This window comes from Myxine glutinosa, chromosome 13 (genome assembly GCF_964187855.1).
Source record: "Myxine glutinosa chromosome 13, kmMyxGlut1.1, whole genome shotgun sequence".
Taxonomy (NCBI): Eukaryota; Metazoa; Chordata; class Myxini; order Myxiniformes; family Myxinidae; genus Myxine; species Myxine glutinosa.
In genome coordinates, this window is record NC_136273.1 from 7,046,713 (window position 1) to 7,113,800 (window position 67,088).

General features: G+C 46.4%; 2 protein-coding genes across 2 annotated transcripts; one reads left to right on the forward strand and one right to left on the reverse strand.

Moving 5' to 3' along the window:
* Positions 1-19,659: 19,659 nt before the first annotated feature.
* On the forward strand, positions 19,660-38,679 carry LOC144888563 (uncharacterized). The gene is made up of 4 exons (XM_078766974.1): positions 19,660-19,813; positions 37,732-37,840; positions 37,949-38,029; positions 38,532-38,679. Exons 1-4 carry the CDS (start codon positions 19,729-19,731, stop codon positions 38,578-38,580), a joined length of 324 nt encoding a protein of 107 aa, XP_078623100.1. The 5' UTR covers positions 19,660-19,728; the 3' UTR covers positions 38,581-38,679.
* Positions 38,680-38,741: 62 nt separating this feature from the next.
* Positions 38,742-60,453, reverse strand: LOC137438535 (peptidyl-prolyl cis-trans isomerase). The gene is made up of 6 exons (XM_068133660.2): positions 60,193-60,453; positions 57,419-57,449; positions 57,201-57,289; positions 45,352-45,448; positions 40,941-41,016; positions 38,742-39,150 (listed from the first exon to the last, which is right to left on the reverse strand). Exons 1-6 carry the CDS (start codon positions 60,370-60,372, stop codon positions 39,018-39,020), a joined length of 606 nt encoding a protein of 201 aa, XP_067989761.2. The 5' UTR covers positions 60,373-60,453; the 3' UTR covers positions 38,742-39,017.
* Positions 60,454-67,088: the final 6,635 nt, after the last annotated feature.

The following is a 67,088-nucleotide window of genomic DNA, read 5'->3' on the forward strand; positions in this document are numbered from 1 at the left end:
AGTTATTATAGTAAACCTAACCGTGACAATAATCCCTTTGTAGTGACTGCAACGTTACTGGAGGTTAAATATATATCCTATATATATTACAGTAGCGGAAGTTTTGTGTCCGGCCGTCATGCTACGTCATTACGTATATTATGTCATTACGGCGTAAACACCCACTCACTTCGAGAGCGGCAGGAAAGGTCATTCCTCTTTGGGGTATATAGATTACAGTCTCTCTATGATCGGGTCTCAAGAACATTGGGTGTGTGTTCATTTACCAAGTTTCTTGTTGAGAGATGGCCAAGTGGTTAAAGCATTCGAGCAAGCACTCCATTCAAAACCATTAAGGAACGGCTGGCTTGGCAAGCGCTAGCTAGCTGCTTGGTAAATGAGCACACCTCCAACCCTTGTGGTGTATATAGATTACAGTAGATCTTTGCTCAGTTCTGCAAGTAAAACTTGCCTCATAGATGTCTGGATTCTTCCAAATTTCTTTGTTTAATGCTAGAAGCAACATTAGCGACTGTTTGAAAAGTTAATCATGTATGTTTGTGGTTTATAATATTTTACAAGCCCGGCCATGCCGCTGTTAGACTTCCGGTCTTGTTTTTAACTGAACGCCTTGGAGTAACAGCTTGTTTGGCCATTCGTTCCTTGGACAGATATTAATCGCAAGGAATGTGAATATATTGAAGGAGCTGGGGCTCCCACGTCGATCGGAAGAATGGACGCGACAAAAAGCTAGAATTCATCCGAGTTGCTTTAATGAAATCAAACACTCAGGCACTCTGAAAACCCGTTTATCGGGCAGCAATATATATCTATTATGCCGGGGGGTTTGCCCAGGCCCGGCGCCAGGGGGCGTGGCCCAGCGTCCTGGCTGCGGCCTGGCAAGTTGAGGGCGAGCCTGCCCGGGCATGCCCGGGCGTCCCGACCGAGGCCTGGCAAGTTGAGCGCGGGCCTGCCCGGGCGTCCTGGACGAGCCCGGCATGGTGATCGCTCCGCGTCCTTGATAGGTGCAAGGCGATTGTGAAAACCCGGCGGCAGCCGCAACACACGTCCCCCCAGAATCGACTTGCACCGGCAGGGTCAATTTGAGGGGGGTCCTGATGACCCGGCCGAAGCGACCCCTGGCTGGTCGTGGGAGGGGGTCCGGTGAGGTGGTGGGCGGTCGAGTGGGGGGCACCGTGGAAGGGGGGCGGCCTCGCCGCGGCGGAAGGGCCACCCGTGGTGGGTGGTCGACGTCCACGTGCACCGGCTTGAGGCGGTCCACTGCAATCCGGTCCGACCTGCCGCCGATGTCGATGACGAACGACTTGTCGTCCCGTCGCAGCACCCGGAAGGGCCCGTCGTACGGCGGCTGGAGTGGCCACCGATGTGCGTCGTGATGCACAAAAACATACTCCGCTGTGCGGAGTGCTGGGGGGACGTAGGACTGGGGGTCACCGTGGTGGGATGTTGGCACGGGGGCAAACCGTCGGGCGGCCTCCTGGAGGTCCGAGCGCTGGTGAGCTGCGGACCAGGGACTGGTAGCGTCGGGCACGAATTCGCCCGGGACGCGTAGCACCTGGCCATAGACAAGCTCGGCGGTGGACGCCTGGAGGTCCTCCTTGGGGGCCGTGCGAAGGCCCAAAAGGACCCACGGCAGCCGGTCGGCCCAACCGCCGTCTTGAAGGCCGGCCATGAGCGCGGCCTTCATGGAGCGGTGGAATCGCTCGCACAACCCGTTTGCTTGGGGGTGGTAGGCCGTAGTACGGTGGAGCTTGACCCCCAAGTTGCGGGCGACCGCGCCCCACAGCTCGGAGGTGAACTGTGGTCCGCGGTCTGACGAGATGTCCGCCGGTGCGCCGAAGCGGGCGACCCAGGTGGCGATGAAAGCCTGCGCCACGTCGGCGGTGGTGGTGGAGCCGAGGGGAACGGCCTCCGGCCACCTGGTGGTCCTGTCCACCATGGTGAGCAGGTGTGTGAACCCCCGTGACGGGGGGAGGGGGCCCACCAGATCCACGTTGACGTGGTCGAAACGTCGTTCGGGCACGGTGAAAGGTGCCAGCGGGGCCTGGGTGTGTCGGTGGACCTTGGCCCGTTGGCAGGCCGTGCAGGTGCTGGTCCAATCGCGGACGTCCCGACGAAGGCCGTGCCAGACGAAACGCGCCGACACCAGCTTCTGGGAAGCTTTCCGGCCCGGGTGGGAAAGGCCGTGGAGGGAGGCGAAGATGCGGCGTTGCCAGGTGACGGGCACGATGGGGCGAGGCTGGCCTTGGGAGACGTCGCAGAGCAGGACAGTGTCCGCGCAGGGGATGTCGGCCAGGCGGAGGCCCGTGTCCGCCGCCCGGAGGGCTTGCACCGTGGTGTCGGTGGTTTGGTCCGCCGCCATAAGCGCAAAATCCACGCCCAGGTGGACCGCGTTCGCGCTGGCCCGGGAAAGACAGTCGGCCACGGCGTTGTTTTTGCCGGCGACGTGCCGGATGTCCGTGGTAAACTCCGACACGGCGGAGAGGTGGCGCTGTTGGCGGGCCGACCATGGCTCCGTGACCTTGGCCATTGCGTAAACCAACGGCTTGTGGTCGACGAATGCCGTGAAAGGTCGGCCCTCCAGGGGGTGGCGGAAATGGCGGACGGCCAGGTGTAGACCGAGGAGCTCCCGGTCAAACGTGCTGTATTTGAGCTCGTTCGGCCGGAGCTGCCAGCTGAAAAAAGCGAGTGGCTGCCAAACCCCGTTCACCCATTGCTCATGTACGGCGCCCACCGCGTAGTCGGAGGCATCCGTGGTGAGGGCGATGGGAGCGTTGAGCACCGGGTGAGCGAGCAGTGTTGCGTCGGCGAGGGCCCGCTTTGAGCGTTGGAAGGCCGCATCCATTGCTGCGGACCAGGCGATGTCGTGCTTGGCCGGCTTGCCCCGGAGGGCTTCGTAGAGGGGCCGCATGAGGTGAGCAGCGCGGGGCACGAAGCGGTGATAAAAATTCACCATACCCAGGAATTCCTGCAGGGCCTTTATGGTGCGGGGACGCGGGAACGTGGTGATGGCCTCGACCTTGGTTGGCAGCGGCACGGCCCCGTTCTTGGTGATGTGGTGGCCCAAAAAATCAACGGCCGTCGTGCCGAAGTGGCATTTGGCCGGGTTGACGATGAGGCCGTGCTCGCTGAGGCGCCCGAACAGTGTTCGGAGGTGGAGGAGGTGCTCGGCCCGGGACGTGCTGGCGACGAGGATGTCGTCCAGGTAAACGAAAAGGAACGGCAGGTCACGCAGCACGCCGTCCATCAAGCGCTGGAACGCCTGAGCCGCGTTCTTGAGACCAAACGGCATCCGCAAGAATTCGAATAAGCCGAACGGCGTGATGACTGCCGTTTTAGGGACGTCGGCCGCCCTGACAGGTACCTGGTGATATCCCCGTATGAGATCAATTTTCGAAAAAATGACCCGTCCCGCCAGATGGGCGGAGAAGTCTTGGATATGCGGGATCGGGTACCTGTCGGGGGTGGTAGCGTCATTAAGACGGCGGTAGTCGCCACACGGGCGCCATCCACCCCCCGGCTTGGGCACGATGTGCAGTGGCGAGGCCCACGCGCTATCGGAGCGCCGCATGATGCCGAGGTGCTCCAACGCGTCGAATTCGGCCTTCGCTACGGCGAGCTTGGCTGGGTCGAGGCGGCGGGCCCTGGCGTAGACCGGCGGGCCCGTGGTTGGTATGTGGTGCTCGATCCCATGCCGTACTGCGACGGCCGAAAACGTCGGCCGCGTGAGGGCCGGGAACTCCGTGAGCAGGCGAGCAAACTCGTTCGCCGCCGGGACGGTGCATGCTAGCTCGGTCGGCGCGGAGCTGCTCAATGTGCATACCAGGGAACTGAAGGTTTCAGCGTTGATTAAACGACGCCGTTGGACGTCCACCAGCAGTCCGTGTGCGCAGAGGAAGTCGGCGCCTAGCAGAGCCACGGGCACGTTGGCGGTTACAAACGTCCAAGCAAAGCGTTGGCCGCCGAAGCAGAGGGTGACGTTGCGCGGGCCGAAGGTGCGGATAGTCGATCCGTTGGCCGCAACCAAGGAGGGGCCGCAAACCGCGGATTGCCTGTCCTGGTCAGAGGCGGGTATGACGCTCAGTTGGGCGCCGGTGTCGCACAGGAAGCGCCGTCCGGACGCTTTATCCGTGATGAACAGTAAGTTGCCCGTGTGGCCGGCGCTCATGGCTGGTAATGAACGCCGGCCCGGCCGTTTCCCGGCCTGCCGAAGGTGCACGGGGGTCGGCATGTCCGGGCCTTCTGTCCGAACCTGGCATGATAGTAACACCACGCTTGGTCAGGTGGAGGCCTCGGTCGTCGTGCTGGAGGTGGTCGGCTCGGTAGAGCGGCCGCCAATTGCGTCGGCAGTTCGGCCGTCGACCGTGCCGGGTGCTCGGGCGCCATGGGTGTTGCGTCGGACGGCGGTGGGTCCCATGTCGCCGCTGCGATGCGCTGTCCTGCGGCGGAGATCTTGTCGGCTTCTCTGGCAAGGGCCCGGGGATCTGTGATCGTCGTGCTTGCCAGGGCGAGGCGTACCGGGTTAGGCAGCTGACGGAGGAACAGCTCCCGGAACAGGAATGCCGGAGAGTGCTCGCCGAGCAGTGAAAGCATGTAGTCCATTCGCTCGGAAGGGCGCGTGTCGCCGAGCTCAGGCAGTTCGAGCAGGCGCCGTGCGCGTTCCGCCGATGGGAGGGCGAAAGCATCGAGGAGCAGCTTCTTAATCGCGCCGTATTTGTCAGCGGCTGGCGGGCTTTCGAGGAGGCTCAGGGCGCGGGCCGCTGTAGCCGACCCGAGCGCAGCTACCACATGGTGGAAGCGGGTGTCGTCGGCCGTGACGCCTCGCAGGGCGAACAGGGACTCCGCCTGCGCGAACCAAACCGCCGCGTGAGCCTCCCAGAAGGTAGGCAGTTTAAGGGCGACTGCCGTGTCCATGTCGGTAGGTCACCAATGAAGGAGCTGGGGCTCCCACGTCGATCGGAAGAATGGACGCGACAAAAAGCTAGAATTCATCCGAGTTGCTTTAATGAAATCAAACACTCAGGCACTCTGAAAACCCGTTTATCGGGCAGCAATATATATCTATTATGCCGGGGGGTTTGCCCAGGCCCGGCGCCAGGGGGCGTGGCCCAGCGTCCTGGCTGCGGCCTGGCAAGTTGAGGGCGAGCCTGCCCGGGCATGCCCGGGCATGCCCGGGCGTCCCGACCGAGGCCTGGCAAGTTGAGCGCGGGCCTGCCCGGGCGTCCTGGACGAGCCCGGCATGGTGATCGCTCCGCGTCCTTGATAGGTGCAAGGCGATTGTGAAAACCCGGCGGCAGCCGCTACAATATATATATATATATATATGGATGTGGGAACTTATTGGGTGACTTAGTACAATAACAGTGGAGTGGTTGTCACATTAACTGCATTCTGTATAAATACCACGGCGACGCCCTGCAGTATTTTACTGTCTTGTGCTGTCAAAAACAAGACAAGTGTTGTGTTTATACTGGAATCATAAAGGAGCTATTCCTCTCAATGAGGTCACACGTTGTTTTATGACCCTGTCATGGAACCTGCATTCTTTTCAACCCACAAAGGGGAACTCATTGATATTTTATTTGTTGTGGAATCTGCCTGGAGCCACAACATTATAGGAATCAAGGTGTAGTGCATTGCACAATGCTGGGAAGAGCAATCCACTGCTTCTGCTTCGCTGACTCATTCGACCTGCACTCGCCCTGCCTTTCGAGGAGCAGCTCCATTTCCAATAACTGTAATGAACAAATGCGATATGAGATTTCTTCAAATTTCTTATGAGATTTCTTTTGGGTGTTTTTGGTCTTCGGGGTATTTTGGGTCTTCAGGGTCTTTTGGGGTTATCCACCGATTGCGTTTCACGTCACAACCAGTAAGGTCGAAAGAAAAAGACGCGTATCCAAAGGTGTGGGAAAATAACGTTCGGCTGGAGACCAAACCAGAAATTTGAAGATTTGCATTGTGCCTATTTTACTGCAGGGGTTCCAGGAATACACACAAAAAATCGTTGCAATCGGTGCAGCCGTTTTTGCGGTACCCGGGACAATAACGTTAGGTGGGAGTCCAAACCTGAAAATGCTGGAGACCCAAGCTGTAATTGGAAAAATAACATAGCCTATTTCACTCCAGAGGGTCCCAGGATTACCCAACCAAAATTTCGTTGTGATCAGTTCAGCCGTTTTTGCGGTACATGGGAACGGACTGACGGGCAGTCATTTGGTGAATTGTAATACGATACACCCGGATAAAACAAATAAACACACACACACACACACACACACACACACACACACACACACACACATCCTTGAACGACATCAATGTCGTCTGTTTTGCAGCAGCACGACTTATTCAAGAAAAAGTAATGGGCAAACAACACCAGAAGAAGAAAAAAAAACCAGGCCTGAGGAATAGAGACCAAATTCCACATTGGAGACAGAGATTAGGCATACAAAGATCTCAAAATGTTTAAATCTAAAAATCAAAATCAAAAAAGAAAAATCTAAAAATATCTAAATCTGACAAGGTGGAGAAGTTTCTGTCAAACCACGACTGATTCTGCAACTCGACAAAACAGCATCAGTCCACGGGTCCTAAAACCCTGTTCTACGGCTCTTTCACACCCTCTCTGTTCTGTTCACCCTGTATTTTGCTCAAGGTGATCTGCCATCTGCTGGGAAATCAGCCAACATTACCGCTTTAAACAAAAAAGGTGCAAAAACAAATCCTTCCAACTATAGACCAATCAGCCTGCTCACAATAATCAGCAAGGTCATGGAATCCATTATCGCTTCTGACATCAAATCTTTCCTCTTCTCCAATGGCTTTATCTCGGATCATCAATTTGGATTCAGACCAGGTCACTCTACTCTGGACATGCTGCTTCTGCTGTCTCAACAATGGAAGGAGGTCCTCAATGCCAAACAGGAAATTAGAGATGTCTCCCTTGACATATCACATGCCTTCGATACGGTCTGGCACCCCGCCCTGCTCACCAAACTCTCCTCTTATGGTATCCATGTAAACCTCCACACATGGCTTGCGGACTTCCTCAATGGTCGCAGTTAACGTGTGGCCCTGAATGGAATTCTCTCATCTCCACTTCCTGTTCAGGCTGGAGTTCCCCAAGGCAGTGTTCTGGGCCCTGTGCTTTTTCTGGTCTTCATTAATGATCTCTCTGACTCTTTGAAAAATCCTCTCTATCTCTTTGCTGATGACTCCACTCTCCACCGCTCTATTCCTCATCCCTCAGATCGGCAGTCTGCAGCCTCCTCACTCTCTGCAGACCTGGACAATATCACAAACTGGTCAAACAAGTGGAACATGTCTTTCAATCCTGACAAATCTCACACTCTCACTTTGTCTCTCCGAAAAGATCGACTGGACAACCCTCCCATCTACTTTCTGAACAATCCTATTGAAGAAGTTCTGTCATTCAAGCTTTTGGGTCTCACTATCTGCCATGATCTTTCCTGGGCAAACCACATTTCCAAGCTGGCCTCCAACACCAGTCGCCGAATGGGCATCCTCCGTCGTGCAAAGTCCTTTCTGGGCACTTCTGAGCTCTTCACCACATACAAGGCTTTCATCCGCAGCTCAATGGAATACTGTTCTCCCCTATGGGCCGGTGCTTCTGCCTCACACCTAGCTCGGCTTCACCCTGTTGAAACCAAAGCTTGAAGAATCATTGGAATCTCCCACGATGAAGCTATCTCTGAGGGCCTTTCACTCACTCACCGCAGGCAGGTAGGTGGTCTTTCTGTCTTCTACCGACTCCTCTCCGGCCTTGCTTCCCCTGTTCTGATGGTGCGCTGTCCCCAAAATATTCCTGCAGGACACACAAGATCTGCCTGCAACCCTCTTCTGGTGAAACTGCCAAAATCAAGACTCTCTGCTCACCTTCATGCTTTCATTCCTCATTTCTCCCACCTCTGGAACAAACTTCCACACTCTCTTCAATCCCTCTCCTCCCTCCAGGTCTTTAAAACAGCTGTTCACCACCATCTCTCATCTTCCCCCATCCAAAACCTTGATATTTTATACCCCCGTTAAAACACCCCAAATCCGCCTCTTTCAACCCCCAAACTAATTTCCTGACATTCCTAGTAGTGAAATTCCTAGTAGTGTTCATTTGCTTTATATCATGTATGCCTTCCTCCTCCCGAGCCCTCCCCCTTCCACGGATCTACCAACGTCCTTGTTCTCTACTGTTGTTGTGCTTGTGTGCTTCCCGCTACTACCTCCCTCTCTTGTCTCCCTTCATTGTACGTTTTATGTGTCTCTGCATGTTTTCATGTTCAATGTGTTAGCTCTTACACGAGCCTCAATTCTGTATATAAAAATAAGAAAAAAGAGAGCAACTGTGGAATGAAGTAGGACAAATACAACAGTCCAGGAAAGGAAACAGACACCCAAAACTAAAAAAGAGAATCCAAAGAATAAAAAACAAAAACAAAATCTAAGATAAAGACCTCGAGTGCTTGGGTGCTGAAAACAACTCAAAATAGAAATGATAGCAAGGAAGATAAAAAAAACTATGAAGAAGGAAACAACAGGAGAAAATAAAACCACATGTTTGAAAGTAACCCAAAGATATTTTAATGTGAATTGGGGAAACAAAAGCAGAATTTGTCAACTTCCCCTTAAAAAGAAAAACTGGAATAATGCTGGAAAGGAATTTTTGAAGATGGAAAAGAACATAACAAGGAAGCTGAATGGATCCCAAACTTGGAAAAGAAGAAGCAACATCTCAAGGAAATGCCCCCATTGATAATTATGGATGAAGAGAAAATTAGAAAACAACTTTGAAAAATGCCAAACTTCAAAAGCCCAGGCCCAGATGGAATTCCAAATTTCTGGTTAAGACAACTTGATGCTCTCCACAATCACTACGCCAGGACATTTATCAAACTTATCCAAGAGTGGAAAGAGTGGCTCGTAGAAGAGAACACCTTTCTCATCCCAAAATTGGAAGAAACCCAACTCCCCCACAAATACCGGCCGATAACATGCGTACCAACCACGTACAAACTGCTGACAGGAATCATCATAGAAATGATGTCCCATCATCTAACACAACAAGGAGGTTTAGTGGCAGAACAAAAGGAATGTAAGAGAGGGTGTTATGGAACAATTGACCACCTACACCTGAACAAGGCCAAACTTGAAAATTGCAAAATGCGAAGAACTAAATTGTCCACCACCTAGATAGACTACAAGAAAGCTTTTGACAGTGTCCCACATACGTGGATGATAAAATGCATGCAAACATACAAAATCTATCCCAAATAATCAAACTGATTTAGAAAGCAATGGAGCTCTGGAATGCCACATTAAAATGCGCCAAACACATCCACCAAACCAACACATCCTCCAAACCAACACATCCCCCAAACAAACACATCCCCCAAACCAACACCTGCGCCAACCAACACCTGCGCCAAACCAACACATCCACAAAACCAACACATGCCCCAAACCAACACATGCGCCAAACCAACACATGCGCCAAACCAACACATGTGCCAAACCAACACATGCGCCAAATCAACACGTGCACCAAACCAACACATCTGTCAAACCAATACATTCTCCAAAACAGCACGTGCACCAAACCAATACATTCGCCAAAACAGCACGTGCACCAAACCAATACATTCGCCAAAACAGCACATGCCCCAAACCAACACATGCGCCAAACCAACACATGCGCCAAACCAACACATGCGCCAAACCAACACATGCACCAAACCAACACATGCGCCAAATCAACACGTGCACCAAACCAACACATCTGTCAAACCAATACATTCTCCAAAACAGCACGTGCACCAAACCAATACATTCGCCAAAACAGCACGTGCACCAAACCAATACATTCGCCAAAACAGCACATGCCCCAAACCAACACATGCGCCAAACCAACACATGCGCCAAACCAACACATGCGCCAAACCAACACATGCACCAAACCAACACGTCCGCCAAACCAACACGTCCGCCAAACCAACACGTCCGCCAAACCAACACGTCCGCCAAACCAACACGTCCGCCAAACCAACACGTCCGCCAAACCAACACGTCCGCCAAACTAACACGTCCGCCAAACCAACACGTCCGCCAAACCAATACATGCCCCAAACCAACGCATACGTCAAACCAACACATTCATCAAACCAACATGTCCGCCAAACCAACATGTGCCCCAAACCAACACATCCGCCAAACCAACACATGTGCCAAACCAATACATTCTCCAAAACAGCACGTGCACCAAACCAATACATTCGCCAAAACAGCACGTGCACCAAACCAATACATTCGCCAAAACAGCACATGCCCCAAACCAACACATGCGCCAAACCAACACATGCGCCAAACCAACACATGCGCCAAACCGACACATGCACCAAACCAACACATGCGCCAAATCAACACGTGCACCAAACCAACACATCTGTCAAACCAATACATTCTCCAAAACAGCACGTGCACCAAACCAATACATTCGCCAAAACAGCACGTGCACCAAACCAATACATTCGCCAAAACAGCACATGCCCCAAACCAACACATGCGCCAAACCAACACATGCGCCAAACCAACACATGCGCCAAACCAACACGTCCGCCAAACCAACACGTCCGCCAAACCAACACGTCCGCCAAACCAACACGTCCGCCAAACCAACACGTCCGCCAAACCAACACGTCCGCCAAACCAACACGTCCGCCAAACCAACACGTCCGCCAAACCAACACGTCCGCCAAACGAACACGTCCGCCAAACCAACACGTCCGTCAAACCAATACATGCCCCAAACCAACGCATACGTCAAACCAACACATTCATCAAACCAACATGTCCGCCAAACCAACATGTGCCCCAAACCAACACATCCGCCAAACCAACACATGTGCCAAACCAACAGATCTGTCAAACCAATACATTCACCAAATCAGCACATGCACCAAACCAACACGTGCGCCAAATCAACACGTGCGCCAAATCAACACATGCGCTAAACCAACAAATCCGTCAAACCAACACATCCGTCAAACCAATACATTTGCCAAAACAGCACATGCGCCAAACAAACACATCCGCCAAACAAACACATCCGCCAAACCAACACATGTGCCAAACCAACACATCCTCCAAACCAACACATCCGCCATGCCAACACATCCGCCAATCCAACACATCCGTCAAACCAACACATGCGCCAATCCAACACATGCCCCAAACCAACACATGCCCCAAACCAACACATCCGCCAATCCAACACATCCGCCAAACCAACACATGCGCCAATCCAACACATGCGCCAAACCAACACGTGCCCCAAACCAACACATGCGCCAAACCAACACATGCGCCATACCAACACATCCGTCGAACCAACACATGCGCCGAACCAAAATATCCGCCAAACCAACACATCCTCCAAACCCACACATCTGCCAAACCAACACCTGCGCCAAACCAACACCTGCGCCATACCAACACATCCGCAAAACCAACACATGCGCCAATCCAACACATGCGCTAATCCAACACATGCGCCAATCCAACACATGCGCCAATCCAACACATGCGCCAAACCAACACATGCGCCAAACCAACACATGCGCCAAACCAACACATGCGCCAAACCAACACATGCGCCAAACCAACACATGCGCCAAACCAACACATTCGCCAAAACAACACATGCGCCAAACCAACACATGCGCCAAACCAACACATGCGCCAAACCAACACATGCACCGAACCAACACATCCGCCAAACCAACACATCCATCATGTGACAACAATATCCCAAGCACTCCACTGTACGGTAGGGAAGAAGGAAGCCATTACTGAAAAAGCCCACGTCGCGGTTTGCAACAAAACACTCCGGAGATTCTGAAGCCATGTGGCCAAAAGTTTTCTCGTCTAACAAAACCAAGATGGAACTTTTTGGCCTAAAGGCAAAACGTTACGTTTGGCAGAAACCCACCACAGCACATCACCCAATGAACACCATCGCTACTGTAAAGCATGGTGGTGGCAGCATCATGTTATGGGGATGTTTCTCATCAGCAGGGACTGGGGCACTTGTCAGGATAGAAGGGAAAATGTATGGAGCAAAATACAAAAAATTCCGAAAGGAAAACCTGCTGCCCTCTGCAAGAAAGCTGAAATTGGGATGGAAGTTCACCTTTCAGCATGCCAACAACCCGCACACAGCCAAAGGTACACTCGAGGGGCTCAGGAACAAAAAGATAAATGTTCTTTAGTGGCCCAGTCAGAACCCTGACCGAAATCCAATCGTAAATCTGTGGCTTGATTTGAAGATTCTGTCCAGTTACCCACACAACTTGACCGAGCTTGAACAGTTTTGTACAGAAGAATGGGCAAATATTGCCCAATCGAGCTGTGCAAAGTTGGTATTGGGCCTTTCCCAACAGACTCACAGCTGTAATTTCTGTCAAAGGTGCTTACACCAGGTATTAACTCAGGGGAGGGGGGAGAGAGGGGGGGGGGGGGGTGGACACTTATCAACCGATATATTCTAGTTTTGTGTTATCAATGAATTTTCTGAAATTTGTAGAATTTGTTTTTCACTTGGAAGTTGTGGGTTACGATGTGTAAATAAATGTGGAAAAAAGTCTGATTTAATACAATTTAATTCCAGGCTATAAGGTAACAAAAGGTGAAAATTTTGAAAGCGGGTGTAACCTTTCTAAAGGCCCTGTATATACCATATCTATATATAGAGATATATATATTGTTGTGGATATGAGAATTGTGTTTCTTTTATTGTGTAGTAAATGGTAAAATATCACCCTCCTTCCTCCAGTTGTGTATAAAGGTCAAAAGGGCGTCCCTTAGTTAGGTCATATACAATCACGTTAGCCAATCATAGATTTCCTCCTTGTTGGTAGTTTATTTCCTTATTCTATGTAGGTTAAGGCTTTGTCTTCCATTAATTAATACTCCATTGCACCGAATTCAAATAGATAGATCCCCTTTCATTCCCATTCCCAAAGCCTCTATTGCCAACTGCATTTTCCGCCATTACGGCGTGGTCAGCTCGGGGAAGAAGGGCGTGCCCGCCCATCGTCATCAAGGGTGGAGCCAGAGAGCCCGTGCCCACCAATCGGCACTGCGGAGAGCGACCCGATGGGCGCTTCCAAAAGGCCGGCGGCTTGACCGCCACGCGCCTCATAAAAGGGGGTTGGGAGGGACTGCTTAAGCAGATGAGTGAGGAGTCCACCGCAGTTGAGTCCACCGCAGTTGAGTCCACCGCAGTTGAGTCCACCGCAGTTGAGTTGAGCTTTGACGGCAGTTTCGACCCGCTGCTACGAAGCAACGCCGCCGTGCGAACCAGATTGAGGAGGGTCGGTGGCCGCTCACCTCGAGCCTTGCCGTTTACACGAACAGGACCCGCATCCTTCCAGCTCTGTGGACCACCTGGACCATCCTTTCCTTCCAGCCAATCGTTCCTGCCTTCATTCCCCATTTGTGTGAGTCTGTCTTTGTTTGTTCTGTCCTGGGTTAAGTAAGACTGTTTATAGGTAAGCTAATTTGCACTGTGTTTCTTCTTCTTCTGTATTTTATTTTATTATTCTTCCTCCTCCTTGGTTGCTTTCAATTGTGTAAATAGTAAATAAATCATATTTGTATTTCTTACCCTTTGCCTTTCTTTCCTCTACATCCGTCGTTGTTGTCTTTTCCCCATTGAATACCTGTGGCACGATTTGGCCAACGTTTGAGAATCGGGTCGAGTCATTGTTAACAGTTCGTGCCGCGGCTGCCATCCGCTCGGCAAAGTAACATCTTATCCGCGGTCGCGAAGAAATGCACCGGCCTTTCCGGAGGTCGCGGTGCAGCTTCAGGGACCACGTCGGTCAGTAACAAACGAGGGGACTAATCCCCTCTCAAAGGGGAACCATAGGCCGACGTTGGGTTCCGCAACAATATATATAGATATATAGATATATATACTAGCTTGGTGAGGCGAGCTGCGTCGTTACTGAGGGACGGGCTTATTTTAGCTGAGGATAATGACTGTACCTGAGTTGCTGTGTTGTCATGATTTATACCAATCATAATACAAACAATATTATTCTGCACAAATGTATTTGTTGTGTTTGTGATTTTTTTTTTTTTTTTTTGTATACTGAATCGAGGCTCGTGAAAGAGCTAACATTTATTTCACAAACAAATCCACCAGACAAACAAAATATACACATTTTTATAGGCAATTTAGGTTGCAGATTCAGGTTGAATGTTTTTTTTTTTCAAGAAGGAACCCCTCAGCACATACATAGGGGAGGGGTGGGTGCAGACTGGAAGTTTGGGACGATTACACCTCACCACCACGTAATTTAAAACACCTCACCACCACGTAATTTAAAAAACCTCACCACCATGTAATTTAAAACACCTCAGCCATAAAACACGTAATAAAAACACCTCACAGCCATAAAACACGTAATAAAAACACCTCACAGCCATAAAACACGTAATAAAAACACCTCACAGCCATAAAACATGTAATAAAAACACCTCACAGCCATAAAACACGTAATAAAAACACCTCACAGCCATAAAACACAATAAAAACACCTCACAGCCATAAAACACGTAATAAAAACACCTCACAGCCATAAAACACAATAAAAACACCTCACAGCCATAAAACACGTAATAAAAACACCTCACAGACATAAAACATAATAAAAACACCTCACAGACATAAAACACGTAATAAAAACACCTCACAGCCATAAAACACATAATAAAAACACCTCACAGACATAAAACATAATAAAAACACCTCACAGCCATAAAACACGAAATAAAAACACCTCACAGCCATAAAACACGTAATAAAAACACCTCACAGCCATAAAACATGTAATAAAAACACCTCACAGCCATAAAACACGTAATAAAAACACCTCACAGCCATAAAACACGTAGTAAAAACACCTCACAGCCATAAAACATGTAATAAAAACACCTCACCACCTATTCAACCTCAATCCTATTCAATAAATGTTTATATTGTAGTTTTTTTAGGAATCCTGTTCAATAAATGTTTATATTGTAGTTTTTTTAGGAATCCTGTTCAATAAATGTTTATATTGTAGTTTTTTTAGGAATCCTGTTCAATAAATGTTTATATTGTAGTTTTTTTAGGAATCCTGTTCAATAAATGTTTATATTGTAATTTTTTTAGGAATCCTATTCAATAAATGTTTATATCGTAGTTTTTTTTAGGAATCCTGTTCAATAAATGTTCCTATTGTTTTTTTTAGGAATCCTGTTCAATAAATGTTTATATTGTAGTTTTTTTTAGGAATCCTGTTCAATAAATGTTCGTATTGTTTTTTTTAGGAATCCTGTTCAATAAATGTTTATATTGTAGTTTTTTTTAGGAATCCTGTTCAATAAATGTTCCTATTGTTTTTTTTAGGAATCCTGTTCAATAAATGTTCCGATTGTAGTTTTTTTTAGGAATCCTATTCAATAAATGTTTATATCGTAGTTTTTTTTAGGAATCCTGTTCAATAAATGTTCCTATTGTTTTTTTTAGGAATCCTGTTCAATAAATGTTCCTATTGTAGTTTTTTTTAGGAATCCTGTTCAATAAATGTTTATATTGTAGTTGTTTTTTTTTAGGAATCCCGTTCAATAAATGTTTATATTGTAGTTTTTTTTTAGGAATCCCATTCAATAAATGTTCCTATTGTAGTTTTTTTTAGGAAAGCTGTTCAATAAATGTTCATATTGCAGTTTTTTTTAGGAATCCTGTTTAATAAATGTTCATATTGCAGTTTTTTTAGGAATCCCATTCAATAAATGTTCATATTGCAGTTTTTTTTAGGAATCCTGTTTAATAAATGTTCATATTGTAGTTTTTTTTTGGAATCCCATTCAATAAATGTTTATATTGTAGTTTTTTTAAGGAATCCTGTTCAATAAATGTTCCTATTGTAGTTTTTTTTAGGAATCCCGTTCAATAAATGTTTATATTGTAGTTTTTTTTAAAGGAATCCTATTCAATAAATGTTCCGATTGTAGTTTTTTTTAGGAATCCCGTTCAATAAATGTTTATATTGTAGTTTTTTTTTAGGAATCTTGTTCAATAAATGTTCCAATTGTAGTTTTTTTAAAGGAATCCCGTTCAATAAATGTTTATATTGTAGTTTTTTTTTTTTTTGGAATCCCGTTCAATAAATGTTTATGTTGTAGTTTTTTTTTGGGAATCCCATTCCATAAATGTTCCTATTGTAGTTTTTTTTAGGAAAGCTGTTCAATAAATGTTCATATTGCAGTTTTTTTTAGGAATCCTGTTTAATAAATGTTCATATTGTAGTTTTTTTCCGGAATCCCGTTCAATAAATGTTTATATTGTAGTTTTTTTAAAGGAATCCTGTTCAATAAGTGTTCCTATTGTAGTTTTTTTTAGGAATCCCGTTCAATAAATGTTTATATTGTAGTTTTTTAAAAAGGAATCCTATTCAATAAATGTTCCGATTGTAGTTTTTTAAAGGAATCCCGTTCAATAAATGTTCCGATTGTAGTTTTTTAAAGGAATCCCGTTCAATAAATGTTCCGATTGTAGTTTTTTAAAGGAATCCCGTTCAATAAATGTTCCGATTGTAGTTTTTTAAAGGAATCCTTTTCAATAAATGTTCTGATTGTAGTTTTTTTAAAGGAATCCTGTTCAATAAATGTTCATATTGCAGTTTTTTGGGGGAAACCTGTTCCATAAATGTTTGGAAAACGTGTAAAACACCATTGTGAGGTGAATTTATTGCTATATCCACCACCAAAGGTGGATGAGGTGATGTTTTCTCCCCTGTCTGTTTGTGAACAGGATATCTCAAAAGTTGTGAATGGATTCGGACGTAAATTGATGCAGGTTGGATGTGCGACAAGGAAGAATCGATTAAATTTTGGTGAACATCTGGATCCGGATCTGGATCAGAGAATTTTGTTGGTTATTCTTCACCATTGAATGATCGGGATAAAAACGTTACACAGCACGATATTTCAAAAGGTTATGGACGAGTTATGACAAAACGAGGTGGATGAATTGGTTAGGTGACAATAATTAACAAGCATTCTGAGTATTGCGCTGCAATACATGTCCCCTCCCGGCAGTCTGTCGTCCAGAAAACTTTTGGGGAAATTACCAAGGTGTAGCGGTTACCTTCTCCTACAAAGGGTTATTTACCCACAGGTTCTGAATAGTTCCCAATCGCTAATTACCTCAGGACGGGCTCACCTGTGATTCGCACTCGGGACTTCGATTTATACACCTTGCAGACAGGTCAGCAGAAGCACCATAAATAAGTTGTTGATAAAGAACCTTTCGAGTCGCTAAATATCAGTAGTTTATTATATTTCCCGGTTCACGATCAATGATCGATGTGTATATATATATGTTGCTCGGCTTGGCTCCGCCCCCTCCCGAAAGCACGCGCTGTGTCACGCTTTTGACGTTCGCGAGACGAGGCTGAGGGCGCCCGGTGCGGCTTGAAGAGAACTCTGGAATAAACAAGATATCCATTTATTTAATATTTTCGTTTAATTAACGATATCTGCCAAACCACGTGCCCTATCGCAAATTCCAAAAGGACATTTTGGTAGACTGACATGCTGAACAGATCTGTGAAGTTTCCCCTCGATTGGATCAAAAATGAGGGAGGAGCTCGGTTTTAAAGGTTCATGCTTAAAAACGTCATAACTTCGAAACCATGTGACGCATGACGTCATGCTCGCTAACTTTTTTGTTCGTCATTGGTATGCGATTCTGCCTGCAAAGTTTGGCCTCGATCTGTTCAGCCGTTGCAGAGAAAAAGGGGTTTTCGTGTTTTCACGAAAAACAATATGGCGGCCGAACCGAACCGAGACCTGTGACGTCATAATTACCATTAAAATATTCTACAGACCGAGTCCCTCCTCCGGTGAAAATTTGATCTCAATCGGTCCTATTATTGCAGAGAACTCTTTTTTAAAGGAAATTAAAACTTAAAATGGCACTGAGTTAAGGATCATCAGAATTACCAAAGTTCAAAGTGCCATAACTTTGTCAAAAATGATCGAAACGTCGTGAGGTTCGAACTTGATCTGTAACTTATCATGAGGAAACCATGTGCCAAGTGTGAAATCATTAGCGTTAAGAGTTTAGAAAAAAAGTCCGGAAAACTGTTCTTTGCGTGACGGACTGACGGACTGACAGACGGAGGGACGGCGTGCAAACCTATAGTCCCGTCCGGTGTACACCGGTAGGGGACTAACAAGCCGATTCGATCTTGTTTCAGGTCCGAATCCAGATCTGTCCTGTCAGTGGAATGCAAGATATAAACTGTTCATCCTGGTGGAGGTGTGCGCTCTGCACCGACTTCCGTTCTTTTTTGCCTCCATGTTCACTCTGACCACAAATGGTATCAACCTCCATGGTATATTTACAAAGGTGTGTTGGTAAATCAGGGGTGGGAGGTAATTGACATCTATTATATTTATTTCGAGGAAATGAATTTTTTCAAATAGGGCCGATTGCTTGACACCTGTTCCTCCAATCACAAACCCTTATTACAGGTGTTCTTGCTCTTCCATGAACCTCATTCCATCATTCATGGAAAGAAGAAAAAAAAGGAGGGTTGGAGCTGTCAAATTAACTTCATGGCAAGGATTACACCTGCCTGGTTTACCTTTGGATTACACCTGCCTGGTTGACCTTTGGATTATACCTGACTGCTTTACCAATGGATTACACCCGCCTCGTTTACCTTTGGATTACAACTGCCTGGTTTACCTTTGAATTACACCTGGCTGGTTTACCAATGGATTACACCTGCCTGGTTTACCTTTGGATGACAACTGCCTGGTTTACCTTTGAATTACACCTGGCTGGTTTACCAATGGATTACACCTGCCTGGTTTACCTTTGGATTACACCTGCCTGGTTTACCTTTGAATTACACCTGGCTGGTTTACCAATGGATTACACCTGCCTGGTTTACCTTTGGATGACAACTGCCTGGTTTACCTTTGAATTACACCTGGCTGGTTTACCAATGGATTACACCTGCCTGGTTTACCTTTGGATTACACCTGCCTGGTTTACCTTTGAATTACACCTGGCTGGTTTACCAATGGATTACACCTGCCTGGTTTACCTTTGGATTACACCTGCCTGGTTTACCTTTGAATTACACCTGGCTGGTTTACCAATGGATTACACCTGCCTGGTTTACCATAGTCTTTAGATACTAAAGGTAGGTATTTGTTACTTGCATGCTCTCCCTGAAACACACCACGTGATCTTTAGCGTTCACCAACTGGTAATGTAATGAATGACGACGTCACGTTCTGGCCACATGACGTGGGTCAATGCAAATATTTGTGGGTTTTTTGGGGGAACTCCTCGAGTGTGACGACACTCGTGAAGATGGAAAGGGAAGAGAGAGACAAACATGGCTCGAGTTTCACTTTCAATCACCTGCGCCCAAAGACGGGAAATGAAGGGTTGTCGGTGATTTCTGAATTTTGTTTTATGAGAAAGAGAACGCTGGGTGCTCGGGGGGGTACAGCTTACGTGTTCAATACAAAAATTACAAAGCGTGAAATTGCTTAAAGTTGACTCAGTCATTTGCATATGGCGGAAGTTGGAGGCGGGAACACGATATTTAAAAGATCCGGAGGGGCCAGAAGAGCGACACAATGAATGAGTGGAGGAGAGAAGAGAGAATGAAATCGTTTTACCTGCTCGCGGTGATGCTCACTCTGCTTCTCGTCTTCTGTGAAGGTGAGTTTGTGTCGAGGGATATTATACATTCATTGCGATAACCTTAATATTGGTATACGTGCTATGTCCATAATTATATATATATATATACACACATATATACGCACACACAAACTTGGATTTTGACGTGTCGACCTAATTTTCAATAGCGTTCTCCCTTATGCGTAGATACACCCACACACCAGATTAGAAGTTGGTACTTTGCTTATTTTTCAAGATATTCCGCTCACAAGGTTCAGACATACATGACGGCGGCCATCTTGGATTTTGACGTGGGTTGCACCCACACACAAAATTAGAATTCGGTCCTTCGCTTACGCATGCACGCACCGTAGTCCCCTTCTCGTTCCGCGGTGCGACGGGGGATAACTAAATGTCTGAGGTCTAAATAAGACAGGTGCCTCCAAGATCCTCTCTTACGATGTTCTAATCATTTGCACCTGCGCTGGTGCACCTGATTCTAATTTTAGGTATTTGAAGTAGTGATAAATGTCGGGGAGTACTTACTTTTTCCACATGCAAAATTTGCATTTATGTGTATTTAAATTATACAATGGACTACAAAATGTAAATGTTTCATGATATTTGTTATATTATATCACCTTTATCTATCAATATTGTTGAAATGAAGATCAAATAGCTGTATGTGGAAATATGTTGAAAAAGTCAAAACTTTACATGGGGTGTACTTACTTTTTCACGTGATTGTGTATACGTATATATATATATATATATATATATATATATATATATATATATATATATATACACAAACAAACATATTATAAATATATTTACACACACACACACATATATTATTATAATAATAGAGCAAACGTATATGGTGATGTATGTTTATTTGTGATCAAAACGTCTTCTTCTTCAAATATTAACATCCATAAACAGTCCGTGAACTCTTAATTACATACTGTTGGAATATACCTTTTGATCCTTCAGACTACTGCGTCCCCTCAGACCTTTGACGACCCTTTAAGTCCCCCAAGACCCGACCACCAATTCCCCTGAAGACCCAAAATATCTGTAAAAACTGCAAAAGACCCTGAATACCCAAAATACCCTTAAAGACCCAAAGGACCCTGAATATCCTCAGACTCGGAGGAACCAAAAGCCCCTGAAGACCCAAAACACCCCAAAGACCAAGAGGATCCAAAAGACCCTGAAGACCTAAAGACCCCAAAATACCGAAAAGCCCCTGAAGACCCAAAAATACCACAAATACCGAAAATACCTCGAAGACCCTCAAAAGACTCCAAATAACCAAAGCACCCCAAAGACCCTGAGGAACCAAAATACCCCAAAAATCCCGAAGACGATGAAGACCATTAAAGACCACGAAGACCCGTAAGACGCATTAGTCCCATTAGACCAGCTTGGACCCTTCACCATTGAGAGCTTGAGACCACTTTGACCTTTTCAGTTGATAAATAAATAATAATCAACAGTATTACAAATGAAATGTTTATTACGATTGGTGTAAATCATGACAACACAGCAACTCACGGTCATTATTTTCGTCATTTAAAACAAGCATTTATAAAGTTTATTATAGCACTCTCCAGATCATATAAACAAAGCAAAACACGAGACGAGTCCCCAATCGTCCTCTTCTTCCTCGGCCCACTTCCGACCAAAACGGCTTCTTCCTCTTCACAAATCGCAATGCACCGATTCCATTACAGGACTTCACACAACCATGACATATCTATATATATATATCTATATATCTATATATATGTATATATATATGTATATATATATGTATATATATATGTATATATTGTTGCGAATATGGAATTTGGCCTCCATATCCGCTTGTAAATATTCCCCTATTTTCTCCAATACTCCCCAACTTTCCCCAATCCCCCATTCCCTAGTCCCATTGCATGTAAATAACAATCAGTAGAGCCGACCTTCCCCTTATTCCCCCATTAAATGTCGTGCCCAGGTCCACCGCACCACACATAGACAACTTTCGGACATCTTCCTAGTTATTCTTATTCTATGTCAGTTAAGGCCTCGTCTCCATTAATTATGACTCTTCGTTGCACCAGAATGTGATTATATGGCATCAGTAGTGAGTTTAGGACCTTTCCCATACCTCCTTCCATCTTCTTCCCCAACAATTACAACAACAACAGGGGAGATGGCGGCGGAGCGGGGGAGGATGCGTCCTCACACCGGCTCGATTAGCTCCAGACCATGCGCTCCACGGGGTTACCACGAAGGGGCTCCTTGTCAGCTCCTCGTCAAGGGCGGAGCCTGGTAAACCCCCCGCACGCACCCAATGAGAAGCAACGTGCCGATTCCACGAGGCGGAGCTAACGAGCCGAGGGCGTGTCACTCCCCGCCGGATATACGCGGCCCCGCGCCGGATGTGACGTCAGATGCGCACCCAGCTTGGAGAAGGAAAGCCACCTGCGAGCGCTGAGTCAGATGCGCCTGAACTACGGAGAGCAGAGGAAGCCACCGCCACCCCCAGCGCGACGATACCTCCCCGCATCTTTGGACCGGACCGTACTGGACCCTGCTTTGAGCCAAGAGTGCACCTTGAGCCATCGATACCCGCTGTCCTTTTCATCAACCCCCGTGTGAGTCAGCCTTGTCCCGTTTGTCCGTCGTCTGTCCGGGGTTAATATAAGAGTGTGTCTAAGTGCCTGTCTTTCTGTGATTATAACTCTAGCCCCTGTAATCTGACCTTTCCGTACGAATATAATCTCCTCCGGAGGTCTTGAGAACTGAAACATTGGTGTCGTATTGTGTTATTGTAATCCAGCCGGGTGTCTTCTTTTCCTTATTGAGCCAGCATCGCGCGACTCGTCAACGTTCGGGCACAATCGGGTAACTTGTGCAGACGTGGTCATACCATAAAACCGCTCGGTAAATAACATCCAAGCCACGTCTGTAACAATTGGTGTCGAGGAGTTGAATTCGGACCCGGGACTAAATTAGTTAGGCCCAAATTTTGGGAGGGAAAATCGATTCGGAGCGCGTACTGCGCTCGACGAAATTATAACGAAAAAAAAAATTGGATTTGTTTTACGAAACTCGAATTTTGCAAGTCGCGCTATGGCGGATCAAGACGGCTGGGGTCCGGTAGGGGAGAGTGAAGCAGGGTCGGTCCAGGACCAAATTGAGGGACGCGAGGAGAGCGAAGCAGTGAGGGCGGCAGGGTCGCAAAATAGCGTGGTCGCGCACGTGGGTGTAGCGGCACCAAATTTAGCCGCGGCCGTGGTCGCGGTAGCCGAACCCGAGATGCCAATGAATTGGAACCTGTTTATGAAACAGATGATGGCCTTTATGGTAAAAACAGACGATAATTTCAAAGGGATGGGAAACCAAATGGGGGTAATGAGGGACGAAGCGAGGGCTCGGAGTGAGCGATTGGGGGTAATGGGAAGCCAGATGGGGGTAATGAGGGACGAAGCGAGGGGTACTGGTGAGAAGATAGACAAAAATTTTGAGGGGTTAGACAACGGGATAAAGGAGGTGAAAAATGGGTTAATGGGGGTAGAAAATAGAATGGCTGCCCAGGAGAATCAGATAGAGGGAGTGAAAAATGGGGTAGAGGGAGAGGAGATTAGAAGAGGTGTGAGTGAGGAGGTCGGAGGAGTGCGCGAGGAGGTGAGGCACTGTAAGGAGCACATGGAGAAGGAGGTGAGAAAGGGGACTGTGAAGTTACAAGGGGGCATAGAGGACCTGACGCAGGAGGTGGAGCAGCTGACGGTGGGACAGACGGAGTTAGTGGAGCAGGTTCAAAGGAACACTGCGGTATTAGGAGGGTTGAAAGCGACACAAAACGACATAAAAAACGACTTGATAGCGACAAAGAGGGAATGTCAGATGGTACGTGAGGGACTGACAACGAGGTTGGACGAGGTGATAGAGGTAATGGAGACGAAGGACCGGCAGGTGAGGACGCACATGGAAACGGTCAAGGTAGCCTTGGAGGACGAGCTTGAGGAGACGTACCGGGGAATAAAAGAGGTGAGGCACAAATTAGAAGAAGTGGAAGAAGGGGTGAGCGAAATTAAGAAGCGACGGAGAGGAGATAACAAGGAGATAAAAGAGGAGATAAAAGAATTGGTCCAAAGTCTGTGTTTGGATCGTGATGTGCTCATTAACCGGATGAGGGATTCGCAGGTGATGGAGGAGAAGCGAAGAGGAAGAGGACCCGGTGTAAGTGGTGACCAATATGGTCGTGCGTATGATGCGCCAGGGGATTTAAGAAGCTTGGGGGTCGAGATGGACCCGGGTGTTCGTGAAAGGCCGTTGGTGAGGTGTGCGACAGGTCTGGTGTGCGAAAGAGGAGGTGTGCAAGAAAGTCCGACTCTGGGGTGTGTGAGGAAAAAGTGTGTACCAAGGAGTGAGTGTGCTGGCGAGAGTGAGTCGGTCGTAGCGTGTGTGCGAGGGAGCACATGGGAGCGCGGTGTGGTGAGTGTTACAGAGGGTGTGACGGGAGAGTGTGCGCAGGAGTGTGCGCGAGAAAGGTGTGTGACCGACAGGTGCATGAGGAAAGAGTGCGCTGTCAGAAGTAAGGAAGAGTGTCCACCTGTGGTGAGTGTTACAGAGGGTGTAACGGGAGAGTGTGCGCGAGAAAGGTGTGTGACGGACAGGTGCATGGGGAAAGAGTGTGCTGTCAAGAGTAAGGGTGAGTGCGTTGTCACGAGTGGAGGTGAAAGTAGTGAGAGTGACATGGAGCGTGAGTTAGTTGTGACAGGTGAGCGAGGATGTACACCTGGGATGGAAGGATGCACACCTGGAATGGTAGAGCGTGAGTGGGAATGCACGCTGGAGTTGGTGGTGAGGCACGTGGTTGGGTGTGCGAATGAGAGCACACCTGTGATTGTCACAGAGGAGGTGACCGAGGAGGGGGCGCGAAGAGGTGTATTGGTGAGGTGTGCGAGCGACGAATGTGTGCCAAAGTGTTCGGTGGTCAGGTGTGTGACCAAGGCTGTGAGTGGAATGAGTGTACCTGGGTGTGTAAGGAAAGGTACGAGGAGCATGGGCACGGCTGGATGTGTGAGCAAGGAACGGGCTGCGGGGTGTAAGCGTCCAGGTGAAGCATCGACGTTACACGGGTTAGAGGTTAGAGCGACTTTTAGCCGAAGCAGGCCCTCGGTGCGTGCCGGGCCTCGCTTTGAACGGCCGCGTCCAGGCTCCACTAGGCGGAGCTGGCAGCCCGATAGAAAGGGTCGTCATGGCGACCACTTTTTGGTGAGACGTGCCGGCAGGTCGAGATCGGGACATTGGATGGCTCCACGCCGAGGTGATGCGTGGGATCTCGGCCCGGGTAAGCCCCCGTCCCTGCACCGAGTGCCGGACGCATTCAGCCGCTGGCACAAAACAACCAGCATCCATTGCTTGGCTTTACGAAGCCGGGCTTTGGACAGGAATTGGCGCACCGAGAGGTATTAGTGAGTCGACTGGGTGATGAGGTTAGTGTTTTGGACCCAAAATTAGAGAAAAACAAAATTTGATGATTGGCAAGGGATTGGCAGTAGTGATTGGCAGATGATGGGCAGTGATTGGCAAATTTTTAATTTGTTGCAATTTGATGTGCGAAATTGGTAGTGAGAGACCCCCGATGTGGTGGGATGGCAAATCCACCATCCTTCCCATGGGGGGGCAAAGGAGCAATAGTTTATGGGGTGTATGGCAGTGAAAACTAGCCCGGGTGGGTTAGGTTATATTGATAGGGCCCTAGAAGATGACAGTAGGTAACGTTAAGTTTAGTTAGTGACTGATACCTGTAGTGGGGACGCAGGTAGATTAGAGTGGATGATAATGACGAGGGAGCGCAATAGTTTAAAGGGACGACTGGGAAGCGCAAGTTTCAGAAGGGAGTAGTTAGCTGAGATGATGCCGTGTGTGTGAGGATGGAACAGGTGTGATTGCACAGGTGTGCAATTGGACAGGTGTGTGGAGCAGTGTATGAGTAGTGAGTGTGTGGATCAGCGCGAATGCGCTTGGGGAGAGAAGGGTGCAGGTGGCACCAAGTGTGAGAGCACAGGTGTGCAAGTACAGGTGTGTGGAGAGAGTTGGAGTGAGTGGTACGGAGTGGTGTGCATGGTGCGAAGGTGTGGATGGGGGAAGAGTGGACCCCTTTCACGAGCACCCGGGGCGGGTAGTGTAAGTGTTAGGTAGAGGGTGCAGGTAAATTGTGGTTGGATATTGGCATTTGTGGTGCGGTTGTAGAATGGTGTTGTGAATGGGTGCATTAGTGTTGTGGAAATGGCTGGGCGTGTAGCCTGTTAGTGTGTGTAGTTGGTTGGGCACTCCACCACTGTGAGGATGTCGGCCAGGTGAGGCCGCAGGTGGGCTCTGGGAGCCGGTAGAGTTGTGGATGGGGCCCGAGGATCCGGAGGATGGACCCGGGTAGCCCAGTGCCAGAGAGGGCACCGAGTGGGGAGAGTGCCAGAGGGCCTTCCCCAGGTAGTTAGGTTAGGGCAAGGAGCAGGTAAGCTCGGAGGCAACTGCAGTGGTGGAGGTGTGCAGGTGGGTAGACCCACTGGGAGAGGTACACGCCGCAGCCCAGAAATTGTGCGAGGGCACCGGGAGATGAATCGGGGGAGTGAGACCCCAAATTGAAGAGCACCACAGTTTGGCCAATGGGAATTGGTTTTTAGAACCCATAGTGTAAGAGGGCCAATGGTTTGGCCGGAGAAAGGCCCCGGGTAGTGTAAAGTTGTTAAAGTCATTTAGGAGATAGTTAGGATTGATGAACCTGTCGCACCATACGCAGCCACTTACCTGTGGTGATGATGATGACTCCACACCTGTGTTTTCTTTGTTCTGTGTGCAGGAAATGAGATTGCTGTGGATTTGTGAGACGCATCACGACGTGGATGAGACATTGGGGTGATTCCATCTCTCCCTCCTTAGGAGGGACTGATGATGAGTTGGAGATGGCAAATTTTGATGAGAGTTGAAAATGGCAAATTTGATTGGTTAGGAGGGAGAGAAGACGAATTTGGTATATGGGAGGAACGGGGAAGACAGTAGGGATGTTTGTCGATTTGTAAAGTAGATGTTTATGGGTAGTGTTGTGTTTTGTGGATGCAGTAAGGGGTAAGGGAGGGGCCATGTAGGTTACCTGGTGGGGGGGGGCGTACGATAGGAACGTACCTGTCTCACCTGGTTCCCATGTGCCCCCAGTGTGCATCACCTTACATTGCGTGCACTTTTGCGCCCTTACCACCTTACTCACTTGTTTCTTCTTTTGTCTCCCACCTCCGAGGATCTGGCTTTGGGGTAGAGAGAGAGGAGAGAGAGGTGCTGGCTGCGCAGTTGTGGGCCTGCACTTTCGCTGTTTGCTGCCGGGATCGATACACCATATGGACCGCAATGTTTGTGGCCACCCACAATGGACCGCAGTTCGTTTGCGGCCAAGCACCACCCGGGGATGGACCTATGGGTCAACGTGGCACCTATGCCATACAGGTGAACCACTTTTAGTTGACACCAAGTGCACCACAAGAAGAGCAAGAGACACCTGCAGGGTTAGGGGTTGTCGCATTTATTTTTAATCATTGAACAATGGTGACTGCACCGATTGGTGGTGGGGTGGTGCTGTTGATGCTCGGAAAGGGTGCTCTGCACGTTATTAAAGGCCGTCGGCCACAGAGCACTCGTGGGTTGGTGTATCGATGTTGGCAAGCGCGCTCTCTCTCTATGCATAACATCTGCATGTGTCCCTCCAAAAACAGGTCCTGGATCGTAGTGTAAATAGCAGCGTAGTCTTGTAAATAATGCTCCCTACCGGCTGTATGTTTAGTTTGAGAATTCTTTCCGGATTCGGTTATCCTGTGGGTGTGTTTCTGAGAGGAGAAGGGTGCAACGTCGCAGGGGGACATATTTACTCATTTGTGAATATCTGTAAAACTGTCGCACTCAGGGTAGAGTTAATAGTAGAGGGAACTACATTGCGTGCCACACTAAAGTAGGTAAAAATTTATCGGGTCGGGACGCCCCGAGGGTAGAGAAGGGTGCAATGTTGCGAATATGGAATTTGGCCTCCATATCCGCTTGTAAATATTCCCCTATTTTCTCCAATACTCCCCAACTTTCCCCAATCCCCCATTCCCTAGTCCCATTGCATGTAAATAACAATCAGTAGAGCCGACCTTCCCCTTATTCCCCCATTAAATGTCGTGCCCAGGTCCACCGCACCACACGTAGACAACTTTCGGACATCTTCCTAGTTATTCTTATTCTATGTCAGTTAAGGCCTCGTCTCCATTAATTATGACTCTTCGTTGCACCAGAATGTGATTATATGGCATCAGTAGTGAGTTTAGGACCTTTCCCATACCTCCTTCCATCTTCTTCCCCAACAATTACAACAACAACAGGGGAGATGGCGGCGGAGCGGGGGAGGATGCGTCCTCACACCGGCTCGATTAGCTCCAGACCATGCGCTCCACGGGGTTACCACGAAGGGGCTCCTTGTCAGCTCCTCGTCAAGGGCGGAGCCTGGTAAACCCCCCGCACGCACCCAATGAGAAGCAACGTGCCGATTCCACGAGGCGGAGCTAACGAGCCGAGGGCGTGTCACTCCCCGCCGGATATACGCGGCCCCGCGCCGGATGTGACGTCAGATGCGCACCCAGCTTGGAGAAGGAAAGCCACCTGCGAGCGCTGAGTCAGATGCGCCTGAACTACGGAGAGCAGAGGAAGCCACCGCCACCCCCAGCGCGACGATACCTCCCCGCATCTTTGGACCGGACCGTACTGGACCCTGCTTTGAGCCAAGAGTGCACCTTGAGCCATCGATACCCGCTGTCCTTTTCATCAACCCCCGTGTGAGTCAGCCTTGTCCCGTTTGTCCGTCGTCTGTCCGGGGTTAATATAAGAGTGTGTCTAAGTGCCTGTCTTTCTGTGATTATAACTCTAGCCCCTGTAATCTGACCTTTCCGTACGAATATAATCTCCTCCGGAGGTCTTGAGAACTGAAACATTGGTGTCGTATTGTGTTATTGTAATCCAGCCGGGTGTCTTCTTTTCCTTATTGAGCCAGCATCGCGCGACTCGTCAACGTTCGGGCACAATCGGGTAACTTGTGCAGACGTGGTCATACCATAAAACCGCTCGGTAAATAACATCCAAGCCACGTCTGTAACAATATATATATATATATCTATATATATATATATATATATATATATATATATATATATATACACACACAGACTTGGCATTTAATATGGAATATTTTTTTTCCTTGACTTGGGTTTACTTTCTGAACTCAGTATATCAATCTGGTGAGTTTCTTTTACCCTTCGGTGATGTCTTTGTTGAAAGAACTATGTCACTGATTGTCTTTCACAGCAAGAAGTTAATAACAGGATTATATCACAGGTGGCGTGACAAAATGTAAGGACAGGTACATTTGACAATTGGCTTCACAATCGGGTATATAAGGGTTGTTGCGTTCTGCATTAGTGGAAAACAACTGCTGCACGTCTACAAAAGTTATTGCCGCTTCCTCTGGAGATGGTCCGTCAACTTGACAATGCTGTTTGTCATGGAGTGGTGGCTTTACGAAATTCTGGCATGAAACAGCGGGCTATTGCTCAGCAGTATGGCATCACTCAAGGTCAGGTGTCAAAGATCCTGAAACGAAATGCTCAGAGGGGTGTCCCTACTCCAATACCGAGGCCAGGACGTCCACGCAGAACCACAAGGAGGGATGATCGCCAGCTGCACCGGTTAGTCTGCAATGGCCGTACCAAGTCAGCTAATCGGCTTAGGGCTGAGTGGCAGCAACTGACAAATGTGCCTGTATCCAGAAAGCTAGTCAACCAACGACTGGTTCAAGCAGGCTATCGTGCCAGGCGTCCCCTGAGAAAGCCACGCCTGACCAGACAACACAGCCAGCGCCGATTGCAGTGGGCCAGAGAGCACCGTCAATGGCAGCCAGGACACTGGAATCACGTGACCTTCAGTGATGAGTCTAGATTTCTGGTCTATCGTCAAGATGGCCACGTCCGAGTGTGCAGACAAGTGCATGAAGCCTACAACAAAGATTGTGTAGTGCCAAGAGTCCAAGCTGGAGGTGGTGGGGGTGAACGTTTGGGCTGCTTTTCATGCAGGGGGCAAAACTGACCTGGTTGTTCTGAATGGAAACCTGAACCAGTTCAAGTACAGGGTCATTCTGGAAGAAACATTGCTTCCATTTGCTCGTGCAGCCTTTCGAGGAAACTTTGTCTTCCAAGATGACAATGCACGGCCTCATCGTGCTCGCATGATCCAACACTTTCTTGCTGACCGTGGTGTAGAGCATATGGAGTGGCCTGCCATGTCCCCGGATATGAATCCGATAGAGAACTTGTGGGCAGAATCAACGCGTCAAATCGACAATTTGGAGCAGCAGCCGACCTCTGTGCATGAATTGCAGCAGGCTATTGTCACTGCATGGCAAGCGATTCCTGTCCAAACCTTGGCAAATCTCGTGAACAGCATGCCTCAAAGTGTACGTGCTCTCCTGAATGCTCGTGGGGGTTACACGAAGTACTGAACTGTCATTTTACTGTCCATAATCCCAGTCATAATTTAACTTTTGTTTTTGTTGAAATTTTTTTTGGCTAATGTGCAAAATAACGAGATACTTCTGGAAAACGTACAGAAGTTTAACACAGTACTGTCTGTGAATTGAGTTCGATATCAGTTTACATCACTTTCAAGGATCAATTTATTTGCTTTGAAATGTCAAATGTGGTTTTTGTTTCTTTTAAAGGTCACATTAACAAAATCTAGAATAATTTCAATATAATTCCAATGAACTTTTGGTTCTAAGTCATCTTGAAAAGTAAGTTCACACCCACAAAAAAAATATTCCATATTAAATGCCAAGTCCGTGTATATATATACAGTCATCCCTCGCTATATCGCGGTTCACTTTTCGCGGCTTCGGTACATCGCGGGTTTTTCTCGCTAGTATATGTAAAATTATATCGCCGATTTTTCGCTATATCGTGGGATTTTGCGGTATAAATGTATTTTTATATACTATTATTTTAAATATTTTTGTGGTAAAATAAGCATTTTCTAGCCTAAAAAATTAAAAAACGTAAAGAAATAAGAAAAATACAGTATTTAAAACATATTACAAGAAATAAAATACTGTACATAGTGTACAGTAGAAGGGTAGACAAAGAGTCGTGCGTATGGAAAACGCCAGTACATTCATCATCGTCATCACCTTCATCGTCATCAGTACTGCACAGCTAATTCATCATCATCTTCATCACGCAAGTTGTAGTATTGAAGAGCCGGGGCTCTTGCTTGATACGGACGAAATGACGGGCAAGACACAAACTCGTTCGAGAAGATATTTATTCTCAAAACCAACTCGGGAACACTGAAAAGCCCATTTATCGGGCTGCATTATAAAGCACAACCAGAAACCGAAAGCCACGCCTCTCAAGCGTGGCGTGCTTCGGTGGTCACGTGATCAACAGGTGTAGCTGATTATACCCGCAAAGCGCGGCACGCTTTAGCGGTCACGTGACCAGCCACTTTCGCGCCGGGAATCCCCGCCGGTGACGTCACCGGCTGGAGCAAGGAGATTCTGATGCTGGTCTTGCTTGGGGAACCCATGGGTAGCTACAGTATCTTCAATGGTGAGTACCCATTAGAATTTTATATGTTGTTAAAATTACGTATGTTTAAGAGTGTAAAAAGTGTTTAAGAGTATAGGAAGTGTTTATAAGAGTATGGGAAAGGTTAATAAGAGTGTGGGGAGTTCATAATGCTTTAAAATATATATTAAAAAAATATATATATATGGTCGCTACTTCGCGGATTTTCGTCTATCGCGGGGGGTTCTGGAACGTAACCCCCGCGATAAACGAGGGATCACTGTATATATACATATATCTATGTATGTATGTTAAGGTAACCGAAGAAACTCATTCATGATTTCCCTGTATTCATCAGCGCCGTTTTTTTTTTTTTGTGTGTACAAGATCGAGGCTCGTGAAAGAGCTAACATTAATCACACAGAAAGACAAACCGACACATAAAACATGGGGAGCGGTAGACAAAATGGGTAGAGAAGGGGAAGGACACAAACACAACATTTGTGAGCAGGGACATCGAGAGAGCTGTGGGAGGGAGAGGGCTTTGGGGGGGAGGTGGGAGAGGTATAAAACATATGGACACTGCCAAGACTTCCAGGAAAGAAGTTGGAATTTCAAACAAAGTGGATCTGGGGTGAATTAGCAGGGGTAGAAAATATCAAGGTGTTGGATGGGGGAAAGATAAGAGATGGTGGTGAACAGCTGTTTTAAAGACCTGGAGGGAGAAGTGGGATTGAAGGGAGTGTGGGAGTTTGTTCCAGAGGCGGGAGAAAAGAAAAATGAAAGTGAAGGTGAGCAGAGAGCCGAGATTTCGGCAGTTTAACCATCAGAGGGTTGCTGGCAGATCTTGTGCGACCTGTCGGAATATTTGGGGGACAAAGCACAGAGAGCTGGGGGAGCAAGGCTGGAGAGGAGTCGGGAGAAGACAAAGACCACCAACTAGGCTAAGAGCCAAGGGGGTTGGTCGGTACCATACAGATGGAGTAAGGCTCATTGTGATTTTTAGCAAGATATATGTCCCTAGATATGAAAAAAAAGTGATAGTGTATAACTCTCGGCCATCTGTGTTATCACCCGAAATATTATTATTCGCTTCGCCAAACAATGTGATATTTGCTAAAATTGGAATAAATGTTTTTAAGGACCACAGAGTGCCAATAATTTGCATACTGGATGCCAACTAATATAGTAATAGAAATATAGAACATTTGTGGGGGTTATTTATCAAATTTTTGATATGACAAAAAATATGTTAAATTTAGTGAAAAAGTGGTCGAAATCGCTTCGAGTTCAGAATTCACATTGCACATTTTTGTCAATATTTCAAAAATGAAAACTCCCAGAGTAACATTTGACCCCTCAAAATCTTCACAAGGAACCACTGCATTGGAATATATCATTACTTTGTAATATGGTGGTTGTTTGGGGCACATATTTTGGCAACGTTCAAAATATGTTCAACCATACCCCCTAACCGTTCAACCATCTTCAGTAAAGGTTCCTTGCGAAGATTTTGAGGGGTCAAATGTTACTCTGGGAGTTTTCATTTTTGAAATATTGACAAAAATGTACAATTTGAATTCTGAACTCGAAGCGATTTCGACCACTTTTTCACTAAATTTAACACATTTTTTTGTCATATCAAAAATTTGATAAATAACCCCCACAACTGTTCTATATTTCTATTACTATATTAGTTGGCATCCAGTATGAAAATTATTGGCACTCTGTGGTCCTTAAAAACATTTATTCCAATTTTAGCAAATATCACATTTTTTGGCGAAGCGAAGCGGGCGTATAATAATATTTCGGGTGATAACACAGAAATGGCCGAGAGTTATACACTGCTATCACTTTTTTTTCATATCTAGGGACATATATCTTGCTAAAAATCACAATGAGCCTTACTCCATCTGTATGGTACCGACCGGTCAATTTGGGGGGTCTGGCTCATAGCCTAAACCTGCCTGCAGTGAGTGAGTGAAAGGCCCTCGGAGTTGGCTTCATCGCAGGAGATTCCAATGATTCTGAAAGCGTTGGTTTCAACAGCGTGAAGCCATGCTAGGTGTGAGGCAGGAGCACCGGCCCATAGGGGAGAACAGTATTCCATTGAGCTGCGGATGAAAGCCTTGTATGTGGTGAGGAGCTCAGGTGTGCCAAGGAAGGACTTCGCACGACGGAGGATGCCCAGTCGGCAACTGCCTTTGGAGGCCAGCTTGGAAATGTGGTTTTCCCAAGAAAGATCATGGCAGATAGCGAGACCCAAAAGCTTGAGCGATAGAACTTCTTGGAGAGGATTGTTGAGAAAGTAGATGGGAGGGTTGTCCAGTCGGTCTTTTCGGAGAGACATAGTAAGAGTGTGAGATTTGTCAGGATTGAAAGACATGTTCCACTTGTTTGACCAGTCTGATTTTGTCCAGGTCATCAGAGTGAGGAGGCTGCAGACTGCCAATCTGAGGGAAGAGGAATGGAGCAGCAGAGAGTGGTCATCAGGAAAGAGATAGAGGATTTTCCAGAGTCGGAGAGATCATTGATGAAGACCAGAAAAAGCACAGGGCCCAAAACTGCCTTGGGGAACTCCAGCTTGAACAGGAAGGGAGATGAGAGAGCCATTCAGGGCCACACGTTGACTACGACCAGAGAGGAAGTCCGCAAGCCATGCATGGAGATTTCCATGTATACCATAGGAGGAGAGTTTGGTGAGCAGAGCTGGGTGCCAGACCGTATCGAAGGCACGTGATATGTCAAGGGAGACAGCTCTGATTTCCTGTTTGGCATCGAGGACCTCCATCCATTGTTGACAGCAGAAGCAGCATGTCCAGAGTAGAATTACCTGGTCTGAATCAAAATTGATGATCGGAGATCAAGCCATTGGAGAAGAGGAAGGATTTGATATCCGAAGCAATGATGGATTCCATGACTGCTGATAATTGGGAGCAGGCTGATTGGTCTGTAGTTGCTAGGATCTGTTTTTGCACCTTTTTGCGTAAAGCGGTTACGTTTGCTGATTTCCAGGATGCTGGCAGATGACCTTGAGCAAAAGAGGGTGAAAAGAACAGAGGGTGAGACAGAGCGGCAGAGCAGGATTTTAGGACCCGTGGGCTGATGCCATCTGGTCCAGCTGCAGAATCAGAGTCGAGGTTCGACAAAAACTCCTCCACCTTGTCAGGAGAGAAGGACACAGAGTCCAGGAGCAGTTGGGTTCGACTGGGTAAGGTGGGAACAGAGAGAGATGGGTTTGGGACTAAAGATTTAGAGGCAAACAGAGTTGAGGCATTCGGCTTTGTCACGTGCAGTGTCAACTGTGTAGCCATTTGAGGTAAGGGAGGGGATGGAGGGGGAAAAAAACACCAGAAATGGATTTGACCAGATGCCACCAGGATTTGGAAGGAGACAGGTTTGAGAGTTCATTCCTGAGTGTGGAGAGATAGTGTTTCCTGGCAATCCTGAGGGGAGACACTTGTTCCGAGCTTGGTGGAAGGAACGCTCCTGGATCAGTCTCGTTACAGGGGGTTATTCTGCGCAGTACCATAGAAAGCAGTCCTTCAACAAGGCGACTTTCCCAATAGTCTCTTTTCATGAGCGCCGCTGAATAAGTCCTTTACGATCAGTCGTCTCCGCGCAGTCCTGTGAAGTCCGTAAAAGGGCTTTGCGCTCACGCTTTTACAACATGTGCCAAGATTACTCCGCGCTCCACAAAGGCCACGCCCATCGGTGATCTTCCCTCAGCCCTGGTTGGCTGGTGGGGGCTTACCGGCCATGCCATGATGGTGAGGACGTGGCCACACCTTGTTCTTGGCGTCCCGCCCCCTTCTCCCTTGAGCCGACCGCATGGTCAATGGCAGCACCTGAGCGAACGCTAACCAAAATGCTTAACAGAATTGGGAGAGAGGTTGGCAAAATGGACGAAAAGGCCTACTCCTTATTTGATTGATGCAACGCAGATTCAACTATTGGAAACACGGCCTTAACTAAAACACATAATAATGAAATAACTGAGTTCCTATGGTGGCCTACGTGTTGCTTGTGGACTAACTAGGGGTACAACCTTTACTGTCATATTTACAAGTGATTATTATTTACAAAAGTGTGGGTTCTAAAACCGCAACAATATATATATATATGAGGATCGACAACAGCTCAATTTTTTAATGTGGCGGTTTAGCAGGTCAGGGAATGCAGGCTGATGTAACCCTCCCCCTTCCTCCCCATCAAGAAGCCTCCACAATTTTGAAATCGAAAAGTCAAAGGCAGAGTGATTGTGCGGGATACTTAGTCTTATATTTTTTATATACAAAGTCGAGGCTCATGCAAGAGCGAATGAATGTGTCAAATTTCAGAGCCATCAGCTGGATTATGAGCAAGTCGAAAATAAATATAAACAAGAAAGAGCATTCAGAGATTGCAGACCCTCGCCAGGATGTTTTGTTGTTTTTAAGGCTAGTGTTAACAAATATGGCGGCCGAACCACATGCCCAATGGTCTTTTTTTTTTCTCCACAAATTTATCCCTCGATGATGCTCAAGAAATTATCTTGATCGGATGAAGTTTTGTACTTGTCGAATTATGACGTCATAATGGAGGCACCGATGACATCAACATGTTATATTCCCCATGGAGAGTTCTTTACAATGAGCTGTGTCTCGATTTTTTTCTATGCAGTGCTTTCGGGGATAGAGGTGCAAAGTTTTTCGGTTTTTACAAGATGGCACCCGTACCATCTAACATGGTCACAATTATAATTTAAAAACTCTGCAGGTGGAGGTGCACCTATGATAATTTCAGGTCAATCAGACCAACGGTTGCAGAGAAAATCGTATTTATTCTGTGTGGACAAACAAAAACTCAAATGCAATACTAGTCAGGTTCACTGTTTTTTCATTCAAAATCATGGTAGATTAGCAAACCTATACATTTTTGGAAACATTACATGGAAAATCTGAAAATCAATGTTTACATTTGCCATTTTCCGACCAATTCGACCAATCGCTTCGATCGACCATTCGACCAATTCGATTTGCCAATCAATTTGACCGACCTTTGCTTGTGTGGAACGGACTGTGAAAACGATGCGGACTATATTGTCGGATACGACACAGGACAGTGATGACGAACTCTAAATGGCATATTCTGTAATCGTGTATGTTTGATGCCATTGACTGCCTGTGTAGATGTGAAGTTATACTGACTGCATGTGTATATATGATTTTGCTGACTGCCTGTGTATGTTTGGTGATATGAATTATTGTGACACATTTTGATGTTATTAACTGCCTGTACAAAATGATAACATGTATTTGATTATGCAACTTATCGTGAATATAAAGACAGTATTTTGCAATTCAAAACCTGATTCGTGTCTTACCATTCCCCATAGCACTAATTTGATACTTTCATTGGACTCCTTGTCCCTGAAAATATAGGTTTAGTATATTTTAAAAAGTTTTTAGGGTAATTAGAGGCAGAAATAGAACAAAATATGTATTTTACAGTGGCCATTTTGAAAATCCAAAATGGCCGCCATACAGGTATCTCTCCAAATGTAAACATTGATTTTTAGTTTCCTTATGCTATAACCTTTCCAAAAATGTATAGGTTTGCTAATCTACCATGATTTTGAACGAAATATAATTTATTGACAGTGAACCTGACTATACCCTCAGGCGACAGTTAAAAAAACCCAATAAACAAAGCAAAAAGATCCATTTGTTGTCTGAGAATCGAGATGACCTAATAATCCATCCAGAAACACCTCAAAAACACTAACTGCTATTATTATTGGCTGACATTTACATTTACCATTTTTTTTTTGCTTTTTGTCAAACTCCGATATAATATATAATAACTCAATCAGACCTCTCACCTCTCACCTAATTACAGAAAATAACCAGTCAATTACCCCAGGTACTTAAGATTTATATATATTCTGGTCTTAGCCACATAAACTACCTGGTTGGAATATCTTGATTTTCATAAGCAGTTCTTCCAATGAAAGTTGTGGCTCAATTCCACTCATTTCAGACGAGGATCAGGTAGCACTCACATGTGCTTGTACCCGTTTTAAATAGGCGTGTTGGCTTTGGGGGGGGGGGGGGGGGGCGTATGCACATATCGTTTTGTATATATATATATATATATAAAAAGATAAAATGTTTTTTTGAGGATCAGGTGTTTCGTTGGTTATCTGCATATGCAGGTTTCAGAAGGTCTAAATATCCATGTGCGCGTGCATGCTGACTTTCGTGAATCTTGAATTGTATATTCTCAAGCCCCTGCTCCCGATCACCGGAACACATACGCCTGAAAATCCGTTTACAGGTAGAAGCACCTGCCGATGCAAAGCTCTCATTCACACTCGATTCAACAGACACAAGATCTCTCAGTTGAAAGTTTCATCTCGATTTGCTGGATGTCCACCCCATGTCTTGTGAGTTATCAAAACTAATCAACGGACATCCGACTTCGGAGTGAATGTTTTTATTTATTTGTCGTTAAAACAGGATTCCATTTGATACAAGAATGTCTCCATCCCCAGGGCCGTCTTGCAGACAGGACAAGAAGTCTGCCTCGCTCTGAAAGCACGCTGGGTCCAACGTTTGATCAGAAAGTATGCTCGGTAGGTAAACTAGTGCAGTGCACCTTGATGCCGAATCCCCACCACTTGGAGTATCAACTTGCATTCGTTGTTTTGTTCACATCACTACCACAGGTGGCTTCCTACAAATAAGGCATTTCTCAGACCAACGATGGCCAAGAAGCCAGAAAAACTGGCTGATCCTGCTAAAAATAGTCATGTCAGCCGATTGATGCTGCGTTCAGTGGGTCCGACTTAATTGTTCCATACCCCAAAACACTTGGGGTATGGAACCCCAAGTGGGGTTACTTGGGGTAAAAAACCCAAACATTGTATGGAACAATTAAGTCGTTTGCCCATTTAATATTCAGTGCTGTATTTTCTGGAAGCACCTAGATGTTGAAATCGGATTCTTCTGCAATGTAAAATGTTTGAGGGATAAACGTTTAGCAACTTTACACTGATAATTGTCAAAGTGTATGCAGTGACAGCACGTATGAAGTTTTAAACCAAGCTAACCTAACATGCTCACCTGTCATTTCAGACAAGGGTCAAACTCCAAACTGCATCATCTCAAGCAGCTTCTTCTTTAAATCACCTGGTCCATTACAGCTTTGGAAGGATCAGCATTGATGCTCAATTCACAAATGTCCTCCATTGAACTTGTGGAAAAATAAACTTTTGTGAAACTGTCTGCTTCCATCTGTCATCAAGTACAAGCATAGTTTAGGCAAGAATGTGAAACAACGCAAAGTGAAGTGAAATGTTTATTCAGTGACAAATGGCACCACCTAAGGAAAAAAAGCCCCACAAACATTCCAAGGCAGTTGGGAAAAAAATTTGCATGCCGAGAAATAAGATTTTACAAAACTCATACCCCCTCCCCCTCCAAAAAGGGGGTTGTGACGTCACATGACCGAGCCAACATTCCACAGATGGTGGGGCAAAAGAAAAACAAAAGGGAAAACTGAAATGCACAAGGGTCGTGTCAACATAAAGGGGGAAAAAGGAAGCAACTGCTGCCGAGACTTCACAACTTGCCACAATCTGCGATCACGACCTTCTTTTTGGTATTGCCTCCTTTGCTCCCCAAAGATTCCATTTTCTGGACGATTTCAAACCCTTCAACAACCTTTCCAAACACGACGTGTTTACCATTCAACCTGAAAAAACGAGACAGCACACCGACCCATGGTAAAACAAACTCGTGACGTTATCACATTCTGAGCACATGACATTTCTGCAAATTACAAACTTTACTTTTACACTTTATACAAAGATTGAACACCAGCTGTACTTCAACAATGCACAGAGTGCTGAATTAGAGGCGGAACAAGGCAAACAAGGGATCACACCAAAATACGCTATTTGGTTTGACCGACCGAGGTACATTAGGTTATTCTTCCATTCTCAAACAAACTTGAGGACCAGGGGGTCACACGATGGAGGTTGAAGAAACTCCATTTGCCACCCTCAAAGGGTTTACCACCATAAGCAAAATCCATGTCATGGCATATAAATAGCCAATCTTGGCATTTTCCAAGAATACCTCTCATAAAAGCAACACCACAATATTACAAAACAATAGTGACACTAATAATAAATAATGCCTCTCCAAGGAGTTTTTTTTTTTTCCTCCTCGGGCAAACAGCGTTAACATCAAGTCTATTGTGAAGCAAGCCTACCAAAAGTGAACGACACCAGCACTCTTCGACCGATATGCCTCCACTCACACGACATCAATATACATGAGGAATTTTTATTTTTTTAAATATGTATATATAAATAAATGGGTGGTTTGTGTATGGGAACACGGGCACACGCGGCGAAACTCCAAACGCCAATGCGTGACACTGGTTGTTATCCCCACAGAGGGGCAGGATGTCACAGGAATCCGATTTTGTTCTTGCCCCAAACAAAAAGCCCAAATTGGAAGGAGTGATCGAGATACGACGAATCAGCACCCGGACAAGATCTCATTTTGTTTCCTGGCATGGCTCGTGCACAACACCAAACCCACAGTTTGATCGAAAGAAACGAGGTGGAGGGGGAGGGAGAGACTTATTTTTTGATCCTCAAAATGGTGCGCATGCACGTTTGTGCGTCAAAATGAGCATGTTGTACATTTATAATTAAGCATCTGAAAAGGCTGTGATGAATATTACATGAATACTCTGCCCCTCTGAGTGCATAGCTAAATCGATCTTCATAGGCCAAACTTCTTTTTTTTTCCCCCATTTAAAAACAACCTTTTTCTTTTTTACAATTACACAACCACTGGTATTCCTGCCAAAGCAACAGGTGTTGTGCACTAGGCGAAACTACAACAAGTGTGCTCGTCCATGAAAGGCAATACAGAGATAATGTTATATGCTAAACTTGCCCAGCATCCAAAAAAATTTTTTTTAACCCTGGATGAATTAATTATTTCCCAATTTGGTGCCACGTTAGATTTGCAAGAACTCAAAGGAAAGAACCAAACAGAAATTACAATATTATTTTGCTTCGCAACAACAAATGTTTGCAAGACCTCAACAGTCAATATCCACGGCCTGTTCTGCTGAAGCAGCACGATGAGAAAAGCTATCAAATAACATTAAACGTGCAAAAAATAAAAGCTTTGGGAAGAAGGGAATCGGGCTCGGCTGAGGTTGCAAACGAAGGTTTTTTGTTTAAATCCAGGTAATCAGCAAACTTGCCTTAAATGTGGTCACCTGAACTAGCTGATAAACACGAGTTCAAGACCAGGTTTAGACTTCAGTCACTGCCATTGGGATAAAAGCATTCCATGGGCAGACTTACCATTAATGGATCATGATGTAAAATGTGACTTTTCACACAATGCAGTAACTACTATTACCACTACGTGTGAAGAACAACCTGTAGAGCGTAAAATGCAATTAAACACTTTTCACTTGATAAATGATGGCACAGGTCAGCAATTCATACATACCAACTCGTTTTTGCAGTACAGATGAAGAACTGAGAACCATTCGTGTTTTTCCCAGCATTAGCCATCGAAAGGGTTCCTAACAACAAATTACAGGTCAGTACAAATTACCATTTGAAATATGTCAAGTTCTCTGAAAAACCTAAACAATGGTCAATAGAATCGAATGAGTGCCAGGACCTAGTTTGTTACATTTTTCTCAAAGGATGAAAGGAACACCAACATGGACAAATATGGGATGAAGCTACATCAAGTAATCAGCTACATCAAGCTACATCAAGTAGCTCTAAAACCAAGAACATCGTTAAATTTTGCGATTCAGTATACCACCATTATGATTTACAATGAAAGTGAAATCATGAGATCACCGACCATTTGGCCTATTTTTCTAAAATGACAGCTTACGCAAGCAAGCCAACACACAATCGAGAATTTGTTCAAGCCAGCTCTGCAGTCCTCAGAATCAAAGCCAATCAACTCTGTGTTTGCCTCAAAATCTTGTCCCAAACCCATTGCTCTCTGTACACACCTAACCCAACTGCTCCTGGAATCTGTCCTCCCAACAAGGTGGAGAGGTTTCGATCAAGCCTCGACTGATTCTGCAACTGTACCAGACATCACAGGCCCTAAAATCCTGCTCTGCCACTCCATCTCACCCTCTGTTCTCTTCACCCTCTTTTGCTCAAGGTCATCTGCCATCTGCTTGTAAATCAGCCAACATTCCCACTTTACACAAAAAAGGTGCAAAAACAGATCCTTGCAACTACAGACCAATCAGCCTTCACCCAATAATCAGCAAAGTCAAGGAATCCATCATTGCTTCAGATATGAAATCTTTCCTCTTCTCCAACGGCTTGATCACTGATCATCAATTTGGTTTCAGACCAGGTCACTCTACTCTGGACATGCTGCTTCTGCTGTCTCAACAATGGATGGAGGTCCTCCATGCCAAACAGGAAATCAGAGCCGTCTCCCTCGACATATCACGTGCCTTCGATACGGTCTGGCACCCAGCTCTGCTCACCAAACTCTTCCTGTGGTATCCATGGAAACCTCCACGCATGGCTTGCCAACTTCCTCTCCCGTCACAATCAACATGTGGCCCTGAATGGAATTCTCTCATCTCTCCTTCCTGTTCAGGCTGGAGTTCCCCAAGGCAGTGTTCTGGGCCCTGTGCTTTTTCTGGTCTTTAATGATCTCTGACTCTGGAAAATCCACTCCATCTTTGCCGCTCCATATCTCAACCCTCAGATTGGCAGGCAGGAGCCTCTTCACTCTGCAGACTGGTCAAACAAGTGGAACGTGTTTCAATTCTGACAAATCTCACTCTCGCTATGGCTCTGGGGAGAGAAGAGAGAGAGGAGAGAGAGAGGAGAGAGAGAGGAGAAAAAGAAAAAGAAAAAAAAAAACCATCTGGACAACCATCCCATCTACTTTCTCAACAATTCTTTCGAAAAAGTTCGGTCGCTCAAGCTTTTGGGTCTCACCATCTGCCATGATCTTTCCTGGGAAAAAAACAACAACAAAAAAACCACATTTCCAAGCTGGCCTCCAAAGGCAGTAGCCGAATGGGCATCCTCTGTCATACGAGGTCCTTCTTTGGCACAACAGCTTCTCACCACATACAAAGCTTTGATCCACAGCTTGATGGAATACTGCTCTCCCCTCTGGGCTGGTGCTCTGCCCCCCAAATATTCCTGCCGGACGCACAAGATCTGCCAGCAACCCTCTTCTGGTGAAACTGCCAAAACCAAGACTCTGCTCACCTTCACTCTTTCATTCCTCTTTTGTCCCATCTCTGGAACAAACTTCCTCACTCTTCAATCCCACTCCTCCCTCCAGGTCTTTAAAACAGCTGTTCACCACCATGTCTTATCTTTCCCCATCCAAAACCTTTTCTATCGTTAACCCACCAGCTTCAAACTCCGTTTTCTTTCCTTAAAGTCCTTGACTCGTCCATGTTTATCCTGAGTACTCGGCCCAGCACTCTTCCCTTCTACAGATCTCCCAATGCCCCTGTTGTTGTGCTTCCCTCCCTCTCGTCACTCGTCCCCTTTATATGTTCTTTGTGTCAGCTCTTAAGAGCTTTGACTTGGTATACCAAAAAATAATAAATAAAAAACTCAAAACACAAGGACGATGTTGGTTCAGGCTTCTACCAGTGGAAAAGCTCAGTTCTCTTACTAGGGGGGTTTGTGTATGTGGAGAGCTGGTGATGAATGCACTATAAACACCAACGGGTTAGTGCTGTTTTCACATTGGTGAGAGATAGCTTTGTAACTATATGCACAAGATCACTCGTCAAGTCAAATAGTACAGCTGCATGTGGTCTTACAAGTCTGTGCTCACAAATTTCATTTTGTGATGCCAATACATACCTACCTCCACTACCAATTAAAAATATACCATACCCTACCATTCTGACGAACATGTTTCTACTGCCAAGTAATTTTGCAAGGACCACTCACAAATGGTATTCAAATACGCCAGAAGACTAAAATAAGAGCCCCAAAAAAATTAAAAAATAATAATAATAATTTTAAAAAGGCTCGGACAAACGCCGCAGGTGTGCAGACTCAAAATTAGAAAAAAAGATTGCAAGAGCAGCAAGACTGGTGGGAGTTGAAATGAACAAGCTCACACATTACAGGGAGATGAGGTTGGTATTTTGGCTGGCAGTTTAAATGAAGTTTTTGTGTGGGGGAGAAAGGGTAAGGGTAGGATAGCAAAAACAGTGCAGACAAATTTATTGATAGATTTGATTTTAAAGTTAAAATTACTTGTATATATTGTTGCGAATATGGCATTTGGCCTCCATATCCGCTTGTAAATATTCCCCTATTTCCCCAATACTCCCCAACTATCCCCAATCCCCCATTCCCTAGTCCCATTGCCTGTAAATAACACTCTGTAGAACCGACCTTCCCCTTTTTCCCCCATTAAATGTCGTGCCCAGGTCCACCGCATCTCACGTAGACAACTTTCGGACATCTTGCTAGTTATTCTTAGTCTATGTCAGTTAAGGACTCGTTTCCATTAATTCTGACTCTTCGTTGCACCAGAATGTGATTATATGGCACCAGTAGTGAGTTTAGGACCTTCCCATACCTCCTCCCATCTTCTTCCCCAAACAACAACACCAACAACAACTACAGCTACAACAACAACTACAACAACGGCGCGCGGGGGGAGTGTGCGTCCTCACACCGGCTCGGTTAGCCGCCATGACCATGCGCTCCACGGGGTTACCACGAAGGGGCTCCCTGTCAGCCCCTCGTCAAGGGCGGAGCCGGTAACCCCCCCGCACGCACCCAATGAGAAGCAACGAGCCGATTCCATCTGGGGCGGAGCTAACGAGCCGAGGGCGTGTCACTCCCCGCCGGATATACGCGGCGACTTACCGGATGTGAGGTGAGATGCGCCTGAACTACGGAGAGCAGAGGAAGCCACCGCCACCCCCAGCGCGACGATACCTCCCCGCATCTTTGGACCGGACCGAACCGGGTCGATTCTGCCCTGAGCCCAGGTGCACCTGGAGCCATCGATCCTGCCTTTCCTTGCCATCAATCCCCGTGTGAGTCAGTTTTTGTCCCGTTTATCTGTCGTCTGTTGGGGTTAATATAAGAGTGTGTCTAAGTGCCTATCTTACTATGCTGTACCTCTCGTCTCTGTAGTCTAACCTTCCGCCATAATATAACCTCCTCCGGGGGTCTTGAGAACCGTATCCCTGGTGTCGTGTCCTTTGAATCCCAGCCGTTGTGTCCTTTTCCTTCATTGATCTAGCGTAGCGCGACTAGTCAACGTTCGAGCATAATCGGGTAAACTGTGCAGACGTGGTCATACCAAACCGCTCGGTAAACTAACATCCACAACCGCGTCTAACAATATGTAGTATATCCCCACCCTCCCACCCTCCCAAAAAAAGCCCAAACACCATCCATTGTTATGCATCTGGTCTTGGGAGGGAGGAGGGGGTAAAATGGGGAATACATGAGAAGTTCTTCCATGGCACATGTTACAATTCGTGTGATTAAAGAGATAGTGTCGAGCACATGTTCAGAAGCTCTTGTCCTGCCCTGCCCGATTGTTTGTCGAAGCCCCACCTCCCTCTCCTTCCATTCTGAAACGTTCCCCAATGTCGGTGGGTGTAAATGTACATCCAAATTAAGGCGTACATGGACAGACACCTCTTTGTCCCATCCCCATGGATGCAGTGGCCGTCATGGAAGACAGTAACACGTTTGCCTGGGAAAGCAACTCAATATATATCAATTTATTTTTCCCCAATTTTACAATTATTGACCTGAGCATTTTGTGAACGAGACTCCTGTACCTGCAATGAACTTCATTTATCAGTTTTCTAAATACTCAGGTTTGAACACAAGAGACAAGACTAAGCTGCTTCGAGCCTTGCCTTCATTTTCATGCCGCAGCTCAAAATTCTCATCCGCAAACTTTTCTCCATAGATGGACTTCCCTCCAGTCCCATCACCCCGAGTGAAGTCACCACCCTGATAGAATGTTGGGAGGGGGGGAAAGAGGGGGGAGGAATGGTACAAAACAACATGAAACCACCACTCCATTTACACTTTGGACGCATATGCACATGGTACAGGTCGTCTCACTCGGTCAGTCATTCCATAGATTAGGCATTCAAAAACATACATGTAAACAAAAGAAATGCAGAGTTCCAGGTAACCCGCCCTACCCCAAAATTTCTTGCCAAACCTAAACCCAATTATATTTTATGTACCACAGCGATTCCAGTAGTTTCCGGAAACTGTGCCAAAATGGGGAGGGGAGGCAATGATGAATCCAAAAACGGTCTGGCAGATCACTACCAAATATTGCATTCGCGCTGAAGGTATCCAGGGGTCAGGTCATGGGCACAAAATGATTCCCCTTTCACACTCACCCTGCGTGGATGGGGAAACACTATTTTTGTCCATGCACCTGCCACAGTGAACATTGCTTACTGACCCCTGCCGAAGGGAGAGGGTATTGTAACAGCCATGAACACAAAATTTGACACGACCACTTCAGCTCCCAGAAGGAAGCAGATGTTTCTAATAATCAATTTCATTTCAACTGGTTGGGTGTCTGACAAGGATGAATCGATTCGATTTTGGTGAAGATCTGGATACGGATACGAGAATTTTTTTCCCCAGCGATTGTTCACCATTGAGGGCCAAAAATATAAACCATATGGACCAAACTGAATGCAATCATAACATTTGATTTAATTGGTGAAACTGAAGCAAGAATCAGCCAAAGGAAGCTTTAGAGACACCCACATCATGTCACTTCCTTCCCAACAAGTTTGACTGGGACTGGGGAAGGTGGATTGCCATCGTCGCACTCCTTGGCAGTAAAGATCGACATCCCTCGGACACGTTTGACGGTTTCAATTACCCGGGGCAATTGGATAACACTGCGTGTTCATGTTGAGCAGTACGGTTTATTAAATTTTGGAAATCAAATTTTGTCATTTCTTTGGTACATTACATATCAGGGAATTTTTTGGTTTGGAAATGTTCAACAACTTGTTCAAACAGCACAATGACATTTGCCAAGTAATGTTATCTTCCAATCATTTGTCCCCCAGATGTGATCCTCCTTCAATATGTTTGAAGGTCTTTGGAAATATACTTAACAGGTTTCACACTGATTTATCATCACTTAAAAATAGGCATAGCAATGTAGACAGATATGCCCGTATCCACATCATTACACATACTTGCACAAAGTTTGATTTAAACCCCTTCAGCTGTTCTCAAGTATCACATTTTTACCTGACATGACCACAGAACCTTTGATGTGCCAAAATATTTGCATCATAATATCTTTGCATCACAAATAGATACTCATACCAAGTATGGTCAAAATCCCATTACTGGTTCACAAGTTAGCACAGTAACAGAATTTTTACTGAACAGGACCGACCTTTGACCTCTTCACCCCATAGTCTAATCTGTTTATCTTGAAATAATTTATATATGTACCAAGTTTGACTTTGATCCCTTCAAGTTAATGTGGTAACGAAAACCTATAATGGACGGACAACCCAAAAACAATGCCTCAAGCTGTCAGCGGAATCCCCAAAAAAAAAAAAGTCAGCGGAGGCATAAAAAAAATTTACACTTTTTATGCCTCTGCCGACAAAGTCGCTAGAAGCGGCATTATGTTTTCGGGTTGTCTGTCCTTCCGGGCTAAACCTCGTTTTTCTCAGCAACCATATGTCCGATTGCGACGAAACTTTCAGGGTAGGAGTGACACCCATGCAGAATGTTTTTATGACAACTGACGTCAGAGGTCACGTGGTATGGCAGCCATCTTGGATTAAAAGCAAATAATTAAAAAATTCTCAGAAACCGCTGGATGGAAAAAAAATTTAAACGTGCCACATTGTCAAATATTCTCAATGGGGAACAAAAGCATGATAATGACATCATAGGTGAAGTGGTATACCAGCGAAAAACGTTTTAATCAAATTCCATATCCTAAAAATCCGAAATTACATGCACATGATCTATGACCCATTTGTCTTGAAATATTAAATTTATGACATCATAGGTCACATGGTTTGGTAGCCATATTGGATTGAAGGGAAATATTAAATAATTATATCTCAAACAGCCCTGGTGTTGGGCTAGCGGCTAGGGTGCCAGCTTAGGATCCTAGGATCCTGGGTTCGAATCCCGGTCGATCGCTGAATTAACGCCAGGGGGGTTGACTCAGCCCGTCATCCTTCTGAAGTCGGCTAATTGAGTACCAGTTCACTGGTAATTCCCTGCTCGTCGGAAAAGGCGACAAAAAGGGTTGGCGGCAGGAAGGGCATCCGGCCATAAAACATTGCTTCAAAAAGGGGACCAACAAAAACAACAACCACGGTGCCCGAAAAAGGCCAACCCCCGCTTTGTGGGGAAAAATGGCCTCTAAAAGACGTTTTTTTTTTGTTTTTTTTTTAATATCTCAAACAGCTTTCCCTATTGATGCAAAATTTTACAAATACAGTGGAACCTTGACTTACGAGTGCACCAACTTACGAGTTTTCCGAGATACGAGCTGTCGCTCGGGCGGTTTATTGCTTTGAGATGCGAGCCGAGATCTGAGTTACGAGCTTACGCTACCCGCCACCAGGTGGGTTCCGGTCACGTGGTTATCTTGCCGTGCAAGTATCTCTGCCGTATATCGCTGCTGCTTCGTTTTCGCATTTTGGTTATTTTGGAAAATTTTAGTTTTAACCATGGGTCCTAAGAAATTGAGTGCCAAGGGAAGAGAGGATGATGTGCTTGGATATAAAACACGCAATCGTCGAAAAACATGAGCGAGGTGTGCGTGTTGTCGACTTGGTGAGGCGGATGTGAAGGCAGCTGAAGATTTTATTATAACTTTTGCCGAACTGATAGAAGCCGAACGATACATCCCCCAGCAAATCTTCAACTGTGACGAGACAGGGCTCTTCTGGAAAAAGATGCCGAGGAGGACGTATATAACGGCAGAGGAGAAGAGCATGCCAGGCGACAACTTGTTCAGAGTGCCGGCGATAGCTCGCCTTTTGTGGAAAACACGGTGAGATCCTTAACATCCAACAACTAATGGGACGCAAACGGGGCGCCCAGTTTAGCGGTACACACATTGATGAATCACCCTGCCTGTGATTCACCCATGACAGGTTATAGCTGGGTCGGGATTCAAACCCAGGCTGGACAGTTTAGAGTCAAGTGTGCGTACCTCCAGTCCAGGCCATCCTGCCAACTTGTATGCTGCATACAGGTGAAATATAAAGCACGAGATATTTTTATATATACTGTATATTTAAAAAAAAATTGGTGTGGTTTTTGGCGGGCTGGAACGGATTAATAGCATTTCAATGCATTTTAATGGGGAAATTTAATTTGAGAAACGAGCAAATTGAGTTACGAGCTCGGTCACAGAACGAATTAAACTCGTAAGTCAAGGTTCCACTGTATCTAATAGCACTGTTGCATATAGTTTGAAAATGATGACGTTATATGTCACATGGTTTGGCAGCCATCTTGGATAGAAAAAACTAACCTTATCCGATCAACACGAAACTTCACAAACGTGATCCCCTACCCATACATAGACAGAGTGATGGCATATACCCATTGTGGGACAATGCGGAGGCAATGCGGAGGCAATGCAGAGGCAATGCGGAGGCAATGCAGAGGCAATGCGGAGGCAATGCGGAGGCAGATAAAAATTGAGACAAAATGTTTGACGACTTTTGGATACAACTCCTTGTTCATTCACCAGTGGTTGGGGACTTCAGTCACAGGGCTCAAAAGAGAGGGAGGGAGGGGCAGGGGGAGGGATTTTAACTAAAAATCTTTCAACTTCGCTTCAGGTGGGAAGCATGGGGATATGTGACGGCACACCATTGTCTTTGCTCGAGTTTCAAGTTGTTTTGTAGCTAATGATTATGTTAAAGTTTTATGATTTATATAGTCTTGGGTGGGGAGGTCAAAAAGGCACGATTAGAATCAGTGACCAAAAGGTCAAGCAGTCTATATCTCATTTCTATACTAAATATTCTGCAAAGAAAAGTAAAATAAGTGGAAGTCCTGAGTTTAACCCTTTATGGACTAGACATGTCCCCAAAACTTAGGCATGGTGCATCTCCATTATTTTCCTATAATTTTAGATTACTTTGTACCTTGGCACATATTGGAGCCAACATTAAGAAAATGCGTTTGTCATGTGTATTTTGTGGGGTGTTTATTACCCGACGTGCTTGTGGTTTATTGCCAGATTTATGTTCAATCCAATATGGCTGCTAAAACAGGTGACCAATGTCATCAATTTAATTATCCCATATCATTTTAGTGGAGACCATGCCCAAGAAATTTCAAACCGATTGGATCAAGTGTTCTACTCGTCCAATTGAAGGAACTAGTGAGATACCCGTGCTACGCATGCGTGGGAGGCCGGAAGCAAACAGGCAATGCAGATACGGCGAATGCTAATGCTAAAGCATGAAACCAATAAATTCCACAATTCCTGTAGCACCCTCAGTCGCACGTCAGACATGGACAGCAAGTTGACGAAGGACTTCCATTAAAAACGTACCCGTTCGCAAACAAACGGGTTCGCGTATAGAAACATCGATCATGGGTCTGTGGCGAATCTGCATATGGCGATCCGTGAAGTTCACGATTAGAAAGTAGAAACCATCACGGCATGTCGTCATTTACTTGAACTCGATATCTTTTTCATTCCAAACAACATAACTCCAATCACAAAATAAACTTTTAACAACACGGTTAACGTTTCCTTCATTGTAAAAACTACCAAGTCAGCAGTTAAAAGGATTTTGAGCCGATAGGTGTTAAGGCTTCAGCAAGATCGATGGAGACAGCGATCTGTTGGCGTATACACCACCCAAATAGCTATGTGGAATTCTCTCATGTAGAGATTAAACACCAGTCGTTTGAACTTTGACCGAGGTCATTATTTACTTTTAATGACATTTATGTACAAATCAAAGACGATTGGTTTTGGGTCGTCCTTTCCGCATATCTCATGGGATTGTGAGTTGGAGAGACGACCGTGATGGCGGGGAGGGGGTTGGCATTCTCTCAAGCAGGGATTCAACCCATGTCCTTATAAAAGGTATTTGTCCGAGGTCACAGAGTCCAATCGGTGCACTGTGTATCGCAGCTGTGCAGCGATCGGTGCGGCACCCGGGAAAATAACGTTATGCAGGAGTCCAAACCTGAAAATGCTGGATGCCAAAGCTGAAATTGGAAAAACAATACAGCCTATTTTACTCAAGGCGATCCCAGGATTACCCACCCAAAATATTGTTGCGATTGATTCAGCCGTTTTTGCGGTACCTTCGAACAGACGGACAGACACATTTGGTGAATTATAGAAAGATGAACGAATGATCGTTTTAAGGCCATTTTCCCCCTGCTAGAGCGGGGGGTTAGTCTTGCGGGCCTCATGACAATCATGGTTCCCTGTTTGAGGCAATATTTTATGGCCGGATGCTCTTCGACACCAACCCTTTGTCGCCTGCAGGGATACAGTGTAGCTATTCTAAATCGGGGTACACACCGGGATCATTCATCCCAGCAAGCTGGTAATCAATTTGCCGACCTCGGAAGGATGACAGCTGAGTCAACCGCCCCCACCCCCCCGCCGACATTAATTCAGCGAACGACCGGGATTCGAACTCAGGATCCGAAGCCTGCACACGAACCACTAAGCCACCACCAGGCTAAACGTCCAATTATGATGTCATAATGAAGGCACCGATGACATGAATATATGTTGTTCCCCATGGGGAGCACTTAAAAAAAAAAAAAAGTCTTTTTTTTCCATTGAGCGTTTGAGATATTGAGGAAAGTTGTTCGGTTTTTTTTTCCCCCAAGATGGCGCCAGTACCACGCGACATATAACGTCACAATTATCATTAAACAAATTCTATAGGAGAGGTGCTCCTATGGTGAAATTTTCTTGGTAATCGGACCAACGGTTGCAGAGAAAACCACTTGTTTTAACTTGTCAACAAGTTATTTGCCGATTTGTTGTCGGTGCGGACAAACAGACAGAACAATATGCAATACCCTCTCCTCTGGCAAGTGTAACTAGAGCAACCAAACTAGTTACACTCGGCAAGTCAAAGTAAATAAAGCTTCAAAACAGTATATAGTTTAATATGGTTATGAACTTGGGTAGAGTGATAGTCAGATAGATCTGCATAGGTAGGTACTCAACCGTCGTGATGGGGAATCTACCTGTAATAAGTTATATGTTTAGCCCGGTTTGTCGGTATAAGCTGTATTGGTGTCTCCGCCGTGAGGGGGGCGGGGCATGCTAATTAGTAGAGATTATGGGTAATATTCCTTTGTTTGTCGTTTCCTCCGTCGCCAAACCTGTGTCCCTTAGGGCAACGCACTCATTTAACCCTATCGGACCCGTTCATTTCGATCCTGTAGCCACACAATGGAAAAAGGTATCGATCTCAATAGAAGGCCTTTGGTTTGGGCGACTTTCGTCGACAATGGGCCAGAAGGTTGAGTATGGCCGTGGCAACTAAAGTCGACAGCGGGTCCGATAGGGTTAAACACTTAGATAGGTCCTTAGTGCACACATTAAATAATTCCCTCCCCTTACAATGACTGACCGGAAAGACAAGCAGGAAGCGGCTGCATACAACGCCACCATGGCACCAAGCATCGGAGCAAGGCTGGAGCCACGCCCAGGGAACGTGTGATTGGTTGGCGCAGAAGGCGCGAACCTTGAGCCAATCAGCGCGGAGGGCACCAATCCGGTCCTTAGGAGGTTGGTCATTGGAGGGAGAAGGGCAGGTGGCGGCAGAAGGTTCGAGAGACCACAAAGAATCGAGGCTCCGATTGGTAACGCGCCAGAACGTCTCGTTCGCGGGCACTCTTCCTCTTCGCTCGAGGTATTCAGTCTTCGTTCTGGTCAGTCGTGCTGGTCCGTTCGTTCATTGTTCTTGGCGCTTCGTATTGAGAGGTCCTGGTGGTTGTTGGCGTCATCCCTGAATCTTTAGGTGCTCGCAGCTTGGAGCGGTGCTCGATCCTTCGCGGTGCTTGTGGTGCGGGAGCGAGGATCGGTGCTGTGAGCGGGCAGGACCTCGTATGCGGTCGACGAAGAGCCTGGAGTGGGACATGCCGCTCGGGGCCTGGCGGGGTGCATGAGCGAAGCGGAAGGAGGGTTTCTCCGAGTCGGAGCTCGGAGCCACGCAGACGGCGGACACGACTACTGACAGATAAGGCCGCACCCCACAGAACGGGAGTTATTTTATGTAATTCATTTTCCTTTGTCTCATATTCTGAAGTGAGTTGTGGGGACGTCCCAACCTATGATTCATCATCGCGTTCCCTGTCCTGATCTTCATTTTGAATAAACCCTTGTATTATTTTCCATTTCCTTTTAAACCCGTATTCCCGTTTGAGTTCATTTCCTCCAGGTACGCGCTTCCGCTTCTTCCCCTTCATTCTTCCTCCCCGTGCTCGGAGTCAAATCCGTAATTGGTCGTCGCCTCAAGTAAGCCCGTTTGGTCAATGGTCATCCGCGAACCCTGGTGTTAACAGAAGGGATCGCGCGACAATATAATGGCCACATGAAGTTGGCAATTAATAGGGTTTGTTAGCAGTTGACAGGCTCCTAGCATTGAAATACCATTACACCTCAAAGCACTACAACAACATGCATTTTAAGGCCATTTTCCCTGCTAGAGCGGGGGTTAGCCTTGCGGTCCCCATGACAATCTTCTCCATTTTGCCCTATTTTCTGCATCTCGCCTTGTTAACCCCATTGCCCACATTTCTTCTTCCACCATCTTTAGCCAAGTATTTCTCTGTCTTCCCCGTCCTCTACTTCCTTCTACATTAACTTCCATCACTCTTCTCAACCAGTCACTTTCATCCCTCAACACATGACCAAACCATCTCAACCTGTTCCTCTTCACAGCATCAATCACAGGCAATATTCCAATCATCTTTCACAATTCATCATTTGTCTTCCTCTCTCAACGATACTCCGCACATCCATTGAACCATTCGCATTTCCACCCTTTCCAGCCTTCGTTGCTGCTCTATGTTCATTACCCATGTCTCGCTCCCATAAATCATAACACTTCTCACACATGCAGCATACACCTTTCCCTTCAGCGACACTCTCCTTCTCATCAGCACGCCACTCAGTTCCCGAAACTTCTTCCATGCACATCTCACTCGAGCAACCGTTGCCGAGTCTGATCCACCTTCTCCATTCAGCATGTCTCCGAGGTAGCAAAATGTTTTCACACCTTCCAGCTTCACGCCGTCTCCAAGACCCAACTCAACATTTCCTCCATCTGCAGCTCCCTCTGTGCACACCTTGCATTTGAATGTAGCTGCCACACTGGTAAATGACCCTCTCAGACCACTACATTTTTGATGAACCCACTCAGCGCACATTGTACATTGAATTGAGTTCACTCTGACACCCTTCCTGCACACAGCACACGGCCACTTCCCAGTTCTTTCCACCTCACCACATGCTTTACCACTTGCCATCACCTTCGTCTTTCCGATATTCACCTTCAGACCTTTTGTCTCCATACATTCCTTCCACTTGTTCATCTTTTCCTTCAGTCCATCCATACTTTCCGCAATCAACACCAGATCATCTGCATACAACAACTCCCACGGTAAACCCTCCTTTACGTTCTGAGCCAGCACCTCCATCACAGCTACAAATAGTAGTGGACTTAGTACCGACCCCTGATGCACTCCCACCTTCACCTCAAACTCCCCACTGTTCCCGTCCTTCGTCCTTACAGCTGTGCGTGCTCTTTTGTACATTGCCATCACTACTCTGATCAACCATTCCTCCACTCCTAACTTCCTCAATGCCCATGTCAATACTTTGCGTGGAACCCTATCGAATGTTTTCTCCAGATCAACAAACCCAAAAAACAACTTCTTCCTCTTATCCATGTACTTCTCCTGCAACTGCCTCACAATGAAAAGCGCATCTGTCGTTCCTCTTCCTGGCATAAATCCAAACTGCATTTTGTCGATCTTCACTTTCTTCCTTATCCTCCTCTCCAACACCCTTTCCAATACCTTCATTCCATGCTCCAATAACTTTATCGCTCGGTACGAGCCACACTCCAGAGGGTCATCTTTCCCCTTGTATAGAGGGACGAGGGTACTCAGTTCCCAAATCCACTGGAATGCAGCCTTCTTTCACCACCAGATTACAGATCTCTGTCATTCTCTTCACACCCCAACTTCCTGCTGCCTTCAACATATCTCCCACAACTCCCGTCGGCCCTCCCGCGTTTCCACTCTTCATTGCTTTTATCGCTTCCTCAACTTCCTTCTCAATTATCTTCTCTGCCGGTCCTAAAACTGGGTTACTCTCTATGTTGCCATCCCATTCATTCTCTGTATTCAACAGCATTTCCATATATCTTTTCCATCTTCCTTTAATTCCATCTGGGTCGACAACGATTTGTCCCACTTCATCCTTCAAGCAACTCACCCCCATCACATCACACCTCTTTCGCTATGTGCTTTGCAATCCTGAATACTGCTTTCTGACCCTCTTCCGAATCCAAGCGTTTTCCGAACATTTTCCTACATGTCTCCTGCGCCTTTGCTACCTCTTTCTTTGCAGCCTTCTTGGCTGCCTTATAACTTTCATGCTCTGCTGTTTCTGCTCCCGTACCCTTCGCCTTCTGCCACTCCTTGAACTTCTTCCTCTTCTCGTCAATCCTCTTTCCAACTTCATCATCCCACCACCATGTCTCCGAGTGCCTCGGTGGTCCTTTTGTCCATCCACATACCTCACCAACAGCTCCCAACAGACTAGCTTTCATTGACATCCAACCACTTTCAAGCTCAACCACATCATCCTCTACCCTACTCAGCCTCTCTTTTAATGCCTCCCTTACTGTCACCTTTCAACCTCCACACCTTCATTCCCGGTTGGTACTTCACCGCCGAGCTCTACTCGCACCTTTCACCCTTATGTCGCAGACAACCAAGTGGTGCTGTGAAACAGCCTCCTCCCCCGGGATCACCTTTGTGTACCAGAGGTGCCCCCTATCTCGCCTACGTACCATCAGGTAGTCAACGGTTGTCGTCGACCCACCTGACGTGTATGTAACAAGCTTATTATCCTCTTTCTGGAACTGAGTATTACAAATCAACAAATCAGCTCCATCAGCAAACTCCAAAATCCTTTCACCTTCTCCATTTCTCACCATATCCGTAACACCCATTAACTCCCTCAAAACCATCCATACTCCTTCCCACATGTCCATTCAGGTCTCCTCCCACCACAACAACTTCCTCATCTTTCACGTTTTCCATCAGCTTCTCTATCGCACACCAGAACTTGTCCTCTTTATCGCTTCGACCAACCTGCGGAGCATATCCCGAGATGACGTTCACCAAGAGCTTTCCAATCATTTTCACCATCATCAACCTATCACTCACTCTAGTCACACTCACCACACTGTCTACAAACTCCTCAGAAAACAGGACACCAACACCATTCACACCCTCCGGGCACCCCTGCCACACAAACTTGTATTTCTGTCCCTGCCTACCCTTCACCATTCTCACACCACTTCCCTTCCATCTCGTCTCTTGCACACAACATATGTCCACTCTTCTTCTGACCAATACTTCCACCACTTCTCCTGATCTCCCTGTCATTGTCCCTACATTCCATGTCCCAAACCTCAGAAACCAATCTCCACTTCGGGCTGCACCCTGCCCATATGTACTTGTAATTGTCATGGTTCTCTTTTTGAGGCAATGTTTTTATGGCCGGATGCCCTTCCCGACGCCAACCCTCTTAGTCGTCTTACGACACGCAGGGATACGGTGTACCTATTCTGACCAGGGTACACACTGGGAAACGTTTAAAACATGGAAATTCTGGGGGGGGGGGGGGGGGGGGGGGGGAGGCGTCAGCATCACGGCTGCGGTTTAAACATACTCCAACAATATCAAAACAGAACCATGAAAACCATGAAAAACAATCTGGGAAAAGTCTCCAAGCGAGAACGTGGATTTGAGAAAGAAGGGTCAGAGGCGGAAGAAAAACGAGATACAGGGGGCGGGGCACAAGCCGAGACGAGGAGGAGAGCGAACAAGCACGTGTCCGGGAGGAGAGAAAGAATCAATATAGAATTCTTTGTCTAGGGAGGTGAGGTGAGGGGGAGAAAACAAAATAAAAGAAAAGCAATATAGCGAAGGAAATAATCCAAACCGAAAAAAAACACCGACGGTTTGGGGGGAACCCCTAAGTCACCAGGCCGCGCACGAGGTACGACCCAGAAAACGATTAATTACATACAAGTTTGCACGAACCACAAACCAACACCAACTAGAAACACACAATAACATGTCCACAGCAAAATAACCAGTGGAAATTTGACAAAGACAACAATGGGAAAACACTCAAACTTCGATGCCGTGGCGAGCTCGAAGCACGCCTCACTCGCCCGAGGAACCGGAAGTATTGTCAAAGCGCTAAAGGTATAAAAGTGTAACTTTGCACATGGCTGTAGATAAAAATCCTGATCTGGTAGTGTGGCAAGATTTCCCCATCCCCCTTAATTCCCCCTTCCCCTCCCCCCAAAACAAACAAAACCCAAAATGGAATGAACCCTAACATTAAAAAAACATTTTACAAGACAAAATGTGAACACAAAATTACATGTTCACATTTGAAATACCCATTCAATCTCCCAACCCAACAAACCTGACACATAAACCCAGGGATGATGCGATGGAAAGGAGAACCCTTGTATCCTTGTCCCTTTTCTCTGGTACAGAGCTGAAGGAAGTTTTCTGGATTGCAGGAAAGGGTAGAAATAATACTTCAATTACAAAAAAGCCAAACAGAAAAACCATTAATTTATTATTACAGAATTAAGAAACCTCAATAATACAACCAAATATTGTCAAATCAATACTAACCCGCAGTCTTTGGGACAACATCACTCCGCAACTGCAAAACAAATCAAGAACGATTCAGCACATGATCATTAAACCAACAAAGAGGACAGAAATACTTGGAATAATAAGGGGCATCAATCAGCTCACCCAGAACAAGACAAAAACAAACGTCATAGCCCCCGTGGATTTAGCAATTTTGCTGTACCGAGTTAAAGGCCATCAGTTGGCCATCTTAGTTCGGATTACAAAACAAAATCTTCTGCATGTGCACGCATTTATTACCTTCGCAAAAGCGGAAGGTTATGTTTTGATCGCTGTGTATTTATTTGTATGTCTGTGTGTGTGTGTGTGTATGTTATTCGCATAACTCAAAAAGTATTCAACCGAATTGCATGAAATTTGGTGGGATGATTGGTTATTATACGGGACACATTTGATTAGATTTTGGGAGCAATCGGGTCAAAGGTCAAGGTCAAGGTCACGAAAAGGTCAAAATCGTATTTTTACCATAGCTGCGGCGAAGGTATGCGCTCTACCGAGTGCCCGTTCTAGTTGCCTTTGTACCAACTTTGAACAAGATCAGTAATAAACGCACGGCTGGGAAATGGTTGGGGACACACGCATGGACAAACGGAAGGAGAGAAACAAGACCCAATCCATAAGCCCCCATTTCGGACCAAGGGTGAGGGGTCAAGAAAATTAATCATTTCATCTTTACATCATTATACCTGTACAAAGTTTGAATTTGATCACATGAGCCGTTCAAGTTATAGAGCTATTACAGACTGACCTTTGACCTCTTGACGCCAAAATCAAAGTTCATCTTTGCATCATAATGCATACTTGTACCAACTTTGGGCAATGGATTACATCAAAGACCTGGGATGAGGTTCTCGTTACACTAGATACCAAGTCAAAGTCTGATGCCTTATATAAATCACTGCAAGAGGTTGTTAAATATTTTGGTGTACAAAGGTGATGTTCCTTCTTCTGGACATCAATAGCAATAAACTTCGGCTTTTTTTTTTTTTAAACGATCTTTAAAATCATTATTTTATTAAAAACGAGCAGGAGTACCCAGTGTGGCTCTGGCAAAAATCACAATTGAGATTTTGATATCTGATTCCCCATGCTTTTCTCTTTCATTTGATATATGCATTTTGTTAATTGGATGAAAATTAACGAAGTTATCGTATTTTAATGGCAATTATATTTTCGTTTAAACAATGGAGATAATTAGGTTCAAAGTTCACACGCACAATGTGCACACGAAGAGCTTTTCATTCACACCAAACATGTATGTCAGGGATCTCCTTCGAATTACGATGTACGGCTCGCAGTAAAACATCGAAATTTTCCGATCTTCATGTCTTTGAGAACATTTTAGATTCTTCGTCGAATTTCACAACTTGTTTCTTGCAAAAAATGTTTTGGTGCATAATAATCTAGAGAAGTTACTCATAATAATAATAAATATTATTATTGTTATTTGCACCAAGCTCCACAAATGAAGAGCCAACCGACGAGTCACGTTTTGTTAAATAACCACAATTAAACTTTCCATTGCGTCGCCATTCCGACACGTCTCCTGGGCCGCAGCGAGGTCTGTGTTGGGATGTTCGTGATATCCTGACTAATCATTGTCTGTCTAATCGCCTCAACATCCATTCGTGACCTCTGGGGGGGCCATGGTACCTTTACAAGAGGAATGATATTCAGAAATCCTGTCACGTTTAAAAATCGAGCACCTGGATCACATGACCGCATGGTACCTTTACTAAACGAACACCTGGATCACATGACATGGTATATTTGCCTTTACTAAACGAACACCTGGATCACGTGACCGCATGGTACCTTTACTAAACGAACACCTGGATCACATGACTCATGGTATATTTGCCTTTACTAAACGAACACCTGGATCACGTGACCGCATGGTACCTTTGCCTTTATTAAACGAACACCTGGATCACATGACCGCATGGTACCTTTACTAAACGAACACCTGGATCACGTGACCGCATGGTACCTTTACTAAACGAACACCTGGATCACGTGACCGTATGGTACCTTTACTAAACGAACACCTGGATCACATGACCGCATGGTACCTTTACTTAACGAACACCTGGATCACGTGACCCATGGTATATTTGCCTTTACTAAACGAACACCTGGATCACGTGACGTCTCGTATTGAAAGTTCAGCGAGGTCTCAAACTCATCTTAGTAAAGCTTATCGATGGCAATATATATATATACACAGTATATATATATATATGAACACACACACACACACACACACACACACACACACACACACACACACACACACACACACACACACACACACACACACACACACACACACACACACACACACACACACACACACACACACACACACACACACACACACACACACGTTCTCTCTTGCAATGGTCGTTCATGCGGCAAAAATGGCGCGGAAAAACAAAAAAACGAGCATTTTCTTCGTTTAACTAAACGTTAACAAGGCGTACTGGTCATGCATGTTACAGACAAACTCATGTGCGGGAAGCTCCACCAAAAACTATAACAATATTCAGCTTCTTTATTATGTAGGCCCACATTTTTCCCTCGGAGCAAAGGAAGACAGAGCTCAGTATTAACATTTTATTTAGAATTATTTACAATCGAATCATTTTATTTTCTCTTCCCCTCCCAGAACTCGACACACCGACTCCTTTAAAATACCAAACAAAATCAAACCCGCACAGTTAACCCGAACGATCGCATCCCCTCCCTCTCACCTCCATCACGATGCGGCCCATGGATTCACCACCTGCACTGATGTCGAAGAAACACCTTGGAAGAGCCATATTTGCAAAACGAGCAACAGAGCACAAGAAGACCACGTTAAATAAACGAGAATCGCTGTGGAGAAACCCTGACCGTTTGACCACAGAGCCCGCGGAAGCCAAAAACCTCATGGATTAAACAAGCAGGAGCGACTAACGGACCCAGACGCACACGCGCTTCTATAACCCTATGGAGTGATGCGGCATCGCGCCGCTGTATCCCTCCGCGTCGAACAAAAAAAATAATCCCTCATAGTGTCCGACGTTTTAAACTATTTTCAGCATCAATTGGATCATTATTAATACGTATTGAATTATAAGATGCAGAAAGTGTTTAAAATGCGTTTTAGTGGAGGAAAAGAAAACCGTTTAGAAAGCATCGAATGTGGAAGCGGAGGAACTATTTTTCTATTACAAAGCCGCCACACTCGCTGAGCAAACGATGTGAGGAGTGCAAAGAATTCCGTCTGGAACCTTCGACGCTCTGACCAGGCGCTGACCGTGGGCGACCGGTGTCCGGTGGTCCCTCGAGCGGTGCTCATCGTGGAAGCGACTTGAAATGACGTTTTACATCGTGAACAAAAACGAGCTACGTCATCGCTAAATAAATCGCGTCATCGTCATTATTTAACCGTAGAGTAATTGAATTTAACGAACGACAGAATCGGATGCGATGACAATTAGAAAATGGTGGATCATTAATTTGGTTGTTTGGTAGAACAAACCACGTTTTTTATGTTGACGAACGAGTAATGACGTCATTGTGCCTCGTACCTGGAATGTGTAGATTAACGTTTAATATTGATGTTTACCAGTAAACAGAGGCAGGTTAAGGAAATAAATCGGTAAAGACAAATAAAATATGAAAAGGATATAAAAATGGCCAAAATATGAACCATGACAGCAATTAGACATTGGTCATTAATAATACTGTATCCGGTCATTAATAAAACTGTATCCGGTCATTAATAATACTGTATCCGGTTTTATATGAGGTTGACACTGAATTGAAAATATATATATTTATATTTATATATAATATCTTTTCAGTTCAGTGGGTTAAGATCAACATTACCCCCTTGAGGACATTGGTGGATGATGAGGGTCACGTGGCAGGGGCAGATCCAGGAATAGACATGGGGGGGGGGGGTGCATGAAACGATCGCGCTGGGGAGGGGGGGCGATAAATGGGGGGGGGGGTCTGGGGGTCCTCCCCCAGGGAATTAAAAAAAATTGATCGTCAGAAACGGCATTTCGTGCGTTCTTGGAAGTTTCTGCAGTTCCTTGTGTTCTTCACTGGTCCAACAGTTCAGCAGATTCGCACCGCCTGCATCCTCATCCTGGATCGAAGGGGGGGGTGCTCACCCCCTGCACCCCCCCCCCTGGATCCGCCCCTGCGTGGGGTGGAAGGTTAACATTCATATTAAATATCGCTTTTAATTTTACATTTACACAAAACAGGGAGAGATTTAAGACTCCTTTATTATTATTATATTATTATCTCTTATCTTCCCCCATCCAAAACCTTGATCTTTTCTACCCCCGCTAATTTCACCCCAAATCCACTTTTTTGAAATACCAACTTCTTTCCTGGAAGTCCTTGGTGTCCTTGTGTTTATGTGTCCTACCCCCCCCCCCCCCCCATCCCGCCTCCCACGCCGCCTCCCCCCCAAGCCCTCTCCCTCCCCCTACATTCCCGATGTCCTGCTCTCAAATGTTGTGTTTATGTGCTTCCCCTTCTCTCCCCATCTTGTCTACCGCTCCCCTTTTCATATACTTTGTTTGTTTGTCTGTTTGATTTGTTTGTGTGATAAATGTTAGCTCTTTCACGAGCCTCGATTATGTATACAAAAAAAAATAAAAAAATACACATGCCAGCCGAGCATGGCCCATGTGCTTGGCACGTTACAAATTACCAATTCAATCAAATCCCATGGCTCTCTTCCCAAGCCGAGAGTCCACAAATCATAACAGAGCATCTGTGGAAGGTCATTCTCACACCATCACGTTCCACAGATGCCCCAATGGTTGTCCGGTGGACTATAATCCATCCCCGTCCATGCGGATCAACCCGAGTCCATAGACCAGCACAGCATGGCAGGTCACCACATGCTGGCTGTCCCAGAGTCTCAGGGAGAGGCTGCCAAGCCGCAATCCCGGGCGGTCATCACATCAGGCCCTTATTGGCTGTCCGAGGTGCCGCCACCAAAGTGAGGCCAAGAACACCTCTCCATAGTGGTCGTCATAATGCACCATACCAGGTGCCCGTGAGAAACCACCCCGGACCCCCGGAGGTCTTAACCCCCACCAGAGTCTGGTGACCCTGCCGGCCCGAGGCACTCGCTCGGACGGCACCCCGATTGGACAAGGGACGCCACACTCCACCAGACCCCCCGTGGAGCCCAGGTCATACCACGACACCCATGGCTGGACCCAACGTCCAAATCCCGCCAGCACGGCACGGTAATACCTCACCTTGGTCCGTGTGTTTGATTCGCTTAGATTTCCTCTTGGATCAGGTGTTACAGACCAGTGCAGCCGATTTATTTAATTGTGCTTTTGTGAAGGATGTCTTGTAGTCCAGCGGATAGGTGCTAAAAAAATGAACACATTGTGCACTTTATGATAAAAGCATGAAACTTGGCAGACTCATACTAGACATCATGGGGATCATTTTAAAGATTGGAGGCATTCTGTATCTGTCCTGTGTCCACCGTAGCGGCCATTTTCCAAAATGGCTGCCATCGAGGAGATTTTGCCGATAAGTGAATGACAAAAATACCTCTATTAACATAAAATATATATTGTTGCGGAGATGAGGACTGTATTTTTTTTATTGTGTGCTGTATTATTATTATTATTGTTTATTCTGCGCCCCCCTACCTCCGGAGCTGTGTAAAGGTGAAAGGGCATCCCATAATTAGTCCACAAGCATACACGTCAGCCAAGTAATAGAATACCCCTGTTGATAGTTATCTCTTATTCTGTGTTCTAGGGTAAGGCTGTGTCTCCCATTAATTGAAGTACTCCATTGCACCAGTGAAAGAGAATAGATCCCCTTTCATTCCCATCCCCAAAAACCTCCATTTCCTATCACATCCCCTTTCGTCATTGCTGAGCCTCGATTGCCCATATTACATCCCCTCTCGTCATTGCTGAGCCCTCGATTCTCAATCACCTCCCCTCCAATAACCGCCATTGACCACGAGGCAGGGTCGGAGAAGAAGGGCGTGACTCCACCTCGTCATAGAGGGGAGGAGGGGCGTACCCGCCCGTCGTCATCGAGGGCGGAGCCCGAGGGTCGCGCGACCAACCAGGGCCGAGGTGAGCACCCCGATGGGTGTGTCCAAAAACGCCGGCGGCTGAATCGCTGGAGGCGCTATAAAAGGCGCAAACGGAAGTGAGTCGTGAGTTGGTCTGAGTTGGTTGAGAGTCGGTCGTCAAGTGGAGAGTGGTGAAGAGTCAGTCAGTAGAGGTGGTGGTCAAGTGGTTGCGTTGGTTGCGGTGAGGAGTCGGTGGTAAAGAGTGAGGGACCAAGAAAGAGTTGAGGGTGTGGACCAACGAGTCAGACAAGTCCTGGGAACACAGCGGAGGCCGCAGCAGCAAGAACACCCAACAGCCAAAGGGGGCCTGAACGGCGGTTTGGAGCAGGACCGTAAAGGAACGGCGGCTGCTAAACGCGCCGGTTGAGCTGCAGGACCCCCTTGGACCTTTCCTCTCCCTCCAGCCATCCACCTCCTGCCTTTCCACCCTTCTTGTGTACGTGAGTTTGTTTTGTTTGTTCTGTCCCTGGGTATTTAATTAAGTCTATAGGTAAGCTAAAATTTGCACTGTGTCACCTGCGTCTTATGTGTTGTAAATAAACCTTGATTGCTCCTTTTTGCTTGTGTAAATAATAAATCCAATTACTCTTCTGTCCGTCTATTCGTTTTATTCCTTTTCCTCTTTGCATTCGTCGTTTTAGTCTTTTCCCCTCATTGAGCAGCTGCGGTGCGATCCGGCCAAAGTCCTGGGTGAATCGGGTGAGTCAGGGATCCTGTAACGGTCGCGGTAATACACCACCGCTCGGTCATCATAACATCTAAACCGCGATCTGTAACAATTGGTGTCAGGAAGTGAGATCGGACCCGAAGCACGCTTAACGCGCTCAAAATTATAAAGTACCGAAATTTGTTTTGTTTTACAAAACCTGAACTTTGAAATCGCGCCATGGCTGGTCAAGGCGACGGGATGCCGGTGGGAGAGATAGAGGGGTTAGGAGTAACCCAGGATCAAATGGAGGGGAGCAATGAGGAGGCGGTTGAGGGAGTATCAGGCACGCAAAATGGCGTCCTCGCGCACGTGGGTGGAGCGGCACCAAATTTTGCGACCGCGGCAGCGCCGCTAGTGGATTTGAACCTTTTTATGATGCAAATGAAGGCCCTTATGGAAAAGAATAGTGAGCAATTGGGAGACCAAATTAGAGGTTTGAAAAGCAGTATGGGAGAGATAGGGGGGCCAAATGGGGGTAATGGGGAACCGGATGGATGCTCAGAGTGAGCAATTGGGGGTAATGAGGGACGAAGCGAGGGGTACCGGTGAGGGATTAGACAAGAAATTTGAGGGGTTAGACGACGGGATAAAAGAGGTGAGACATGGGTTAACGGGGGTGGAAAATAGAATGGCTGCCCAGGAGAATCAGATAGAGGGGATGAAAAATGGGTTAATGGGGCTAGAAAATAGGATGGAAGACAAATTGCGGGAGATAGGGGAGCAATCCGCCAGAGAAATTAAACAAATGGGAGAGCAGATAGAGGAGGTAAAAATCGGGGTAGAAACCAAACTGGATGCTCAGAGGAATGAATTGGGACAGATGAGGGCGGCATCTACAAAAGAAAGGGAGGAGATGAAGGAGGAGATACGACGAGGTGTGGGTGAGGCGGTCTCGGGGCTACGCGAGGAGGTAAAGCGAGGTGAGAAGCGTATGGAGAAAGAAGTGAGGAATAATACGGCTAGGTTACAGGGGGGGCATAGAGGATCTGATGAAGGGAGTAGAACAGCTGACAGTCGGACAAAGGGAACTAGCGGACCAAGTGGAAAAGAACACTGCAATAATCGGGGGGTTAAAAGCGACACAAAAAGAAATTAAAAATGAATTAATAGCGACGCAGAGGCAATGGCAGATAGTACGTGAGGAACTGACAATGAGGGTGGACGAGGTGACAGAGATAATGGAGACAAAGGACCGAGAGGTGAGGATGCACATAGAGACGGTCACGGTAGCCTTAGAGGACGAACTTGAGGAGACGCACCGAGAAATAAAAGAGGTTAAACAAAAATTAGAGGAAGTGGAAGAAGAGGTGAGTGAAATTAAGAAGGGACGGACAGAAACTAAAAGAGAAATCCAGGAGGAGGTGATGGAATATGTCCAAGGTCGGTGCTCAACTCATGATGTGATGCTCACTAACCGAATAAAGAGTTTGCAGGTGGCAAAGGAGGTGCGACGACGAGGTACTGAGGTGAGTGGCAATGTATATGATGTGAGGAAAGCTTCAGTCGGCTTGGGGATTGGTTTGGATCCGGGTGTTCGTGAAAGGCCGTTGGTGAAGTGTGCGACAGGTCTGGTGTGCGAAAAAAGAGGTGTGCGAGAATGTCCGACCATGGGGTGTGTGAGGAAAAAGTGCATGCCGAGGAGTGAGTGTGCTGTCAGGAGCGAGTTGGTCGAAGCGTGTGTGCGAGGGGGTACATGGAAGCGTGGTGTGGTAAGTGTTACGGAGGAAGTAACGAAAGAGTGTGCGCAAAAGGATGTGCGAGAAAGGTGTGTAACGGATGGGTGTATGGGGAAAGCGCATGCTGTCAAGAGTAAGGGAGAATGCACGCCTGTGGTGAGTGTTACAGAGGGTGTAACGGGAGAGTGTGCACGAGAAAGGTGTGTAACGGACGGGTGCATGGGGAAAGAGTGCGTTGTCAAGAGTGGTGGTGAGAGTAGTGAGAGTGGCACGGAGCGTGAGTTGGTTGTGACAGGTGAGCGAGGATGTACACCTGGAATGGAAGGATGCACACCTGGAATGGTAGAGCGTGTGTGGGAATGCACATTTGAGTTGGTCGTGAGGCACGTGGTTGGGTGTGCGAGTAAGAGCACACCTGTGATGGTCACCGAGGAGGGGGCGCGAAGAGGTGTGTTGGTGAGGTGTGCGAGCGACGAATGTGTGCCAAGGTGTTCGGTGGTCAGGTGTGTGACCAAGGCTGGGAGTGGAACGAGTGTACCTGGGTGTGTAAGAGAAGGTACGACGAGGAGCATGGAAACAGCTGGAGGTATGAGCAAGAAAGGGGTAGCGTATGCATGTAAGCATGCAGGTGAAGCATCGACGGTAACCGGGTTAGAGGTTAGAACGACTTATAGCCGAATCGGGCCCTCGGTGCGTGTCGGGCAGCTTCGCGTGCCGCGAGGACCAGCGGGGATCCGAACCACGGCGGTTTCGAAAGAACCGCCGTACGAGATCCACGCTGTGCCTCGCTTGGAACGGCCGCGTCCGGGCTCCACTAGGCGGAGCGGGCAGCCCGATAGGAAGGGTCGCCATGGCAACCACTTCCTATTGAGACGTGCCGGCAGGTCGAGATCGGGACATTGGATGGCTCCACGCCAAGGTGGTGCGTGGGATCTCGGCCCGGGTAAGCCCCCGTCCCTGCCACGAATGCGGGACGTATCCAGCCGCTGGCACAAAACAACCCGTATTCATTGCTCGGCTGTACGAAGCCGGGCTGTAGACGTGAATTGGCGCACCGAGAGGATGTAATAAGTAGACGGGTGATGAGGATAGTGTTTTGGCCCCGAAATTAGAAAAAGGCAAAATTTGATGATTGGCAGT

Coding starts and splice junctions, on each gene's coding strand:
- LOC137438535 (XM_068133660.2), bottom strand. CDS start 60,372: ATGAGGTTTTTGGCTTCCGCGGGCTCTGTGGTCAAACGGTCAGGGTTT. Junction 57,450..60,192: donor TGGGCCGCATCGTGATGGAG/GTGAGAGGGAGG, acceptor TTTGTTTTGCAG/TTGCGGAGTGATGTTGTCCC. Junction 41,017..45,351: donor GCTGCGGCATGAAAATGAAG/GCAAGGCTCGAA, acceptor ATTTGTTGTTAG/GAACCCTTTCGATGGCTAAT.
- LOC144888563 (XM_078766974.1), top strand. CDS start 19,729: ATGAATGAGTGGAGGAGAGAAGAGAGAATGAAATCGTTTTACCTGCTC. Junction 37,841..37,948: donor GGATGTCCACCCCATGTCTT/GTGAGTTATCAA, acceptor CTCCATCCCCAG/GGCCGTCTTGCAGACAGGAC. Junction 38,030..38,531: donor TTGATCAGAAAGTATGCTCG/GTAGGTAAACTA, acceptor CTGTCATTTCAG/ACAAGGGTCAAACTCCAAAC.